General features: G+C 41.8%; 3 protein-coding genes across 8 annotated transcripts in view; 2 read left to right on the forward strand and 1 right to left on the reverse strand.

Annotated features, from left to right (window-relative positions):
* The first annotated feature begins 6,707 nt into the window (after nucleotides 1-6,707).
* LOC138805472 (alpha-1,3-mannosyl-glycoprotein 4-beta-N-acetylglucosaminyltransferase-like protein MGAT4E) lies at nucleotides 6,708-11,841 on the forward strand. Its single transcript, XM_069990263.1, has 5 exons — nucleotides 6,708-6,784; nucleotides 7,297-7,348; nucleotides 8,154-8,285; nucleotides 8,691-8,787; nucleotides 10,685-11,841. The coding sequence occupies exons 3-5, from the start codon at nucleotides 8,175-8,177 to the stop codon at nucleotides 11,839-11,841; spliced, it is 1,365 nt and encodes a 454-aa protein (XP_069846364.1). The 5' UTR covers nucleotides 6,708-6,784; nucleotides 7,297-7,348; nucleotides 8,154-8,174.
* An 11,656-nt stretch (nucleotides 11,842-23,497) lies between these two features.
* On the reverse strand, nucleotides 23,498-49,163 carry LOC138805480 (TATA box-binding protein-associated factor RNA polymerase I subunit A-like). Of its 3 annotated transcripts, none has more exons than XM_069990276.1 (11): nucleotides 49,086-49,163; nucleotides 47,281-47,416; nucleotides 43,975-44,144; nucleotides 42,887-43,000; nucleotides 39,631-39,829; nucleotides 34,124-34,254; nucleotides 32,735-32,893; nucleotides 30,010-30,076; nucleotides 29,233-29,356; nucleotides 26,649-26,764; nucleotides 23,498-23,848 (listed from the first exon to the last, which is right to left on the reverse strand). In XM_069990276.1, exons 2-11 carry the CDS (start codon nucleotides 47,402-47,404, stop codon nucleotides 23,736-23,738), a joined length of 1,317 nt encoding a protein of 438 aa, XP_069846377.1. In that variant the 5' UTR covers nucleotides 47,405-47,416; nucleotides 49,086-49,163; the 3' UTR covers nucleotides 23,498-23,735. The 3 variants fall into 3 exon arrangements, with proteins under 3 accessions (XP_069846377.1, XP_069846376.1, XP_069846378.1); XM_069990275.1 differs by having other exon boundaries at nucleotides 26,610-26,764; XM_069990277.1 differs by lacking the exon at nucleotides 47,281-47,416 and having other exon boundaries at nucleotides 26,610-26,764; nucleotides 49,086-49,143.
* Nucleotides 49,164-59,841: 10,678 nt separating this feature from the next.
* LOC138805475 (transport and Golgi organization protein 1 homolog) overlaps nucleotides 59,842-71,257 on the forward strand; it is a 49,473-nt gene continuing 38,057 nt past the window's right edge. For all 4 annotated transcript variants that reach the window (XM_069990266.1, XM_069990267.1, XM_069990269.1 and 1 more), the window contains exons 1-3: nucleotides 59,842-59,999; nucleotides 63,132-63,265; nucleotides 68,999-69,085. In XM_069990266.1, coding sequence (XP_069846367.1) covers nucleotides 59,861-59,999; nucleotides 63,132-63,265; nucleotides 68,999-69,085 — 360 coding nt within the window. In that variant the 5' untranslated portion in view covers nucleotides 59,842-59,860. The remainder of the gene's footprint in view (nucleotides 60,000-63,131; nucleotides 63,266-68,998; nucleotides 69,086-71,257) is intronic.

Consider the following 71,257-nt stretch of genomic DNA (forward strand, 5'->3'; position numbering starts at 1 on the left):
TGAGGAATCGAACCCAGGGCCTCATGTATTCAAGGCAAGCACTCTACCACTGAGCCACCTTCCCAGCCCCTTAGTTTATTTTTTTGATAGGATCTCAGTCTTGTCTGGCAATGGCCTCACACCACGATCACACTACCTCTGCCTACCATATAATTGGTATTACAGGCATACACCACTACATCCATCCCCTAAAATGATTGTTATTCCTCAGGTACCTAAAACAAGAGGGCTGCTGAATGTAGCTTTCTAAAACCTTACCCACATTGATCAAGATGCATTGTATTCATAAACTGTTTCAGTGAATGGCTCTCCTTTGTCTTAAAGTTAATAAAAATTAATATAATAATAAAAATTAATCATTATAATAATTTTAATTATAATAAAAATTAAAAATAAAAGTTCACTTAGCTGTAAAAGACTATAGCTAATAAAAATACAAATTATCTGGGTATTGGTGGTTTGTGCCTATAATCTTAACTACTCAGGAGGCTGAGATCTGAGAATCACAGTTGGAAGCCAACATGGGCAAAAAAGTCCCCAAGATTCTTATCTCCAATGAACCACTCAAAAACTGGAAGTGGAGCTGTGGCTCAAAGTGGTAGAGCACTAGCCTTGAGCAAAAGAGCTCAGGGACAGCACCCAGGCCCTGAGTTTAAACCTCACAATCTCTTTCTCTCTCCCTCCCTTCCCCCCACTTTCTCTCTTTCTTTCTCTCTCTCTCTCTCTCTCTCTCTCTCTCTCTCTCTCTCTTTCTCTCTGTCTCTCTCTGTCTCTCTCTCACACGCACATAAACACACACACACACACACACACACACATACATACACATACACGCAAATTAATAAATAAGTTAAACTTCACCCAAGAGGGAAGGGGAAGAGGGAAACATTTGTACCAGAAGCAATCTCAGAAGTAAGCAATCTCAGTGTTGTTCATGAAAGCCCAGCTTCTGTTTTCCTGGTTATCTCAAGTTAATTCTCCAGGAAACAGCAGAGAGATGGGCCCCTGGGCCTGTATTCTATGTAAGGAGTCAGGATGGCCAGTGCACTCTGGAATAATGACAATGATGGTAGGGGAAGAAACAGGGACATGAAGAGATACCCATGGACAGTTGCATAATTGCACTGATGTGCAAGAGGGTCTCATGCACAGATCAGAGACCTGCTTATATCCCAACCTTTCCCATAGTCGTTTCTTTCATCCACTCTCTGCACCCCTAAACATCCGCTTCCCACAAAAACAGTGTGTGCAGCCTCACCCTGTTACATTTCTCGGCCCAGTTCAGCTAAGTCGATGCCTCCCAGAGATGTGGATTTTGGCTGCTGGAGAACCCAGGGAATTGGAAAGCCTGAGTCATCACCAAGCCGTGGTTTAAAGCTTTCTCCATCCCGTTCTGTAGTACTGGGTAGACAGAACCCAGAGGAACCCCTCCACCCCCACCAACCTCCACTACCACCACCATAATACTAAAGCATCCCTGAGGACTGGACCCTTTAAGGTGCCATGTCCCCCTCCCTGAGGTACTTGGCCAATGCCACAGATGTGCCAAGCCTGGCTCTCCTCTCTAGGCAGGAAGGATACAGTCCATAGCTGCTCCAATAACTCCATGAATACCCTCAGCTCTGGCACCTGGAGAAAAACCCTGAGGCAGAGCCTTGGGGAACCCGTGGCCGCCAAAGGGTTGACCATGGCCTCGCTGTCCCTGTCTAGAGCCTGCAGTTTAAGGGTCTGACACCAGCAGGTAAGCTTCTCAAAGGCTCCATGTCCAAAGCTACTTCTCCAAACCCTCTCCCTCCTGGACACTCCACTCGGGCCTACCTGGCAAAGGATGTCTTTAATGTACCCTCCACACAGCCCATGGCCTCTCAGGTCAAAGTAGTTCATGATGTCCCAGTACCGGGCAGCGATGCGGCGGTCCTTGTGCTGGTCACAGCAGCCGAAGGACTGGTAGTCAGAACAAAACTCAAGGTGCTGGGAGGGCCGGAAAGGGGGCCCATAATCCAGGCACTGGGGATGTCCCAGCAGCAAACCCACCTGACCCAACAAGAATGCAAGGTAGAGGCAGAAAATGCCAGGAAAGAGCCAGGGGGGCCAGCAACTCAGACCCCCATACCAGCTAGGAGGGGACTTGCTCAGCATGTTGGCCTTGGCACACTCTGGGGGTGGCTGTGTTTGCTCAGAATGTCTTCCCTGCTCGGCCCAAGTTCCCTCCTCTTCTTCCCCTCCCCATCCTTCCTTCTCTTCCCTGCCACCCCCGCCCCAGTCCCTCAGCTCCGCCCTAAGTTCCCTGAGGTGGTTTCTGAGTAGTGTCTGTGCTATGGGAAGGTGGCCATCTCAGTCCCATCTAAACACAACGCTGGTGCCAAGTCTCAAGGCCAGCACCCAGTCCCTGGGGCTGCTGGGCCAAAAGGAGCAGTGGTGTCAGTAGAAGGGGTGCTGTGATCCTCGGCACTGTGCAGAATTCCTGCCACATTGCGGGAGCGGGGAGGTCAAGAAGTTCCCACTTGTTTACTGTGTTCACAGGCTGAGCAGCACACAGCACAACACACCCCAGAGGACAGGCTTTGGAAGGGGAGCATCTAGCATTCCTGCAGTGATGAGGGCAACCTCAAGGGGGCAATGTGGAGCTAAGAAAATGGAAGGGGAGCATGATGGGAGGCCAGGTGTGCTATCTAGTGTGTATTTGGAGAAGAGAGGAACGTCTGGTGAATTCCAAGGCACAGTGCAGGAGAGGGGAGAGGAGAAAGTGCAGGAGCGACAGGAAGGCCTTAGTTCATACTGCTGTCATTCATTCTGCAGACTCTGCTCCTCAGCTTGTTGGTGCATCCTTACCTGGTAGAAGGAACAGAGGGAAACAAATATACTCCCTCCACCTCCTAAAGGTCACACGTGTGTGTGTGTGTGTGTGTGAGTGTGAGTGTGAGTGTGTGTGTGTGTGAGTGTGTGTGTGTGAGTGTGTGAGTGTGTGTGTGTGTGTGAGTGTGTGTGTGTGTGTGTGTGCGTGTGTGCTGGAAATTGAACCCAGATCCCTCTCCACACCCATTGCACCCAGCCCACCCCCACCTACCCAGGTACCACCTCCCTTCTGCCAGACCTGGGGTTTGACTTTGGTTTCCCTGGTGCCCAGGCTAATCCAACTGAACTTCTCTCCAGTTCAATGCTATCATCTCAACTAGCCACTTCTAGTGCTTTGGAATGCTCCCTGTATGGTAGTCCCTGGGAAAACACACAAACACAAACCACTGGACTTGTGTCCTTGCTTTTTGTATATTGTTACAGCGTCTGGTTACTACTGCATGTCACCATTTATCACTGTGCTTTTGGCTTGGTATTTATTTATCTTTTCCCCCTGCTTTCTCCCCATCCATAAGCCTCCCCTCATCCCTTCTCCCCTTCCCAGTGGTGGGCTGTGGCTAGAGGGAGGAGCAATCCCTTGTGCCTAGCACCACGTAACCGATTGATAACTCACCAGTATTGGTTAAAAGGGAGTGACACCACCACCCAGACCCAAATTCTTGGAGTCTCATGTTTCAGGTCCAGCCACAGGTCCCCATTTGCCAAATAATGAGACATGGTGAAGGCAGGGAAATATTTATTACATGGCATGAATAGGCTTTGGAAAGAACTCTTATCAGTTCATTCTCAGCAGGAAGAATTAGGAAAGAGAATGAGGAAGGTATACATAATTAAAACACCCACAGCTAGATCACACAGGCATAGCCTGGTTGACCATGATCTTAGTCTTGGTTTCTGGGGGCCGTTCTGAGGACCTTCCCTTTTCACCACTTAAAAGGGGTTGGAGCAAATCATTCACTGCTGCTGGCAGGTAACAGGTGGCAGGTAGTAGGTGCTCTGTCCTGGGCTTTTGTTTTCTTTGTAGCAGTTCTACTGTTTGACACAAGGTGTTTATTCCTGATCAACCCTGCCTTTCCTGGAGCCCAGAGGGGATTGTAAAGTCACTGCAAGAAGGAATGGCTTCCATCAAAAGGATGCAAAGGGGAGGGGGCTGCCTGGGTGCCCAGCTTTTATCCTTCATTTACACAACTCATGGGTCCAGTGAAAGCAGCTTCTAAGTTGTCTCTTACTGGTGGGAAATTGATTGAGCTTGTATGATTCCAAATGAGGATAGAGCTTTGGGCAGGAGGAGCAGCAGAAAGGAATCTCACCACAGATCAGAGGTAGGGTTCAGGGGGAGTCCACACCGTGGGTGAATATCACAGCTCACATCAACTGTCCTCTCTCATTCCTCTGCTCAGAGTGATTCCTGGGAACCAGCAGCCCTTCCTTTGTTCTCATCCTGGTTGGTTATTTCTGAGGGACTTCGAAGCTTCCCAGTTCCCCCTCACTTCCACCTGGGGGCGCTGCAGCCCAGGAAACCAGTCTTGGTCCTCAGGGAGAAGGGCATTCAAAACCCTGTCTCAGGCAAAAACCGACCTCAATGACACCAAGGGCCAAACACAAGAGTGAAGTCAGCCAGAAGAAATCTATGGAGAAGAGAGAATGCATGTCCAATTTCTGGGACCATCAAGACTCAGACCAGACTTGCCCCAAATTTCAGTTTTCCAAATGAAACCCATTATTTTAGGCTTTTTAATGAATGCTCTCCCAACTTTTAGACATTCAGTCTCCAATCACAATTTTCAAACAGGGTGTAGGCCAATTGGATACGGCTGTGTCAGATGGCTTTAACTCAGGGCCTGGGTGCTATCCCTGAGCCTCTTTGTGATCAAGGCTAGTGCTCTACCATTTGAACCACAGTACCACTTCCAGCTTTTTTTTAGTTGTTTATTGGAGATAAACATCTTATGGGAACTTTTCTGCCCAAGCTGGCTTTGAACCATGATCCTCAGATCTCAGCCTCCTGAGATCTTAAATTGATTATTATACATAAAAATATATTTGAGGGAAAAAGTGTATATATTTGGGGGCAACAGTTATGCATATTATTTACCTTTTTTCTTAAAGAGCCAATATTTAAATTTTAAGTGTATTTTTTATGTAGCCCCAGCTGGTAGCTTACACCTATAATCTCAGCTACAAGGGAAGCATAGTAGGAGGATTGTGGTCTGAGTCCAGTCCTGGGCAAAAGGCTGAGAACCTATCTAAAAAAAATAACCTAAAGCAAAAGAGCTGGAGGCTTGGCTCAAGTGGTAGAGCATTTTTCTGGCAGGCATAAGGTCCTAATTTCAGAGGAGGAAGAGGAGGAGGAGGAGGAGGAGGAGGAGGAGGAGGAGGAGGAGGAGGAGGAGGAGGAGGAGGAGGAGGAGGCGGCACAGGAAGAAGAAAAAGGAAACAAGTAGTTTTTAAATTCTCTGGACAGAATCCACTATAGGTGGAAGACAGAATGACATAGGTGGAGTGAGGAGACAGTGGTAGCGTCACAGTGAGTGCCATGACAGAGAATGTGAAATGAATAGACACTAGTTAAAGACACCCGTTCAAGGACTTTTGCTTTAGAGTGGAACTCAGGAAAACCTTTTGGCCTCACCCCACAGAGATTACAGCTCTGCTCATTCTTCATGATAGGAACAATCCAAGAGAGGGGGAGAAGTGAACATGTAGAAGATGAGGAAAAACACAAGGGTGAAGACTGGAGGTGAGGGTGTGGGAGTCTGGATGTACACGTCAGTGGCACTCCACTCACAGGAGGGAAGGAGGGAACCCACACGGCAGAGCTGCGAACCCACACAGCAGAGCTGCAAACCAACATGGCAGAGCTGCAAATCCACACAGCAGAGCTGCAGGGAAGTGAGGATGCAGTAGGGACAGGAGGCTGATTGTTAAAAGATACAGTGTGGGGCTGGGAAGGTGGCTCAGTGGTAGAGTGCTTGTCTCCTATGCATGAGGCCCTGGGTTCAATTCCTCAGCACCACATAAGCAGAAAAAGCCAGAAGTGGTGCTATGGATCAAATGGTAGAGCACTAGCCTTGAGCTGAAGCGCTGAGGGACAGTGCCCAGGCCCAGAGTTCAGGCCCCATGATGAAGGAGGAGGAGGAGGAGGAGGAGGAGGAGGAGGAGGAGGAGGAGGAGGAGGAGGAGGAGGAGGAGGAGGAGGAGGAGGAAAAAGATACAGTATTTGCTTATAGATAGATAGATAGATAGATAGATAGATAGATAGATAGATAGATATAAATATAGATATTTCAAGCCAGGCATTGGTGGCTCATGCCTGTAATCCTGTCTGAGATTTAGTTCTAAGCAAGCCCAGGCAGGAAAGTCCATGAGAATCTTTATCTCTAATTTATCACCAAAGACACTGGAAGTAGAACTGTGGTTCAAATGGTAGAGTGCTAACCTTGAGCACAAAAGCCCAAGGACAGCACCAAGGCCCTAAGTTAAGCCCAGGACAAGCACACACACACACACACACACACACACACACACACACACACACACACACACACACACACACACACACACACACACACACACACACACACACACATGAGACAGTATTTCAGAACTAGAGGCATGGCTCAAGTGGTAGTAAAACAGCAAGGAGCAGAGGGATAGGGGAGCAGAGTAAGAGCACAGGCCCTACGTTCAGGCTCCAGTACATACACAAAAAGTATACAGCACTGCTGCTGGGCTTCAGGGTGAATGATCATTACTAGGCACTGATTGTGAAGCATGCACGTATCACAGGGGGTCCTGGACATGGGTCCCTCTGATGCTAGGGCCAGAGGTGACTGGGACATAAGAGGAACATCACAGAGGGAGCCAAGTTCAAGGGGCCTCAGAGTGCTATGCCCAGACTCACTTATCTTCTGTCAAGACTTGTAAGGTAACTAGCCCTGATCAACCCAGCTTCTCTTATCCATTTGCTCCCTTTCTCTCTCCTTCTCCCTCCCTCCCTCGTCCAGGAGCCTGTCAGATTCAGAGCTGAATCAAAACAATTCGTCAATAACATAGGAGAGTCAAAGGGGGACAGAGTTATATTCTATGTTTATAAAAATCAGTGTGACTTGCCGGGCGCCAGTGGCTCACGCCTGTAATCCTAGCTACTCAGGAGGCTGAGATCTGAGGATCGCAGTTCAAAGCCAGCCCAGGCAGGAAAGTCCGTGAGACTCTTATCTCCAATAAACCATTAGAAAACCAGAAGTGGAGCTGTGGCTCAAGCAGTAGAGCACTCACCTTGAGTTGAAGAGCACAGTGACAGCGCCCAAGCCCAGAGTTCAAGCCCCACAACTGACCAAAAAAAAAAAAATCAGTGTGACTGGGATTGCAAAGCCTTTTCATTCAGGGTTGGCATCTATATGTTCCTGGTCTAGAGAAAGCTATTTCCTTTCAATACAGGCTTGTTCCTGAATTACCCATGTGACAAAACATCTCTGCTTAAGGAAGCCAGGTAAGAAAAGGTTTAATCTGTAAAGTCCTAGTACTATAAATAAGTATGTTTTATGTCTTATTTAAAAATTATGATTTGAGGAGAAAAATAGGTTCACCTCTATCAAACCATTTACTGGGAAGGCAACCGCGAAAATGCACTCGAGCTGAGCCTGGGGTCAGGGCAGAGGTCTTGGCTATGGCGGTTTTCCTAGATGAGAGTCGTGCCAAGGAAGCAGGTGTATGTCAGTTTCCCTGTCACATGTCAGTCTTGGGGGCACAGGTGAGGTGATCACTTCTGATGTGATCCATAAGCTCCTGAGTTCAGTGTGTCTCACATGATCTGATACATTTGTGGCTATCATTCTTTATCGATATAAATAAAGTACATTTAAGTTTGTGTTGCATGATGTGCTGGCAGATGGTGGTACTTGGATGGACAAGTACCCTCCTGCTCCAGAAGTGCCATTCTGACTTGGCACTTCTTTTCCACATAGAGGAATTTAGGTCCAAAGTGTTGCTTTATAAGATGATGTCACTTGAAGCTAAGCATAGCCTTGAAGGTTCTGTCATATATAACAACATGGAGAAATGCTAAGCAAACCTAGCTTTCTCCTCAGTGGCCCTCTTTCTTTAGGTAGAGAATAAGACTTACATTTCATCTGATTCCTAAACCAGATAAAGGGCAAGTTTAGGCCAAAGTGAATCATGACCATGCTCTTAGATAGACTATTAGGGGAAAGGGTGGGTGAGGACAGAAGAGAAATGCTAGGCATCAGGAAGAGGACAAAAGTCCTCCAGTTGTATGTGTTGACTTCTTGTTCTAGGAACCCTAATCCAAAGCAGCCATGACGTGGTATCCCAACAGACACAGCTTCCTAACTGCAGTGGGCTTCCTACTCCTGTGGCTTTTCATCACTTTGAAACTCTTTGACGAAATTGAGCATAGTCAAAACCTGGTGATTATTAAAGACCAAGTTGCAACGTGTACTGTAGTTTGCAAACTAGGAATGGAGGGAGGGTAGGAATGTAGAGGCCGGGAAGATCCACCCAATGCACTTTGGCTCTCCTTTTACATTTCTGCCTGAGAGAAGGAGGCTCTAGGGTGGATTGGAGTGTGGACTTGAACCCCTTAGTCCATGAAGAAGCTGCATTTACTTCTCATGTGTTTAAGGTAAGGGAGAGAATGACTACTGCTTGAGCCCTGGGTCCCTTGGCCAATGGCCAGGCATCCTCAGACTGGCTTCACTTTGGGAAGAATAATTCAATCTTTTCCCCCTAGAGAAACTTATGGGATGACACTGGGGCATCAATTCTGTTCTTTTGTGAAAAGAGGTACATATTTTCCTTTTCTATCATCCCAGGAGGACAGCTATAACAGTAAGAAGAGCCTACGGCCACTGGAAGACTGGCACACCATCACCTTGAAATATTTAAGAAAAAACCAAAAGAGAAGAAAGAGTGAGTGCTAAGGAAGGGGAGGAGTGGAGTATTTCAGGGGAAGTAGGGTAATATAGCTGGGAAAGAATGAAAAAAAAGGGAAAAGAAAAGGCAGAACTATGCCCAGCAGTATTTGAATCTAATGAACAGTTCTTTCCCCTTCCCCCAAGATGTTCACATGTCAGAAGTTTGAGGAAGAAAGGAAAAAATTGTTTGTTGTAGTAAGAAAATGAAATCCAAGTTAACCACATATTAAATACTTCTGAACGCTTGTTAGTCTCATCAACAGAACATAGTCATATTGGGTAAACAAAGAGCATGACTCACCTTACTTTATGTAACTTAATATTTGGGGCTGCAATGATAATTGATTCCCTGGACATAGAAGACTGTGTAGCTCCATGGCATCAAAATGTAAAAGGAAAAGTACTAAGTAAACCCTTTAAAAGGAAGAGATGTGATTGAAGTTGTTTATGTGCACGTTTAAGTAAGGGAAATCAAACAATAAATAAAATGTGTAACTAAAGAAAAAGAATCATTGAATTTTTGAAGTGTACAGAGTAATTAAGAAGGTGCAGACAGCCAGGCACCAGTGGCTGTAATCCTAGCTACTCAGGAGGCTGAGATCTGAGGATCACGGTTCAAAGCCAGCCCAGTCAGAGACTCTTATCTCCACTAAACCAACCAGAAAACCAGAAGTGGCTCAAGTGGTAGAGCACTAGCCTTTAGCTGAGGGACAGTGCCCAGGCCCAGAGTTCAAGTCCCACAACCAATAAAGAAGAAGAGGAAGAAGGAGGAGGAGGAGGAGGAGGAGGAGGAGGAGGAGGAGGAGGAGGAGGAGGAGGAGGAGGAGGAGGAGGAGGAGGAGGAGGAGGAAGTGGAGGAAGGTGCAGACATTAGGTTCGATAGAGAACATTTGTATAAGAGGGTCTTGAAGTTGCATCGTCCAACTCCCTTAGCTTTATGGATTTAGACCCAAACCCTGCAATAGAAGTACCTGCTCAAGATTATGCATCCAGTGATAGAATTGATTAGAACTGTAGGCTCCTGGGCTGAGGGCATAACTCAGTGGTAGAACACTTGCCTAGTGTGCTTGTCAGGTTCAATTCCCCAGCACTGCAAAAACAAAAAAGCTTAGGCTCCTGATTTCTAGGTGAATCCCCTCTTAAGATCTTTCTTCAAAGGAAACCTTTTGGAAGGTGAGCTGAGTAGAAAAGAAAAAGAAGTATACTCACTACAATAATAGTGCTTATTGAGTACTTAAACTATGTGCTTCAAAGTTTGAGGTTCAAATACTCCAAGAAACCCGCAAGGACTCAGCATCATGTAGCTAGTACTTCTCCAACTCTAATATGCATACAATTCTCCTGATTTCATTAAAATGCTGGGGTTGGCTGAGAATGTGGCTTAGAGGTAGAGTGCTTGCCTAACATGCATGAAGCCCTGGGTTCGATTCCTCAGTACCATATAAACAGAAAAAGCCAGAAGTGGTACTGTGGCTCAAGTGGTAGAATGCTAGAAGTGAGCAAAAGAAGCTCAGGGACAGGGCCCAGGCCATGAGTTCAAGCCATAGGGCTGGCAGGAAAAAAAATTCTGGGGTTGAGATTCTACACATCTAATAAGCTTGAAATTGAGGATGATGTTGCTAAGTTATAGGGCACGCTTAAGAGAAGCAAGGATGCAAAAATCCCTTCAGCCAAAGAACAAATGAGAAATGGGAGAGGGGGTCCCAAATAGCACCTCCCTCTCTATAATCCATTTTTGTCTAGAGAGTCTCTTTTGAAGCCCAAACTTGTAACCCTCCTGCCTTAGCTTCCACAGTGCTAGAATGGCAAGCCTCCTCCACCGTGCCAGAACCCTATAACAATCCTCACCACTACTGCCCGCTGACAACTGTACCTGCTTTCCCTCTTCTTAGCATGGCTGACAGTGGGGATCTCCTCAGTGTCACAACAAAATCAAGGCCACCTGTTGGACACCTTGGCTTCTTTATATCGCACCTGTTCCCCAGCTGAGAAGAAGCATCTCACAGTGCTGCTCCACCTAGCAGATGCCAACTTCACCTGGCTCCGACAAATGGTCTCCCACATTTCAAGACTCTACAGCTCACAGATCTTGGCAGGGAAGTTGCTAGTGATCCATGCTCCCCCTGATGCCTACCCCACTGTGGATGCCACTCAGAACGAGACCTCACAAGGGCAATTCTACTCCAAGCAGAACACAGACCATGCCTTCCTCATGAGCTTCGCCCAAAACCTCTCTCCTTACTTCCTGCTACTAGAGGACAATGTCTTTTGTGCCCCCAACTTTGTCACCCATATTTATTCAACAGTGGCCACCATGAAACCCAACCCATGGGTACTCTTGGATTTCTCTAACATGGGACTCGTTGGCAAGCTCTTCCACAGCAGGGATCTTCCGTTCTTGGCCCAGTTCCTGCTCCTATTCCACAAGGAAAAACCCCTTGACAGGCTGATCCTTCACTTCCGTACCCTCCTGGGGCAGAAAACCCCTCTGCTCTACAGACCATTTCTCTTCTATCACAGGTTGTACCGTCACCCCTTTGGTGACAAAAATGCCATGAACATTCAGGAGAATCCTTACGGTCCTCACATCCTCCCTGCAGCTGTTTTCACAGACATGAAGGTTTCTGATGTTCATGTGCCCTGGGAGGCCTACACACTGGATGAGTCATTCTTTTGGACCTACAATGTTAGCACAGGGAACCATTTGACGGTGCTTTTGAACCATCCAGCAAACCTGAGAAGAGTGCAAGTGATAACAGGAGCCATCGTGGATGGAAAGTACGCCCTACGGAAGGGACAGGTGGAGCTAGGCTACCACCCTGATGGAATGCCTCGGTCCTGTACCGACTTTGTCCTGCTGGGCCGTCTCCAGCAAGGGCTGATAGATCGGGAGATTCTTGGGGACAGTCTGGGGAAGCACGTGAGCTGTGTGAGGGTGGTGGCGAATGCTAACCAGGCTGGTGGTCTTATAATTAGACACATTTACCTCTGGAAGGAAAATGCCAATGAAAGAAAAAGGATCCTGAAAGTTAATGATAAAGCAGTATGACAAAATTAAAAGTGCCAAGCCATTTTGTTCTAAGCTGTAAGAGTGACGGGCGGGGGGTGAGGAGGCCTGTGGGGAGAAACATACAGTGAATGAAAGGTAGAAAGAGAAGAATCCATCTTTCTTTTGGTACCACTAAAACTCGTATTCCTCCCTTTTTCTATCTAAATGGATAACTCTTTAAGAAAGCTTTTGCTAGGCAAAAGCAGCTTAATCTAATTTGGGGAAGGATCTTGGTTAGGCCCAGAGATTTTACATTCCTGGGATGTTTACTTCAGCTAAAATAGTGTATGTGCATGTGTGTATACTTTCATGTTTGTATGTTCACAGATACAGATGAAGATGTAATATGGTGAAAGGATAAATGGGGGGATCCTTTTAGAGGGTTTGAGGGAACAAACTCAGGGCCTTGCACATGCTAGGCAAATGCTCCTCCACCAAGGTACATCCTCAGCCCATACAGAGAGCAGAAGGGTCTTTTCTCTTTTTTATAAGACAGGGTAGCCTCCTGGGTGGTGTGATTACAGGCATGAGCCACCTTTCCAATACAAAGTATATATAATATTTATACAGAATATATAGATATGCATGCATGAGAAAGAGATTACATGGAAGTATAGGTCCAGGGGATTGTTCAACCTTATCCTACCTAGTCAATGATTCCTGTTGCATTACCGTGTGCAACCAAAGGTGGCGCACCAGCAAGAAGCTCCCTCCAGCTGTACAAAGTGAGTTCTGAGAATTCTGGAGTCACCGCGAAGCTGCTAGTAGGGCTCAGCATCTCCTCTGCTCATGATCTCTGTCATCACATCTGATTTCTGACCTTCCACCCTCAGATCAACCCTTCTGGGTGTATAGCCTTCCCTCACCCAGGTAGAAGGCTAAGGTCATCTCAGACAGCTGTGGAGGCTCAGGTGTTCTCTGTTACCAGCCACTTAACCCTGGCCAATTTGAATGGTAGCTCCTGTGGGAATGGGGACAGTGAAGGGGGTGTACAAGCCCCTTCTCAGACTGGTCCAGTAGCTGTCTTCCCCAATGGGCCTCCCCCCCCCTCTCTGTTTCTCTCTGTGTGCTAGTTACATCCTTTGTTCAAAGTAAATGCTTTGTATTCCCCCGGCTTGCCTTTATTTTGGTGGGGAGAGGGAGTATTTGTGCCCCTTGGCAGTCAGTTCCTGCTGAAAGACAATGGTAGGAAGTCCGTCTCTCCTGGATACCGAGGAGCCCACACAGCTGCTGGGTACCATCGTGAGACTATAGACCCCTTGCCCTACCTCCTGAGACCCAGCAGTAACCCCTTTTTTTGTAACCCTTTTCCTTCCAGGTTTTTCATTCACCAGATTGCTGAGTTCCAAATCTGTACCAACCCCCTTGGAGGGAGGATCTCCAGGTCTCCTCTGTAAAACCCCGAGGCTCTCGGGGGTATAAGTAGGCACTTCTTTGGTGACTGACGTGCAGTGGGAAATACAAAGGCTCTGGTGCCTCTCAAACTGGAATTTCAACCCTGGCTCTATTTATTAGCTGGATGACCTTAAAATGGTATTTAACCTCTCTGAGCCAGTATCCCATACCTGTAAAACAAGGATTGCACCTACCACACCAGGTTGACACATGAATTCAAGACACTCAGGGACCCTAGCACAAGTGTTAAGTCCTCAATGTTCGCCAAGCATGGCACCCTCCCACCACCCACCTCTCCAAGGGAACCTCTTGAAAGGACCCACTACCCCAGGGTTCTTGTTGCTCCCTGTGATGCCTCCTGAGGCTCCAGGGCAAATGCACACCTGGCCTGGGGATTTGGACTGCCCTGGATCTGAATGGGTCTGAATGGAGAGCCCCAGACAAGTCCAGGCAGGTTAGGTATCTCTATAGATGCCAGTCCTGTCCTAGGAGAGAGGCCCGTTTGTCTCCCTCACTGACAGGTCTGCAGGATTCTCCCCTTTTCTGGTTGGGCTACTGTAGGAATCCTGAGCATACAATATTGTGACCATAGGATTAAGAGATGGGACAGAGATAGAAGTCTGGATTTCCGGGGTTTTCCATGAGCAGTATCACCCCCACTCAGGGAGGTAATGGATACAGGGGTGCCTGCCTGGTAGAGGAAGCCCAAAGGGTAGGGTGATGTGTTCTAGATGTGTGAAACCATTGCCCCTCTAGGATTCCAGATGTTCTTATTCATGAGATGTCTCCACAGGGTTGCTGTGGCAAACAAATGAGATTATAACTCTAGTGGTAGAGCTCCACCATTAGGAGCAATGCTCAGAGACAGTGCCCAGACCCTAAGTTCAAGCCCTAGGACCAGACCAAAAAAAAAAAAAAGCTAAGATTGAGTTTGGCTTTTGATACGAGAGACTCCACACTCATATACCTACTGCTTTGGTTCCTTCTACCTGAATGGAAGACTGCTGCCAAATTTCCCAAAATGCCATCATAATGTACACTTGACCTTGTCTGAAACACTGTTTTCTCACTTTCTATTGGTACTCATTTGGATTCTGAGTGGGGAAGGAAACACCACCTCTCTAGTTAGTAAGCTGCTGCCACACTGTGCACAAGGCCCGCACTTAGTGGGGGCCCTTCCATATTAGAGATGCTAAAGAAGGAAGTTTGGATGATGAAGTTTACTTAGTCCTCTCTTGGATTTTAGGCCTCCAGAGGAAGGGATGCTGGGAGAATCCGTGGCACCTAATTATAGTGATTCCCTCTGGGATGGTAGGTCACTGAGAAGTGACCTGGCCCATCCATGGAAATCATGTCAAAAACTCCAATAAGTTTGTTCTTAAGAGCCACAGAAATTCAAGCATTTTGGTGGGAAAAAAGTTTGTATTTTGAGTTATCGAGATTTCAGTGGAACCAAAGCTCTGAGTCTTGGTTTACTGAATATGGCTATATATTCAGTAAATGATAATTGTGTGTGTGTGTGTGTGTGTGTGTGTGTGTGTGTGTGTGTGTGTGTGTGTGTGTGTGTGTGTGTGATTTTCCTTGAGCCAGGCACCCATGGCTCACACTTGTCCTCCTAGCTACTCAGAAGGCTGAGATCTGAGGATTGCTATTCGAAGCCAGCTCAGGTAATAAAGTCCATGAAACTCTTATCTCTAATAAAACTACTCAGAAAAAGCCAGAAGTGGCACTGTGGCTCAAGTGGTAGAGTGCTAGCCTTGAGCACAAAGAGGCTTAGAGACAGAGCCCCAGCCCTGAGTTCATGCCCCAGGACCAACAAGAAATAAAATAACAAGTATTTCATAAGAAGAAAGAAAGGGAGGAGAGGGGATAGGAGTGTGGGAGCTGGGGGAGGGAAGGGATAGTGGGACAACAACAAGGAAGGGGAGGGGTAACAATGATCCACTAGTAATGTTCTCATCGCCTTACTCATGCAACTGTAACCCCTCTGTACAACATCGTAATAAAATAATTTTTTTTAAAAAGAAATGAAGAAAGTTACCTCTCCAGATAAGATGAGCTCTAAACACAGGTATAATTTGGCAAAGGTCTGTAATCCTTTGTATATTCTAATATATAGCCTAGTAAACAATTAGGGCTGATTTTCCTTTGGGGTTGACAGTCTGATGTTTGATGTCTAAGCTGTAGCAGGGAGGAACTAATAAAAAGAAATTACATCAAAATATGAAGGGAAGAAGGGCCACATTCATCTTCACAGTAAATGTCAATATCAACCCAGAGCAAAGGCTCTCAAACATGCTATCTGAGATGCATCCAAAGTAATCCAAGTAGTGGGTTAACTTCTGTAACTTTTTTTTTTGGTTGTGGGGCTTAAACTCTGGGCCTAGGTGCTCTTCCTAAACTCTTCAGCTCAGGGCTAGCACTCTACCACTTGAGCCACAGCATCACTTCCAGTTTTCAAGTGGTTCATTGGAAATAAGAGTATCACGGATTTTCTTTCCCTGCCTGGCTTTGAACTGTGATCCTCCTAAATAGCTAGGATTACAGGTGTGAGCCACCAGCGCCCAGCAACTTCTGTAACTTTTAACAAAGAAGAAATTACTGTGGATAATTAGATGAGCCATGCAACCAAGCCCCTCTTGGGTACTTATATACTTTCTTGAATTAGAGAAACAGATGGCTTCAATGATCAGCATGAGCATCTGTGGTCCTGTCACCACAGTGGATATTGCCCTGGTAGAGAAAGAAGGGAAGAAAGGGATCCTTAGGTAGGAAAGAACCTAGGCAGAATGCCAAAGAGGAAGAAATATGGTACTGTAAAGCTGGGAGGAGTAGAAGGTAGGGCATGGATGCACCATGGAGTAGGCAAGAGGCACACTGAGGTGTGAGGGGAGCAGCACTAGCCCTCTGCATGTCCTGGGACACGTGATGATGCTCATACCTGTATTAGCACAGAGAAGGCAGTACAACAGTCACACCCCAGCCAAGGCTGGTTCTCGTGGGAGAGCTTTTATAGTTGGGGTGCAGCAGTTACTCATGGGAAACCTGTTCCAAAGCTACTTAGCAACTGTTCTTATCATCTAAGCAATGCCAGCCAATGGGTCCAATCTCACCCTCTAGACAGACCAGAAACTTTGATGTTGCTCACGTCCTTGGTGAAGTGCACATTCTCCAAGATGAACATGTCAGTCACCAGCCAGTGCTCTGCAGGAGACTGCCGGCAGGGTCGGCATGGCTGCCAGCAGCCAGCACTGGCTTCTTTCTCTTGGAAGGAAGGAAACACTGCAGAGGAAAAGATCACAGGAATGTCAAAGCTGAGCCGGCTCACACACGTTATCATGCTCATTCTACGGATGCTTCCCACTGCTCCCTGGCAGCTTTCTAAATGGGAAAAGGAGAGAAGCTGGCCATCTGAGTAGGGTATAGATGAGGGAGGATGTAGGCTGCCTCTTCTGATGCCTGCCCTGATGCTTCAGATATTGAAAGCAGCACTATGGCTTCAGATATTGAAAGCAGCACTATGGCTTCAGATATTGAAAGCAGCACTATAGCTTCAGATATTGAAAGCAGCACTATGGCTGACAGTTTCCCCGCTGCTCTTATCAGACTGCAGGCCTACCTGACACACTGGTAACCATACCTCCTCAGCCAATGTGAATCTGTTCTGTCCTCATTTCAACATGGCAGTCCCACCATGGGTATGTAGCTTTGAGGTGACCTTCTCAGGAAGTCTTCCCCAACCAAAAAGTCTGAGTTAGCTTTCCATACTTCCTACTGTATCTATTTTTTTAAAAAAGAACTGAGTATAAATGATATATAAACCATGCATATATAAAGTATATGGTTTCATATGTTTTAGCACACGTATATGCTGGTGAAATCACTACCCTAATGAAGAATATGAACGCATCTATCACTTCTAGAAGGTTCTGTATATGCCACTCCTGCTTTTTAACTTATCATTTTCTGAAATTTTCTTAATTACTGTTTCCCTCTGTTACTGTATCTCCATTCACAGGACAGTAATTGTTATAGAGCAGGAACTCAGTCATTTGTTAAAAGAATGGCCAGAAGGAGATCTGGCTTTGATCTGTTCTACCATTGTGATAAATAACACTAGACTTACCTTATAAAAAGGAAAATCCAATGTGGTATATATATACAATGGAATTCTATGCCTCCCTCAAAAAGGCAAAAGTCAAGAACTCTAACAACAACAGATGCTGGAGGGGATGTGGACAGAAGGGAACCTTACTTCATTGTTGGTGGGAATGTAAACTTGTTCAACCACTTCGGAAAGCAGTATGGAGGTTCCTCAAAAGACTTCACATAGAGCTCCCCTATGACCCAGCAATCCCACTTTTGGGCATTTACCCAAATGTTTACAAACAAGACCACACTAAAGCTACCAGCACAACTATGTTTATTGCAGCATTATTTACCATAGCTAAGATATGGAACCAACCCAGATGCCCTTCAGTAGATGAATGGATCAAGAAAATGTGGTATACACAAAGGAATTCTATGCCTCCATCAGAAAGAATGACATTGCCCCATTTGTTAGGAAATGGAAAAACTTGGAAAAAAATTATATTAAGTGAAGTAAGCCAGGCACAAAGAAACACAGGTCCCATGGTTTCCCTTATTTGCAATATCTAGTATATGTATGAGTCAAGCGGAAAAAGTCAGATAATGTGATGTTAGGAAAATGAACCCTTAGATAGGTATTTTAATTTTTTTTTCTTTCATGCATGTGTTTCTAACGCATTTATAAGATTATTTCTTTGTTGCTTTATATGTCCCTCCCCCACAGTATAACCCCCGCTTTCAATATATTTGATGTCAGTATAACTTGTGGAGGAGATGGGGAAAAACAAGTCGTTTAAGGATTCAGGTGGACCTGTTGCAACAATGAGAAGTACAAATTGTCATGTCAAAAACGAGCTTTACAATGTCGGTGGGGGGGGGAGGATTGGGGGGAGGGGGGAGGCTGGGAAGGGAGGTGAAGGTTAAACAAAGGAGGAGGCTGCAATGCTTGGTAAGAAATGTACGCATTATCCTGCCCATGTAATTGTAACCCCTCTGTACAGTATGTTCACAAATAAAATAAATTTAAATTAAAAAAAGAAATGTATGCATTATCCTGCCCATGTAATTGTAACCCCTCTGTACAGTATGTTCACAAATAAAATAAAATAAAAAGAGGAAAAAGCTAAAAAAAAAAAAAAAAAAGGAAAATCCACCTCTAGATCCTCAGGATCTTGTCACGTCCAATCTACATGAGTTTTCTTGATCACTGGGAGAAAGCCCCGGTGTGCGGCACATGTTCACAACACAGACTGCTGTAATTTCCTCCGTGTGAGGTGTTGGCACACTTGTAACAGCCCCAGTGACTGGGAATCATTACAGCTGCTGTCCTATCACTTCTCCCCATCCACCTTACACTCTGAAAAACTCAGCTGGGCACCCGTGATTCATGCCTGTAATCCTAACTACTCAGGAGGCTGAGATCTGAGGATCACAATTCAAACCCAGCCAGAGCAGAAAAGTCTGTGAAACTCTTATCTCCAATTAAGCACCAAAAGCCAGAAGTGGAGCTGTGGCTCAGCTGGGTTGAGCACTAGCCTTGAGAAAGAAAGAAAAAAAAAAAAAGCTCAGGGACAGCGCTTCATGCATTTCTCCAGACTTATTTCATGGCTGGAGCAATCCTTTGGTCCCTGCAGAGATGAGTAAGTTCTAGCCTTCTGTGATGAGCTGCCAGGAAGCTTTACGGGGCTTCAGTTAAGGAGTCTGATGCCCTTCAAGTTGAAAACGTTTGTTCTCTGTAAGGGCAGGAACTTGCTTTGGGTTTTGGTTATTTTTTTTTCCTTGAAGTATATGATACACAGCAGGGGAGATGGAATAATAACTGGTTATGTCTCATGAGATTTTTTTTAACTTCCTATCCACATCATATTTAGAAATTATGTTTTCCTAGATTTAGTATTCAGGGAAGTAAGGTGAAATATGTCTGGGAATGTGGCTTAGTGGTTAGAGTGCTTGCCTAACATGCATAAAGTCCTGGGTTTGATTCCTTAGTACCATATAAACAGAAAAAGCCAAAAGTGGTGCTATGGCTTAAGTGGTAGAGTGCTAGCCTTGAGCAAAAAGAAGTGCAGGTACAGGGACTAGGCCTTGGGTTTATCAAGCCCAGGACTAGCAATCAAACAAACAAAACAGTAAGGCAGAACACAATGACTGAAATAAAAGGAAAACTGGGTTTAATTAGTTGAGTTGATAAAATCCAGAAAGAAGAACATGATTGTTTCCAGTGTCCTTTTAAACAACAGGAAATTTCCAGAAACATTGCAGTCATGGGAAAACATCCTCCCCCCACCCCCACCCCAGACACACACACACACACACATACATGAAAAAGAAAAAGGAAGAAAATCTCTTCATGCTGTTTTAAAAGAGAGAAGGGACAAACATGCATAAAAACAATCCATAGGCTCCTTTCTAGAACAGTAGCTACTCTTTTCAGAAGCATGAAGATTGATATACAACATGAAGACTTTAATTTGCTCACGGTTCTTGGCAACACCAATTTGAAATATGGTATACAAAAAATTAAGAATTTAAAGATCAACTATAAATTCCTCTAAGAAATCTCTTAGAGGAATCTGTTCATTTATAAAGGTAGACAATTTTGTCATGGGAGGGGTCCAGGAAGCCACCTCCATTATATAATTGGCACAGTGCTAAATGTTTTCACATAAAGGTTTTCCTCTCTGTTCTTCACTTTTTCAGAATAAGCAACCTGAAGCTCACAGAGGTGAAATAATTATTGCACTGTTAATGAGGGATAAAAATCACAATTTGATGCCAAGTATGTGTTAATTCCAGGAACTGTGTTCTTCCCACCATTCCATGATTCCCCTAACTTGGTAAAACAAACTGACTGGGAGGCAGAGGCAGGAAGATCCACTGTTTGAGGACACACAGCCAAACCCTGTCTCAAACAAAACAAAATGAACAAAACCCTTGGAGAGCTATAGTCTACTCTTTGGAACTCTTACCAAGAGAACTGGGGAGCACCATCTTCTCTAGACTGGAAGTCACCCAAACCTCACAGAACAAGGACAAGAATAGTCCTTCTTCCTTCCTTTCTCTTTCTTTTTTTTCTTTGTTTCTTTCATAAAAGGAATCAGCTTTTGGAGGAATAGGTGCTTCTTGCTTCCGGACTGTACACTTCACCATCACTTCAACAACACGAAATAATAAAATCATCTGTATACTTTTAGAAATCATTTTAAACAACAAGTGGATATGATTATTGTTAGGTTTTTAAAAAGAGGTAGCCGAGTAAGAACAGCACTAACACACACGTGGTATTCAGGTAAGGGGTAGGTTTATTCAGTAGACCTGCTGGGACCACTCAAAGTTGGCACTCCATGCAGCTGGGAAAGGCCAAGGAAAGGGAGAGCTGGGAAAGAGAGGAAAGAGAGAGAAAAGAGATTGAGAAGAGCTAGACAAGAGCAGAGAGAGAGGTAGCCGAGTAAGAACAGCAGAGAGAGCTAGAAAAGAGCAGCCAGAGAGAGCAGAGAGAAAGCAGAGAGAGAAGAGAGAGAGCAGAGAGAGAGCCGAGAGCCGAGAGAGCAGGGAGAGCTAGAAAAGAACAGAGAGAGGGCAGAGAGAGAGCAGAGAGAGCTAGAAAAGAGCAGCGAGAGAGAGAGCCTCTGGGCCTGGGCTAGGCCTTATCTAGGGTATGGGCAGAGAAAGGTGTGGCCACATCAAATTCAGATGTGACCTCTTCCAGGTGTGCCACTTGCCTAGGTAACACAGGTACTGGATGGAGACTTTGCTGCGAGGAGGGTGGAGTCTGCTGGCCATCCAGGAGCGGACCTTACAATTATATGTTCTAGCTGGGCACAGATGGCCTATAATCCTAGCTACTCAGGAGACTGAGAGTTGAGGAACACAGTTCAAAGCCAGTCAGGGTAGAAAAGTCCATGAGACTCTTATCTCCAATAAGCTATTCAGAAAAAGCTGGAAGTGATGCTGTGGTTCAAGTGGTAGGGCACTAGCCTGGAGCATACAGAGGCTCAAGGACAGCGCCCAGGCCCTGAGTTCAAGTCCCAGAACTGGCTATATATATATATATATATATATATATATATATATATGATTTATATTATTATATTTATTTTGATAAAACTTTTAAGTTTTATTTTAATAAGTTTTAATTTTAATAAGTTTATTTTAATAAGTTTACCAAAAGAAAAATTTTAGCTTTCTCACTTGTAGGAATGGTGGCAGGAAGGGTATTAAAAAGACATAACCTATGCCAGGCTCCACCTTTAGCTACTTGGGAAGCTGAGAATAGGACTGTGGTTAGAGGTCAGTTAGGGTGCACATGGAAAACTTCTCAACCTATAACTGGGTGCAGTGGAGTGCACTTATCATCCCAAGTTACGTGGGAAACTGAGATCAGAGGCCTGCAGTCCCTGCCAGCCCGGGTAGACTCAGTCTTCACAGAGGAAAGCTCGCAGGGCCTGTAAAGGAGTGGGAAGCACCTCTGTGGGGGGAGAAGGGCGTGGCCCCATCAGGCTGGCAAGCATCAGGTGATAGCACCCTCCCTTCAATAAAAAAGACTAACTTGAAGAAAAAAATGTCTCAGAGATTTTTTTCCAGAATTTCAGATATCTAACCAACATGAAATATGATTCATCTTGAACTGATCTTGAATTCGCTGTGTACCTTGGAAAAGTGTGCACCAGGAGTTTCCTCCTCCTGCTGACACATGCCCTGATACGCGAAGTGGGCAGGGGACCTGGGCAGAGCAGGTAGGAAGAGACGGGGGCGTGGCCTCTTGCTCGAAGGGCGGGGCTAAGGGAACTTGAGAGTAGGGGCGTGGCCTTAGGAAAGCTAGGACGTTTGGCACCGCCTCCCCTGGGGTTGGGTATTCACGTAGGCAACCTCCCACCTGTCTTACCGGTCTGCCTGAGAACAGAGCCGTCCCTGGCCACAGCACCTGTAGACACAAGCTCTTCCTGCGGCTCGGCCAATTCCATCCCCTCCTCCCTCACCCCCTCCCCCGCCCCAACCTCCTTGGCCAGCACTGCGCACGCCCAGTCTGTCAACGCGCTCTTTCCGGCTCCTGCGCCGGGAGCGGGATGCAAACGTAGGAGCACTGAACACTGCACAGCCTGCAGTGGCTGGCCCTGGACCCTGCTGCTCCATGATCAAGACCTAGCCAACATCACTCAAGGATGGCCATGCCTTTGCGTTTTTTGAGACTCAGCAGTCTTAGGAATAAACGGGGGTGGGAGGTAGTGCGGCGGGATCTGGGTCCCACATTACCTTGGTCTATAGGTCGCAAAAAGGGAAGGCCAAAGATGTGTGAAAGACTTAAGTGCTAATCTCTGTTCTAATCTTAGTGGCCATTTATGATGAAGAAAGCTTTGGGGAATTTTCCAAATCGTAATTTTCCTTACAGGATTTACATTCATGCTATTCTTAGTTACTTTCAATGGTCTATGGATCCAGACCAACTCTAAAGCCACCGCTCTTATTACTCTATATTCTCTTTGCACCACATCTCCAGCTATTAGTTCTGGTGCAACTGGCCACAGGGTTCCTGAAATGGGGAGGAGGAACAGAATGAGCCAAGACACCTGTACTGAATGTCTCACCTACTCAACATCTCCTGCACAGTTTTTTTCTTCATCTCTCATTAGGTCCACATTTGGTAACAATGTATCACACATTATGCTATATCCTGAGAATTCAGTGACAAGCCCTTTGTGTATGAGGATATAGCCTAAAATAGGAAGCCAGACCCAAAGCCAGTGGCATGTGTTTTAAAAAATAATTATCACATTACGTGCTGTAACTTTAGTTGTGATGTACTAACCCTGTCACCCTACAAGAGTACCACAGGAATCCCCTGGGCCTCCAAAGTTCTGACAGGGTTCTTCCTTTGTTTTCCTCTAGAATGGAACTGGTGCCCCCAGTAACCTATAGATTAGAAAACATATTTGTTCAAACTTGGATTTTACTATGCTTACCCAAGAGTAAGGCCTAATAAACTTGCTAAGACACTGCTTTAGCATTGTGCCTTGTGGTGCTAAATCTAACATAGGCCAATTAGAATCTAAAAGAAGAACACAAATTTGTTTTACAGCAACACAAAATTTTATTACAGAACACTAAAAAGACAAGTAATCAGAAAATAATTATTTCTATAGAGTTACATTCTCTAACAAACTTTGTCCTTTGAAGAATCATTCCTTTAAAAAAATGCTACCTGTAACATTACCAAATATATGTGTGTGTGTATATATATAAATATCAAAGAGCAATCAGCTGTAACTAATAAAAAAGGAAATATAAAAATACAAAAATACAAAAATAATTATTTATACCCATATAAACAATATCCAAACAGCAAATAAATACATTCAATATCCACCTAGTGAGCTACTACACTTAGCTCCGACTATGAAATAAATGTAGTATCAGATGCTCAGATTCACAATACTGTATTTTTTCACCGATTTCTTCATTTGCTTAATTTTCTTCCTTAACACTTGATGATCTTGTTTTAAAATATACCGAAAATATCTACAACCTAAAAAATAAGCAAATTAATACTCAATAAAATACTTAAGTGAATAAATTAATGAATAAATTAATACTTAAAATTTTAAAGAATATGTCTTCATCTCAAAACTTCTGCTTCAACTTTGGCATACTGATTATGAAATAGACTTATTTATATTGTCTATAACACAATAGCATAGGCCTTAGCATTTTCTAAGAGCTGTCACCAATAAAATGTATTATTTCCTACATGTTTCTGATCCATCATAATTAAAGCATATACTTTAGCTTGTATCCTACTCCTCTCCTAATATGTTGATATGTCTTATACATACATAAGTATATATACAGTATATACCTTATGCTATATTATATACTATAAAATGTATACATATACATTCATATATGAGCCTCTCTAAAGGCAAATTAGCTTCCATCTCAATGTTAGCTTGTAACTCAGTCACAATGACATCTATCACAATGTTCTTGGTTCTAGGGTTTTACTAGTAATTTATGGGGTTTTGTTTATTTTTTAGTCTTACTATGTTGCCCAGATTAGCTTTGAATATTGCTAAAGCAATATTCCACCTCAGCCTCCTGAATAGCAAGGAGTTACATACTAATTCGTATTTCTAAACATATCACTTTAGTTATAACAAAGAATTTGATCATATCCACATTTCAGCTTACACTTACATAGAAAGCTGGAAAGAATGTCACTCCTACCTTAACAAAAAAGAAAAGCTAAGCAGGGTGCCAGTGCCTCATCCCTATAATCCTAGCTACTCAAGAGGCTGAGATCTGAGGATCATGGTTCAAAGGCAGTTCGTGGGACTCTTATCTCTAATGAGCCACCAACAAACTGTAAGTGGAGCTGTGGCTCAAAAATTCAGGAACAGTGATAGACCCTGAGATCAAACCCCAGGACTGGCACAAAAAAAAATCTAAATAAACTATAAAATTTTAATAATTTTTTAACTCAGTATACTGAGAGCTAAAAGCAGCAAGGTATCTCTGCTAGGAGAAAGGGACCTTGTTTGTTTTTCACATGAAACAGAAACAGCTACTACATCCCCTGCTAAGAGCAAAGCAAAAGTAGACCACCACAACTAGAATTTGCATTTTATGGTATAAATAATTATAGTCAAAGCAAGAAGAAACCCAATTCAACTCCCAAAAAGGCTATTCACTCCACACTAACACCTGGACAGAAGAGGTGTGCCTATTTTCAAGCAGGAGATGTCTTTCTTATATTCCTAGAACAGTTTATAATTGATGCAGATGGTACTGTGATGAGATGGTTACTTGGTATTTAAAACAATCCCATTAGCAAATATGGAAGAAACAGTTTACAATGCTCACTTCACATAGAAAGCTGCCAAAGGTCAACTGCTTGACCTAAGTATGTGACAAGTGAGTGTCAGTAATGGGAAAATTAGTGCAAATACAGATACCCCTAAATATGTGCACTACCCTAGAAAGCATAGAAAATGACAATTCAAACCATAGTTCTGTCCCTAGCCATTTTCCATAACATTCTTATTTGTTAATCCCTCTCTTGCATAAAACCAACATTTTATTAATCTTAGTAACTATCTGAAATATATGCTGAATACTAATTCCAAAATAAAATAAGCCATCAGTATATTAAAGAATCTCTTTAGGACACCTTAAATTTCCTAGCAACATGTGTCTTAATTGTATCTTCATTTCTGAACATATTTTGTGGCAATTCTATTCCAGTACTGTTTCATATTCAGTGGCAGTGAAAAGTTGTGTTGGCTAAACACTTCTGGACCTTATGGCTAAAAGCAAGTGAAAAGTTTTACCAAAGAAAAATCAATTTTCCTTTCTTCTTTTTAGGGGACTTTTTGATATGCTAACAGGAAGTATTTTTTCTCTTCAGGAGAGAAAATGTTCCCTCCTTATAGAAACAAATAATTACAACATGCAGCTATTAAAGAATAGTGAGGTCATTAAAGAACACTTTTGTTGTTGTTGTTGTTGGTCATAGGGCTTTAACTCAGGGCCTGGGCTCTATCCCTGAGCTCTTTTCTTCAAGGCTAGCACTCTGCCACTTTGACATCTCTTCTGGTTTTTGAGTGGTTAATAGGAGGTAAGAGTCTCACGAGGACTTTCCTGCCCTGGCTGGCTTTGAACATTGATCCTCAGATTTCAGCCTCCTGAGTGGCTAGAATTATGGGTGTGATTACTGGCACCTAGCTAAAGAACAATTTTGTCCTTTTAATATACTAAACATCTCAGTAACCTTTCTACAGAGCAGGCCAAAAACCCATTTATTATTATTATTATTATTATTATTATTATTATTATTATTATTATTATTATTACTATTATTATTATTTAGAGTAAGCACTGTGCATCTTAATGACCCCAAACAACACTCAGTCAGAGCATGAAAACCAATCATAAGCAACAACTAGAAATCATTCCACTCACCAATTATTTCTCAAGCACATAGAAGCTTTAGGCACTATATTTGATAACCTCTAAATAAATCAATTATACTGTGGAATTTCAACATTTGCCAAAAGCCATGTTAATTTTTTTTTTTTCCCAGTCCTGGAGCTTGCTCATGGCCTGGGCACTGTCCTTGAGCTTCTTTTTGCTCAAGGCTAGCACTCTACCACTAGAGCCACAGTGCCACTTCTGGCTTTTTCTGTTATATGGTACTGAGGAATTAAACCCAGGGCTTCAGGCATGGTAGGCAAGCACTCTACCACTAAGCTACATTCCCAGCCCTAATTTTTCTTTAAATGTAAATGTACCTTTTCCTAACAATATCCCAGCCACAAAAGCTTTCTCACAAGCCAAATCTGTGTCTTCTTTCCAATCACATTTTGCCCAAAAGTAGCTGAAGTGAAAGGTTGGCCACCAGGTTTTCCTGGAGTTCCATTGTTCTTGAACCCATGTAGGATGATTTCTGGGAAAGAGAAATATCAAAAAGGGAAGGTCAATGATGCAATGATGGGGACAAATCTGTAGAGTCAAAATTAGAGAATCTGTGAAGAGTCTGTAGAAAGATGACAAAGAAGATGTTTACACACGAACTTCTGAGTACACACATGGCTTGGCACATGACTGGCAGTAGCATGAAGGCAAATCCTTTTGTGTTCTCTTTAATCTCCAGATCCTATTTCAATTCATTAACAGTGTAAAATTCTGGATTCAAAGCTCAGATCATTCATTTACCAACTGTGTAATCCTAAGTAAATTGCTTAATATTTCTGAATCTAAGTTTCCTTGAGGATAAAAATGGTACTGATTCAGTAGCACCACATGCTTCACATAAAGCTCCTTACAGTGTCTGATACACAGTAAATGATTTTTTAAAAAGTTAGCAGTCACAATTACTTAATTACATATTATATAATTACTTTAGAAAGGCCTAGTGGCTCATGTCTGTAATTCCAGCTACTCAGGAGGCTGATATCTAAGGATCATGGTTCAAAACCAGCCCAGACAAGAAAGTCAGTGAAACTCTTATCTTCAACAAACTTCCAAAAAGTAATAAGTAGAACTAGTGGCTCAAGTAGCAGAGTGTTAGCCTTGAACAAAAAGGCTCAGAGACAATGCTCAGGCCCTGAGTTCAAGCCCAAGGACCAGCAAGCCTCTGTCTCCCCCTCCCCCACGCCGCTCCACCCCAGGAAGAGTTACTTTAGAACCTTCCATAAAGTTATATACACTACTGAGAATTGCAATACAAATTCAGATACCATTTTCATACAAATGCTTGAGTACATGATTATGATAGCTGCACTGAGGCAAGCTAAATGTTGATCAATACCTTGAGTAAATGCTTATTTAGCACCTCTGTGGTAAAACTTCTAGAGACTAGAAAAATGCACAGTATATTTCCTGGATATCAAGAACCCTATGGTCAAATACAAGAAAGATTACGTGTAAAGAACAATGATAAATTTTATTATATAAAATTTAAGCTCAAGAAGTGGGCTAGAGTTCAATCAAACTAGCTAAGTTACTACTTTTAATACAAAGAAAGAAGTAAATATAAACTCTATTTACTAGAAAATTAGTTTTCTTCCTCTCCACTAAAGGTCTTTTTTTTTCTTTAAAGAAAAGGAAAAAGAGAATCTATAGTGTAGTCGGTGGTGAAACAGTATGTTAGAATTAGAAAGTGGTTAACAATAAATGTACCAACATATCACAATACTATGTTTCCCTCCTCCCAAATTCACATGTGAAACCTACAGGCCATTATGTTGATACAAGGAGGTAAGGAAATGGGAAACTCTAGAATGTGAGCTTAGTCATGAACTAGATTAGTTCTGTCAGGAAAAGCCCCAGAGCATTCATTGCCTTGCTCCCTTCCACACATCAAGAAGGCACTCGATATGAACCAGGAAGATGGCCCTCATCAGGCACCAAATATGCTAGCACCTTCACCTTGGACTTTGTACTTCTCAGCCCCTAGAATTTTTAAGAATAAGTTTGTTCTCCACTTGCATGTTTTCTTATAAACTCTCAAATAGAGTAAGACATACAAATAGAGTAAGACATGTTTATAAAAACATTTTATAATCAGCATGTACTATTTCCAGCATCTAGTCAGTTCTGAAGTTTGACACAACCAATTAAAATGGACAAAATATATAACTAAAACTTAACATTGTGATATTCTTTCTTCTCATATAAAAAATAAAAACCACCTCCTTGGGGTTGGGAAGGTGGCTCAGTGGTAGTGTTTGCCTCATATGCATGAGGCCCTGGGTTCAACTCCTCGGCACCACATCAACAGAAAAAGCTGGAAGTGGTGCTGTGGCTCAAGTGGTAGAGCGCTAGCCTTGAGCTGAAGAGCTGAGGAACAAGAATTTTGTTTTAAAGCAAAAAAAAAATTAAAAATTGAAAGATATTGCAGGATGCTAGCAACTTACACCTATAATCCTAGATACATGGAAGGCTGAGAAATCTGAGGGAGGCTTGTGGATGGAGGCTAGCCAAGACAGAAAAGTTCACTAGACCCCTTCCAAACCCATTGTTGGAAGCAGTAGTACATGCCTGTCATTCTAAGCTACTTGGGAAGATCATGGAGCCATGCCAGCTTGTGCAGAAAGATTCCCAAGACTCCATCTAAGTGGAGAGAAGCTAGATGAGAAGGCACCCGCCTGTCACCCAACAATGACAGAAAGCCTGGAACAAGCAGATTCCTGTCCAGGTGGACACCTGGGTAAGACCCAAGACCTTTTCTCAAAAATAACCAGTGAAAAGCAGAGCTAGGGGCATGGTTCAATGATAGCAAGTGTGTAGCTCTGAATTCAAACCCTAGTACCATAAATTAAACAAGAAAAAAAACCAAGTGAAAGACATTAGCTAAAACATCCATTAGTATTATTTACAATGTTCTGGTAATAAATGTTATTTCTTACTTACTGTATTAATATTTGTTTCAGATATTTTGCCAAATATTTCCAAGCAGTTATGTTCTTTGTGCATCCAGCAAAATCCAAAAGCCCAAATAACACTTCCAAACCCAGTTTACGGTGTTCTTCTTTTTCTGCAATATTGGTAAGCCCAAGTTTACACACATTACTGAATTAGTGCACAAAGCTAAAAAAGACATAAAGTTGATCAAGTATTACTGAATCACAAGCTTCTGTCTGATTAAATGTTTAAAACAATTTACCACGCTCATTCTTCTGTGATGAATCAGAAGAATTTATGCTAATGAGAACAAGACTGTAAGTCTGATCCAAATACACTCTTCTACTTATATACTAAGAACCTGCCCTATTTAGGCATTTTTGTCATATTCTCTTAAGGAGAGGGATTTGCATAGTTTTGGTACTAATTACCTTAGCAAGTTGACTTCCTTCTAGTAAGTATGTACTTTTCTATACCTAGCTGAAGCTCTACAGGAATTAAAATGAAGTGAATTATATAAATGGAAGCCATTTCTCTTTTGCTATCCATTGCCCAATGTTCTATCAGAGCAGACAAACTTTTTCTGTAAAGGGGGAGTCAGAAAACGCTTAGTGGGGCATGTAGCCTCTGCACAATTCTGCCACTGAAGGGCAAAACCTAAAGGAATGGGATCCTGTTGAGCTTAATTACAAAACAGGGGATGGGGGGAGTGGCCCTTCCATCACTGCTTACTAATTTCCTAGTATATAGAATATCTACATGAAGATATATTAAAAAATTATTTACCTGATTTTCTAAGTAATACATGGAATTCTAACATCAGCTGATGAGATGGAACAATCTCATATAAAATCTAGAAGAAACAACAACTGGTAATTTACACACAATAGTGACATTTCTCACACTTCGGCTCAGTTTCAAATAAAATTTAAGGGTGTGTGTACATAAGTGTATTATTTAGCATGCAACTCAGATTGGCCTTAACTCAGTCTTCCTGCTTCTGTCTTCTAAGTGCAGTGAAAAATAAAGTCAGGGATACTGGGGAAGATAAATGAAGACTTTTCATTTTCATCTTATACATATTTCTGCTTAACATACTTAAAAACTTAAAATATTTTATTTTTGCCCACCATAAAATCTTAATTATCTGAGATAGGCAAATGATTCTTATTCTAAGAATAAAATATTTTATTTATTCTTTTTTTTTTTGGGGGGTCCGGTCGTGGGGCCTGAACTCTGGGCCTGGGCACTGTCCCTTAGCTCTTCAGCTCAAGGCTAGCACTCTACCACTTGAACCACAGCGCCACTTCCGGCTTTTTTCTTTTTTCTTATGTGGGGCTGAGGAATAGAACCCAGGGCCTCGAGCATGCAAGGCAAGCGCTCTACCACAGAGCCACCTTCCCAGCCTATTTTATTTATTCTAAGAATAAAACCCATCAAAATTAGAAATGTCTGCTCTTCAAAAGACACTATTAAGAAAAAAGGGGTTGGAGTATAGTTTATTAGCACACATGCTTAGCATACTCAAGGCTTGAGTTCAATCATCCCCAACACCTGTAACATAAAAAAGAAACCAAAAAAAGAGAAGCAATCCTCTGTGGGGAAAAATTCCCAATCCATGGAATTTTATCCAGAGTATACAAATTCTTTTAAATGGGGAAGATAATACTGCTAAAAAAAAAAATTAAAGATAAAATATCTGGATACTACAAGAAAGAAAAGAGAAGTGGAGGACACAAGAATGGCCAAGACATATTAAAAAATAGTCAACATTAGCCCTTAGATAAATGCAAATAAAAGCTATGATTAGATCTATCCTAATGCTGACACTGTTGGCACAGATGGGGAAATTGAAGTTTCACACATAGATGGTAGGAGTGTCAATAGTACAGTCATTTCAGAAATAGCTGAGTAGTTTCCTAAGAAGTTAAATATGTTTTCCTTATCCAGCAATTCCACTCTTAGTTTCCTAGTGAAAAATAAAACTACATGTGAACACTAAGACTTACACATGTATCGTCTTAGTAGCATTATACACAATAGTGAAAAAGTAAAAATAAGTGCTGGAGAGATACATCAGTGTTACAGGTTTTGTCTAGCATGCACAAAGCCCTGGGTTTGCTCCATAGAAGTCCATCAAGAAATGGATATATAGTTGTGCTGGTAGCTTTAGTATGGCCTTGTTTGTGATCATTTGGGTAAATGCCCAGAAATGGGATTGCTGGGTCATAGGGGAGCTCTATGTGTAGTCTTTTGGAGAACCTCCATACTTCTTTCCAGAGTGGTTGAATAAGTTTATATTCCCACCAATAGTGCAGTAGGGTTCCCTTTTGGCCACATCCCCTCCAGCATCTGTTGTTATTAGATTTCTTGATTATAGCTGTTCTAACTGGGGTAGAACCAACCCAGATGCCCCTCAGTAGATGAGTGGATCAAGAAAATGTGGGATATATATATATATATATATATATATATATAATATATATATATATATATATATAATGGAATTTTATACTTCCATCAGAAAGAATGACACTGCCCCAATTTGTTAGGAAATGGAAACACTTAGAAAAAAATCATACTAAGTGAAGTAAGCCAGACCCAAATAAAGATCCCATGGGTTCTCTCATTTGCAATAATTAGTATATACCTAGGATAATTTTATCAGATAAGTAGAAAATCTCAAAAGCTATGTTCATATGACCATAGAAGATGATGCTAAGCAAAACAAGCCCCAAGATATGGACACAAGAGATTTTTCTTTGTTGTTGTTTTTAATGTACTATGTGATTGTTTTGTTTCCTTTGTATGTTCTTCCTACTATGGTATATCCCCCTGTTGTCACTGTACTTGATTTTGGTACCTTGCATCTTGTATATGTATTTGTCTAATTTGGGGTGGGGAAGGAAGAGGAAGGGGAATAACAAAACATTGAAAGAAGGACACAGGATGACCTACTGCAACAATGATACCCACAAGACACTATATTGGAAATGAACTTTACAATTTTGGTGGGGGAGGGGGAGTAAAGGAGGGGGGGTGGGAAGAGATAGTGGGAGAACAAGAAAGGAGGGAATAACAATCCCTTGCTCAACAAGAAATGTACTCGTTACCTCACTCATGTAACTGTAACTGCTTCTGTACAGCAGCTTTACAATAAAATAAAATGTTTTTAAAAACCAACCAAACAATGTATACATAAAAATTCAGCTATAATAAGTTACAAATATACATACAACAGCATGGGAGAAATTAGAAAACATTATTCTGAACAAGACAAACCATATCATAAAAAGCAAAAACTGTTCAAATACTGGAATAAAAATTCTATACCTAATGGTATACTGAAAATGAACTATACAACTTGCAGGTGGGAGAGGGAAAAATTGGGAGAGTGAGTGAGGGAAGGGGTGACAATGTCCAGAAGGAAATGTACTCTTTACCTGACTTATTTTAACTGTACCCTCTGTACATCATCTTTACAATAACAATTTTTTAAAAAATTCTATACCTTAAGCACACTTAGAAGTTTTGCTTTTGGTGCCTTCTCTCGCTTTAGAAAGTTATATAAGTAGATGTGAGCATTGGGATTTGATGGGAACTTTGCATCATAGGCATAATTGGTGAGAACCTTTCTGGCTCCATCATGATCACCATAGAATTCCAGCATCTAAAAAAAGTAAAGTCATGATGTCTTAGCTGATTCTTTCAGATGTCTCTAAAAAGGTAAGATACAACTTTACCACTGGAAAGCAACAATAACTACAACAAAGCATCAAAAAATGAACAAATAGTAACTGTTTAAGGAATAACAGTTATTATTCTTTGTTTTCACTGTCACTGTTACAACTTGTAGACAGACAGACAAGATCACTTAAGATAGAGGTCTAGGCCAGGCACCTGTGGCTCATGCCTGTAATCCTAGCTACTCAGGAGGCTAAGATCTGAGGATCACAGTTTAAAGCCAGCCCAGGCAGGAAAGTCATGAGACTCTAATCTCCAATAAACCACTCAGAAAACTGGAATTGGAGCAGTGGCTCTGAGCGCTAGCCTTGAGCTGAAGAGCTGAGGAACAGCGTTTAGGCCCAGAGTTCAAGCCCTATGACTGACCAAAAAAAAAAAAAAAAAAGAGGTCTGTGGACTCCCATTTAAAATTGGTATTTTGTTGCTAAAACTTTAAAAACCATTCCTACCAGAAACAAGTCCTCAGGCTGAATTTGGAGGATCATAGTTCGAAGCCAGCCCAGGCAAGAAAGACTCTTATCTCCAATTAACCACCAGAAAACCAGAAGTGGTGCTGTGGTTCAAAGTATTAGAGCACTATGAATAAGATGTACTTCAGTGTCCTACCACAAAAAAAAATGTGCCTGGCAATTACATGTGCTATAAATTCTTCTCCCATCCTTACACAGGAATTCAGAGTAGGATATAGTTTTGGAGACTATCTTCATAAAGTACTCATAAATTCTTAAAAGAGCAAATATATTCCTACAGAACAGTGCCAGGCTTTCTGTCTCCTTTTACAATGACATGATAGAATACCTTATAAACTTTCTGAAAGCTACTAATCATCTTCTCATACATTGTGATCCATATAACCAATATGCAGATTTTTCCATTTCCCTATTACACCCCACCCAATCTTCCAACTTTTCTCTTAAGCTCAATAAATCACATGCTATTTCTATTGTAGGTACTTGATGTGAAAGGTTACCCAGTGATAAAAATAAACAAAAATAACTTTGATAGCACATTAATAAAGACCAAAAAGAGAAACATCCTGTTTTTCTTTTTAAAAAAACTATCTTCTTCCTTAGTTTCCATTTGAACATGGGGCAAGCTATCTTTGCATAGGCTTAATACAAAATAAAACTAACAATTTTCTGAAAAGTCGACTTACCTCTACATAACTCTTCACAAAAGGATCCCAAACTCCTGGAATTTTAATCAATGCACCAATATGTGTAGATGTCTTCCAGCTCTGGTTAAGTATATTTCGGGATTTTGTGCTGTAAGCATAATCATTCTTATCTGTCCAAAGATAAATGATTTTCATTTTTTTTTTTATTTTTTGTGCTGGGCATGGGGCTTGAACTCGGGGTCTGAGTGCTGTCCCTGAGCTCTTCAGCTCAAGGCTAGCACTCTACCACTTAAGCCACAGCGCCACTTCCGGCCTTTTCTGCTTATGTGGTGCTACCAAAAAGCTGTAAGTGGGAGCTGTGGCTCATGTGGGAGAGCTTAGAGCAAAGGGAGCTTAGGAGCAACACCCAGGCCCTGAATTCAAGCCCCAGGGCCTGCACAAAAAGAAAAACAGAAAACAAAAATTTGACAAAAGGTATCTATGAAACACTCACAGCTAACATTGAACTTAATCATGAAAGATTATATAGTTTCCCCCTAAAGGAACAAGACAAGGATGTTTTCTCTGACCACATCTATTCATTATGCTGAAGGTTTTACTCAGGGCGAAATAACAGAAAAGATGACCAAATTAAAAAGAAAGTAAATTTTATCTCTTTTTGTAGATAATATGATCATGTACTTAGACACTCTGAAAACTTATTAGAACTAAAAAATGAGACTGTCAAGAATGGAGGGTACCAGATAAATACACAAAAGTCAAATGTATGCAATACACTTGCAAGAGACAATAAGAAAATAACACTGTGAAAAGAAAGCCATGTACAAAAGCAACAAAAACAATACTTAGATATTATCTTTAATACTTAAGAATCATCTGTATATCTATAATCAATTATCTATATTTACCTGTAACTCTAATCAAAACCTCAGATGATCTTCACATGAAAACCCAAGATCCTGAAAATAGTATATCTATATCCAGATAGAGAGAGAGAGAGAGAGAGAGAGAGAGACAGATAGACAGACAGACAGACACATATAATTGTTATGAACAAGGGGCTGGTAGCTCACGCCTTATAATACTAGCTACTCAAGAGGCTGAGATCTAAGGACTGCAGTTCAAAGCCAGCCCACACAGAAAAGTCCATGAGAATTTTATATCCAATTAAACACCACAAAAAAATCCAGAAGTAGAGCTGTGGCTAAAGTGGTAGAGCACTAGCCTTAACTCAAGGACAGTGGCTACACCCTGAGTTCAAGCTCCATGACCAAAAAAACAAAAAACTGTTACAATATTTCTGACTAGATTTTATAAAGAACTCTTACAATTCAATCATTAAAAGACAAATAATTTGCTGGTGTGGTGGTATATGATTATAACATTACCTACTTGGGAGGCAGAGATCAAGAGGATCTGTTTGAGGCCAGCTTGAACAAAAATTTAGCAAGACCACTCCATCTCAACTAGAAAGCTGGGTGTGCTAGTATGAGCCTCTGATCCCAACGATAAGAGTGGAACAGGTAGGATTGCAGTCCAAGGCCAACCAGGATAAAAGCATAAGACCCTATAATAATAATTAATAACAGTAACTAAAGCAACACAAATGGGTGGGGATGTGGTTCAAGGGATAGAGTACTTGCCTAGCAAACTTGGAAGCCCTGAGTTCAAATCTCAGTATGCCAGGAAAAAAAAAGGTATTCAATTAAAATTCAAACAGAAGATCCAAACATAAATTTTTCCAAAGAAGACACATAAATGGCCCACAGGGACATGAAAAAATGTTCCACAAAATGGTAAGACTGCTAGCCTTGAGCTCAGGGATAATATCAAAGCCCCAGAGGCAAGCCCTAAAACCACCACCACCAACAAGAATAATTAACAGATTAACATGAGGAAGTAAACCTGAAAATACCAGAGCAGTTAGCCCCCTCCTGCCATCTAACTTTAGATATTGTTATAAGAATAGGAGACAGAAAAGGACTATCTAACTTTTCACAAATGGGAAAAGTTAGCTGCTGGTGGCTCATGCCTGTAAGCCTAGCTACTCAGGAGGCTGAGATCTGAGAATCAGGGTTCAAAGACAGCCCAGGCAGGAAAGGTCCTTAAGACTGTTGTCTCCGATTAATCACCAGAAAACCAGAGGTAGAACTGTGGCTCAAAGAGGCAGAGTGCTAGTCTTGAGCAAAAAGAGCTCTCATGGACAGCAACTAGGTCTTGAATTCAAGCCCCATGACCAATAAAAAACAAAAAACAAAAACAAACAAAGAGGTTAATTTCAAAAAGCATTATTTATAATACTACAAACGACATATTCTAAATAGCCATCAATGGTACAGAAATAAATTTGTGTGAATGTCATACAATGAAATGTCTTACAACTACAAAAATGAATAAAACATAGCTAATTTAACAATGTATGTCTTAAAAATCAATGGTAAACAAAATGTGTAAGGTCCAAAAGAATGCACAAAGTATGAATCCAAATATAAAAAACTTGGCTTGGGCTGGGAAGGTAGCTCAGTGGTAGAGCGCTTGCCTTGCGTGCATGAGGCTCTGGGTTCGATTCCTCAGCACCACATAAGCAGAAAAAAAAAGCCGGAAGTGGCGCTGTGGCTCAAGTGGTAGAGCACTAGCCTTGAGCTGAAGAGCTGAGGGACAGTGCCCAGGCCCAGAGTTCAGGCCCCACAACCGGACCAAAAAAAAAAAAAACAACTTGGCTTGTAAAAGGGAGGAGACAAACATAGTGGAGGGGGTTAACTTGTTCAAAGCGCACTGTTTGCATGCATGGAAATACTGCAATGAAACATCCTATTATAAATAAACTAAAAACTGATATAAGCCCAAATTAAAACATTAAAAAATATATTACAGAAAAAAGTATAAAAACTCAGATATAATCAGGCACTGGAAGCTCACACATGTAATCTTAGCTACTCAGGAGGCTGAGATCTGAGGATTGCAGTTCAGAGCCAGCCTGGGCAGGAAAGTCCGTGAGACTCTTATCTCCAATTAACCACCAGAAAACTGGGTTCAATTCCTCAGTACCACATAAATGGAAAAAGCCAGAAGTGGTGCTGTGGCTCAAGTGGTAAAGTGCTAGCCTTGAGTAAATGAAGCTCATAGATAGTGCCCAGGGCCTGAGTTCAAGCCCCAGGACTGGCAAAAACTAAAAACAACAACAATAAAAAATTCAGATACATACTAACATTATTTATCTGGAACACATGGATTTTCAATCTATTTTAACTAGTTTTGTTGCTATCTTTTATAAAGGAAAGAAACTGTTTTCATATATTATTGAAAAAATTTCAGATACAGACAAAACAAAACTACAGTTATGTATACAAAAAGGAGGAGTATAAAGAAAAGCAAGGAAGGGATTATCATAAAAGTCCATAGGTTACTATGGACTTATTACTTATTAACAAGGCTTATGAAAGCTAGACATCTACTCTCCCATAGAACCTGGGTGTCAGGGACCCTGCCTTCTGGCATTGGCCAGAACAGAAAATTCTTAGTAGCTATTTTAAGGGGAACAGATCATATGGGGAATACAACCTTGAGCTGTTAGAAATTATCTTAGGAGCTACAGGATTCGCTGCACTTTTCCTTTCTTTGTATAGTTTTCCTCCAAGTTCTTTGGGATAAACCTTTTCTTCTTTACATCTTCATCCAATTTTGTCCTCATACTTACTCGTAGGTAAGGACTACTTCTGTATTATTCATATTTAACAAGTAGTATTTCTGAGGACCAATTTATTTCCCTTCTTCTTTAAGTCTTCCCTTTCTTTGCTTCCCAATACACTAGAGAATTGCTTTATTTATGTTAATCTTGTGAGTATCTTGCTGGCTCCATATCTGGAATGTCCTTTGCCCTTTAAGACTCACTGGCCTTTGCCTAACAACTCCTGGTAATACCTTAGGCAGTCAGTGGCAGGTTTAGCCTTTAACTCTTGCCTTTTATTCTGGACATTTTCAGGTGTATTTTATGCTGTCTTCTCATTAAGCAATCTTTTGATATTACTTCTGTACCTTCTATTTTCTTTGCCATAATTTCTAATAAAATTTCCCGTTTTAAAAAATGGATTATGAGCCGGGCACTGGTATCTCACGCCTGTAATCCTAGCTACTCAGGAGGCTGAGATCTGAGGATCACGGTTCAAAGCCAGCCCGGGCAGGAGAGACCGTGAGACTCCTATCTCCAATAAACCACCAGAAAACTGGAAGTGGCACTGTGGCTCAAGTGGTAGAGCGCTCGCCTTGAGCTGAAGAGCTGAGGGACAGCGCCCAGGCCCAGAGTTCAAGTCCCACAACTGACCAAAAAAAAAAAAAAAAAATGGCTTATGAAGCACCAGGTGTGGTTTGTGGCTGCACTCCCCACATTCGGGAGGCTGAGGTGAGGGGATCATGAGTTTGGGGCCAGTTTGAACAATGTATTGAGGCTTCATCTCAAAAAGCCAAAGTGACCCAAACAAAACAGATATATGGATATTAACTGACCAGGTGAAATTCTGAAAGAAATCATTTGGTGACTTACACATGTGGAAGCTGGCATTTAGACTACCACTCCCATGAATAAATACTTCTGTACTTTTCTGTAGTTTGTATTTTTTTCTATAGCAATGATAGATGCAAACTGGATCACATGTGTAGCTTTCTAAATGATCTTTACTGAGAAAAACTTAGGATTAGATCTATATAGCCAAACTCATGAGATCTTCACATGGGAGCATGTACCTGTTCGCTATAATATCTAATGTCACTAGGATTACTAGATGATTCTTTTTTTTTTTTTTTTTTTGGTCCGGTTGTGGGGCCTGAACTCTGGGCCTGAGCACTGTCCCTCAGCTCTTCAGCTCAAGGCCAGTGCTCTACCACTTGAGCCACAGCGCCACTTCCGGCTTTTTTCTTTTTGCTTATGTGGTGCTGAGGAATCGAACCCAGGGCCTCAGGCATGCAAGGCAAGCGCTCTACCACTGAGCCAACTTCCCAGCCCCTACTAGATGATTCTTAAGACTCCTTCTAAGAGAAATTTGTTTCTTTTTTTGTTGGTCATGTAGCTTGAACTCAGGACCTGGGCACTGTCCCTGAGCTCTTTTACTCAAGGCTAATGCTCTACCATTTTTAGCCACAGTACCACTTCCAGTTTTCTGGTGGTTAACTAGAGATCAGAGTCTCAAGGACTTTCCTTCCCAGGCTGGCTTTGAACTGAAATCCTCAGATCTCAGCCTCCTGAGTAGCTAGGATTACAGGTGTGAGCCACTGGCACCAGGTTAAAAGTTTATTTTTTACAAAAACAGTAATTATATACTTTAAAAAAAAGTTTATTCAGCTGGGAATGTGGCTTTGTGGTAGACTGCTTAGCATGCATGAAGCCTTGGGTTTGATTACTCAGTACCACATAAGTGGTGCTGTGGCTCAAGTGGTAGGGTGCTAGCCTTGAGCAAAAAGCAGCTCAGGAACAGTGCCCAAGCCCTGGGTTCAAGCCCTAGGACTGGCAAAAAAAAAAAAAAAAAAAAAAAAGTTTATTAATATTCACTCACCAAGCTTTGACAATTCCATCTTCTTTTTAGACCAAGTATAGTATTGCAAAAGCCCTTTGTAGGCCTGAACAAGGTTCATTATTATTTCCTGGGAAGCTGACTTTTCACCGTATCTCCATGTTTCTGCCTGACTTAGATTTCTGTTTGCATCTTCAAGCATTCCATGATGTAGAAGGTACAATGCATGTTGTAAGGAGATCTGCACCAATTTAAAAAAAGCCAGTTGTCACGTAAGTCACTAAATAAACATTAGTCAAAAAGCTCAGCAAATATATAACATATGCAAAGCTGAGTCTTGGTAGGATACAAAGGACATGATAGTGCCCCTATCATCACATGAAACTATTAATGTAAATGAGAGCTAAGTTATATAGACTCACAAACAGAAGATAATGTGATATAAGGGGTGGGAGGACAGGTTGGGAACAGCCTTAAGATCAAGTTTTCTGGTTCAACTAAGCTCAGGAAAACATCTTGAGTAGTGTTGAAGAGTAATGAAAAGAAAAGTATATCCCTGATACATTCAATCAAAATAAAAAAAGAAAGAACATTTCAAGAATTGAGGACACTAAAGAGAAATGCAATTACAATCATGGGAAATACAACTAAAGCATAGGCAGATCAAAAAGTTCAAGACCTTCCTCTCAAACTCTTGCAATGATTTCTCAACTGGTCCCTCCATTTTTGCCTCCCACAATCAATCTTCCATGTGGCTACCAAAGAAATTACCTCATTTGGCAAAACCCTGTACAGGAGTCTCCCACTACCTACAGGATCAAACTCAAGCTCCTTAGATACAGAACACAGGGCCAGGCTTATTTTCCCTGACTTCTACCTACGTGATATTTAAAGTAACAAAAGCATTGAATGCAAGGCTATCAAATTATTACCCCCTGATATACCAGGCTACCCTTTCCTCTAGTTTTCCTAGAGAAACAACAATGGTGTTCTTCATAGTAATAGTAACCAAAAATGTTTTACTGCTTGTCCTAGTTACTGGCCTCAGACTCTGGAGTGAGAAATGAGGTTCCTCCATTTACTTTTCACTCACTGCATGCCTGGTCCAACAGAGGATAAGTCAGTAAGGAAACACCTAGCACCTAAATACACATTCAGGAAAATTTTCCTAAAGTTACAGGTAACAGGTAAAAATAATTCTAAACTGAAAAACGTCTGTTTACAAAATTAAAAAAAGATGTGAAACAGTGTAACCACTATGGCAAAGAGTTTAATATATCCTAAAAGCCTTAAGCAGAATTTGGAGTGGAGAGTATATGAATGACTTACAATTCTTCTCCTAGGTATATACCAAAGAAACTGAACACTGAGATACAAATAGATACTTGTATACCAATGCCCACTGAAACATGTTTCAAAAGCCAAAAGATGAAAATAATTCAGCAGCAGATAATAGATACTGAACATGTAAATACACAGCTATACAAAGACATAGAGTTCTGATACATGCCAGATAAGAGTTCTGATATATGCCACAACATAAATAAAGCTTAAAAACATACTAAGTGAAAAAAACAGACATAAATGGATACATGGATATTATCACAATAAAAATTGGGTACAGATGGGAGAGGGAAACTGGGAGAGAGCAAGAGAAGGGGAGACATTGTCCAAAAAGAATTATACTCATTACCTGACTTATGCAACTGTAACCCCTCTTTACATCACCTTTATAGTATTTTTTTTTTAATTGAGGAACAGAGAAAGTAAAACAAAGCCAGAGAGTACTTCAGGCTTTGCAGGCTATGTGGTATCATCACAATTACTTAACTCCACCACTGTCATTCACTCAAAACCAGCTACTGACAAAATGGAGACCAATGAATGTGGCTATATTACAATAAAATGTTATAATCATGCAACATTAAAAACAATTTATACAACATAATTAAACAAATGTTCTTTTAGTTAAAAATATACCACAGAAAGTAAGATCTAATATTTGGGAATATCTCAATTATCTTGGGTAAGACTCTTTTTTTCTTTTTTCTTTTGGCCAGTCCTGGGGCTTGAACTCAGGGCCTGGGCACTGTCCCTTAACTTCTTTTGCTCAAGACTAGCACTTGACCATTTGAGCAACAGTGCCACTTCCAGCTTTTTCTGTTTATGTAGTACTAAGGAATCAAACCCAGGGCTTCATGCAAGCACTCTACCACTAAGCCAAATTCCCAGCCCAGTAAAACTATTCCTAAAAGACATATAAATTTGGACAGAAGGTTCCACACAAGCATGAGGAGAACCAAGGCATTTTCTTTCTGAAGGACTCATTTGAACAGCCAGACAAGACAAATACGTTTGCTCAGCTTCCTTTCTTCCAGTCAGTTTTTTGCCAGTATATTTTGGTAATGAAGTGTCTGTAGACTTTTCTGCATAGACCAACTTCAAACTGTGATATTCTGGATCTCAGCCTCCTAAACAATTAGAAAACTTACAAGCCAACAAATGAAGGTTCTCACAATACTGCTCACTTTTTTTTCATATAAAGAGAAAATTTCCTTATTAAAAGTAACAATTAGGAAATGCTCAATTATTATTTAGCTTATTATTTTGAAGTTCATTCTGCATACTTTCAAAAACTTCATTTTATTTATTTAATATACTTTATTGTTATTGCAGAGGTGATGTATAGAGGGGTTACAGTCAGGTAATGAGTAGAATTCTTTTTGAGCCATGTTTCCCCTTCCCTCACTCTCTCCCAGTTCTTCTCTCCAGACTCTACCTACAAAATATATTGTACATTTTCCACATAGTGTCTAGTGAGTACCCCTGTTGTTCAACTTTTGTTCCATCTTTTCTATGCCCCTCTCTTACCATCCCAAAGACAAATGTACTAAAACAAACGACAAAAGGCAAAGACAACAAAAACAGCAACAACAAAAATCTTGTTTCCTTTTCTTGGAGTTCATTTTGTAAAATATTATTTTATATGATCACATGCACATATTATCATATAAAATATTGAGACTTTGACAACACTGCTTTCAGTTTCTCTTATTTGTCTGGATATCTTATTCATTTTTCATTATTGTCTACCTTACCACTCACATTAAACAATTTTTTTAAAAAGCTAGGCACTGTGGCATACGCCAGAAAACCCAGCCCTAGGAAGGCTCAGGAGTTCAAGGATAGCCTGGGCTATATAGTGAGATCCTATCACAAAAAACAAAAAAATGAAATTCAAAACAAACCAAAAGTAAATGCTGTGCATTTAAGTTTGCCTACAGAGCTACATACTCACCTTTAGATAATTCAAGACACCAATGTTTTTCATCCGGTCAGCAAAGGTATTGAAAGTCTCCACATTGCTTTTGGGATGATAAAATAGAATTTCACTTCCAAGCTTCCAAATAATCTGTCAAAGCACAAATTACTACCAAAATATAAAGATTTTGCCTTATACAATTTCTGCCTATAATTTTTCTTTTCTGATTACAACATGTAAAAACAACCTAGAATTCCCTTTTCAGTATACTGAAAGATACTTTTCAATATACTGAAAGTATCTTATTCCACTTTACCCAGTAAAGTTAGTACTACATATTAGGTGATAGACTTTTCACTCATTTAAATTACTAGGAAAGTATAACAGTACTATTATTAATTTCATAGGCTAAATAAGTAAGCAGTTAAGATATTAATATATTACATGTTTCATATATTTAGCTGTACTTTAAATGAGAATTTTATATATTTAGTACATATTAAACATATTTAATAATATTTAATATACATTAAATATATAAATTTACTAGCATAGGAAGAATAAGTCAGAATAGGTTCTGTTGCAGTCAGCAGTTAACCTTGTATTCAGATTTTTGTTTCACTCCATTAGACATAATGTTTGCTATGTTAGTAAAAGCTATCTGAGATAGTTTAAGTGAAATTATCTATGGATAAATTGTCTTTTCTGAGCAAGTTTAACTGTACATGCTAGGCATTTTTTCACCCCTGCCCTCTGAAATAGACTTTCTGTTTGGACTTGTAGAGACAGTTAACAAGAACCAATGATTAAGTTGGCATACATTATGGAAAAAGATATGGAGTTGAGGAGTACTGTCCAAACACAGAGATAAGGGAGTAAGAAATATACATCACCACTGTAAAATAAGATAGAATTCATAGACTTTGCTGAAAAGGTGCTCACAGGAGGGTGGCCAAAGTGATAGCCAAAGACAGATCCTGCCCAGGAAAGGTAATAGATAAGGCAAAGCACCCAGGTAGGCACTCCTGCCCTATCCTAGTAAGAGAAAAGCCAATGAGGCTGGAGAAGAAAAGCCAGAAACACTCAGGAATCTGCTTTTCTTCCAGCAAACTCACACTATTTACCTCAGGTGCAGCCTGCCTTTTGTGGCTGTCTAAATCTTCCAAGATCTGCAAATAACTGTGCATGAACTCTGCAGCTCGCTGCCACTGGTGCTTCAGCAGAGCTTCTTGGATAAAACTTAAACAAGCACTTGTTGTCTGAGCAAAATCCTTCTTCTTTTTCCCTCCAGTCACTATGAAGATAAAAGAGCCTTTTACCAACCATGACTCCTATCGAGCTATTCAAAAAAGCTTACTTCTGCTAAGTACAAGTTTTAATACAGAGAACAGTAGGTATTACTTGACCTAGCCCATCGCCAGTATCAAAGCTAGTCTCATTTCAAACAATCTCTGCCATACTATATTATTTTTAGTGAATAAAAGATATCCAAGTTGGTACAGTGGTACAACCCTGTACACTGGAAGGCTGAGACAGAAGTATCACGAGTTTGAGACCAGATTGAGCTATAAAGTGAGAAGCTGTCTCAAAAAACAAGTAAGAGATAGGTATAAATTTATTTTGATTCAATCATCATTTTCTCTTCCCACTAAGATATTTGGGGAGAATCTTTCAAAGAGGTTCTCTAAAGAATAAGCCCCGAGGGGAGGGGAGGGGAGGGGAGGGGAGGGGGAAAAAAAAAAAAAAAAGAATAAGCCCCACGGGCTGGGAAGGTAGCTCAGCAGTAGAGTGCATGCCTTGCAAGAATAAGCCCCACTACTCAGGAGGCTAAGATCTGGGGATCATGGTTCAAAGCCAGCCTGGGTAAGAAAGTCGAACAGACTCTTCTCTCAAATAAACTACTCAGAAAATGCCGGAAGTGGCACTACGGCTCAAGCAGTAGAGTGCTAGCCTTGAGCTCAAAGAAGCTCAGAGATAGCACCCAGGCCCTGAGTTCAAGGCCCCAGAACTTGCAATAATAATGATGATGATGATGATGATGATGATGATGATGATGATGAATAAGACTCAATATTTTAGATATTTTAGATGGGTATAAAAAAATCCTCAAGGTCATCCTAGGCAAGCCTGGCCTTGGTGACCTAACACTGTTTTGAAAACTTCAGGCCAGCTTCCATTTTTTTAAGGACCAAATTCTCAGTAACTCAGTGGCTGACATATTAAATGCATGTAAAATTAAAACAGTTATAGACATCAGCATTTTATCTCTATAAAATATGGACAATGCCCACATTAAGGCAGGTATTAGGGCTTATTTACAGCTCTATTATGTGAGTGAGGGGCTCCACTGTTATCTTCTCTTCTTTCTACCACAACCACCAGGTCCTGGGCTCAGACTTCCAGCTAGGTATCCTTATGCTAGGCACCAATAGGTACCCTTCAAAGATACTATTAAACACCCTGAAGGTTTTCTACTTTCTACATACTGCATCCTAAAATTTGTCTTCTAGAGAATTGTGCCTATAGCCAAAACTTTATAACTGAAATCTACATATTGTCTACATGTACGAAGATAACAAGTGTTGAAAGTGAAAGATTCTAAAATCTTTGTTTGCAATTGATTTCCAATTCTTTGCTCATCAAAACTGCAGAAATACCTAATTTTTTTTTTTTTTGGGGGGGGGTAGGGGGAAGGGTCCAGTTGTGGGGCCTGAACTCTGGGCCTGGGCGCTGTCCCTTAGCTCTTCAGCTCAAGGCTAGCGCTCTACCTCTTGAGCCACAGCGCCACTTCCGACTTTTTTCTTTTTGCTTATGTGGTGCTGAAGATTTGAACCCAGGGCCTCAGGCATGCAAGGCAAGCGCTCTACCACTGAGCCACCTTCCCATCCCCTAATCATTTTAAAATAGATCATTATGTAACTTTTCCCACAAATTAGGAGTCAAAGACCTAAAACACTTCCATCTAATTCCTCATTCCTAAGGTAATGCACTTCAGAATTTACATCTCTTAAAACAGAATTTAAGAGCTTACATGGTAGTTTGTTAAGCATGCGCAAGTTCCTGAGCTCAAACCCCAGTACCTCCTCCAAAGAAAATCCAAAAATTATGCTAAATCTTTTCTCAATCTAGAAATATATTAACAGTCCAGCTAAGCCAGGCATAGTGCCAGATGTGTGTAATCCCAGACCCAGAAGGATGAGGCAGGAGGATCACAAGTTCAAGACCAGCCTGGGCTACCTGGTGAAACTTTGTCTTGTTATCATCTGCTGCTCAGGAAGCTAAGATCTGAGGACTGTGATTCAAAGCCAGCCCAGGCAGGAAAATCCATGAGACTCTTATCTCCAATTAACCACCAGAAAATCAAAAGTGGCACTGTGGCTCAAGCTTTGAGTTGAATAGCTCAGGGACAGTGCCCATGCCCAGAGTTCAAGCCCCATGACCGACCAAAAACAAAAAACGTAATATATAATAGTCATTACAAAAAAGTGATACAAGGTTTTCCACTCCTGGCTTAGGCTTGCTAGGCAAGTATTCTACCACTTGAACCAGATTTCTTGCTTTTCTGTCCTTAAGTTACTTTTCAGATAGGGTCTTGTGATTTATTTTGCACCGGCCAGCTTCAGACTGAGATCTTCCTACCTATACCTCCCACATAGCTGGGATTAAAGGTGGGTACTATCGTACTCAACTTACCTGTTGAGTAGGGTTTTGCTAACTTTTGCCTGGGCTGGCCTCAAACCATGATCCTCCTGATCTCTAGTCTCCCAAGTAGACAGTATTACTGTGCCCAGCTAAAATTTACATAAAATTTTCTTTGACTTTGATCATATGTGTAGACTTATTAGATATAACCATGGATCAACTTATAAGAAATTTTAGTATTTAAAACTTATAGGATGCTTCATTGGTGTGGTAAGCCATGCCTGTCATATCAACTACTTGGGAGACAGACATATAAGAACTGTGGTTTGAGGCCAATCAGGACAAAAAAAGTTAATCAGCTATTTAGATTTCACTATATGTCTTTCTAAAGTAATATAATTTGATTTTAAAATTCCATCAAATGCTAAAAACTGTACATGGCACTTTAAAACTGTATAAGAGAGTACACAATTTGGGGTAAAAATGAACTAGGAGATATATAAGCAAATAAGATACCAGAGATGAAACGTGCTCAGTAAACACTGCCAAAATATACATGGATCCACTATAGTGCTGACTGTGTTTTATTTCTTATATTAATTCAAAGCCAAAGGTTTCAGAAAAAAAAAAATCAACTTCTTACGATTTCATTTTTACTGACAACCTAAAAAGAAAGACTCACTGAACATTACTATTTTGGAAAAAAAAGCAGCATGGGTCATTCACTTTGTATCCATGTTGAATCTTACCATTTCCTTGCATTAAAATGGTTCTATTGTTTCACTTACCTACAGTTTCTAATTTGTTTTGAAGCCAAGGAAAATGCATTCCTGCACTAGAGACAACTGAAGTTTCCATCTCGTCATCATCTTCTGTTGCAGGCCTTGTCAATTCTTCACTGCAATCACTCATATCTGCTCCAAACTGAGATCATAGGTTCCTTTTTACCACATTTTAAACCATAGGCTTCTGAGTTGTCCAGAAAAAGTTACCCTTTCATCTAAGACATATCATGTGACCAGCAAAATCATTGTGCCTGACAGCTTTTTTAAAAAAGTTTTGTGGGGCTTGAACTCAGAGTCTGGGCGCTATCCCTGAGATTCTTTGTGCTCAAGGTTAGTGCTCTGCCTCTGGGCCACAGCTCCAATTCCCACTTTTCCTGAGTAGTTTATTAGAGATAAAGAGTCTCATGGACTTTCCTGCCCAGGCTGGCTTCAAACCACCACCCTCAGATCTGAGCCTCCTGAGTAGCTAGGATTATAGGGGTGAGCCAGACAGCCAGCCTTACAACATTTTTAAATTTAAAAAATGAATTTAAGGTCAGCAACAGCCAAAATCATTCATCCATTTTTAAAGGCAACTAACTAATACAAACACAAAGCTAAGTAAAAACCCTTAATTAAAAAGCAAAAGCCTCAGAAGAGGGGCCAGGCCTGTAATTCTAGCTATTAAGGAGACTGAAACCTGAGAAAGTTTTGAAAACAGGCAGGAAAGCCTGTGAGACTATTATTTCCAATTAGCCACCAAAAAGTTGGAAATGGAGCTCAAGTTGGTAGTAACCGCTTTGAGTGAAAAAACTAAGGGACAGTGCCCAAGACCTGAGTTCAAGACCCAGTACCAACACACACACACACACAAATACACACACACAGAGTGCCCAAGACCTGAGTTCAAGACCCAGTACCAACACACACACACACACACACACACACACACACACACACACACACACACACACACACACACACACACACACCATACCTCAAATATAGAGAAATAGCAAATTGTATAACAAGAATATTCAGAATAGTAGTAGCTGCTACTATTTATTAGACCCTTCCTAGAAAGCTGGTGTACTGATTAGCTAATTTAATCATCAGATCAATCCTGAGGTATTATTTTCATTGATGCTAATGTTGAAAAAAGGATGTCAAGTTTTCTAAGGTCACACACACACACACACACACACACACACACACAAAGGTGAAGACAAGAGTGGAGGGACAGCGAGAGCACCAACTACAGGCTTGACCAGAATAAAGCGGAATGACTGTCTGTGGGAAAGGAACCCGCCAAGCCCACCCTGAGTGTAAGCGCCGAATCCACCCTCCAAATGGCTCAGCGTCCCTCACCCCGGGACTCCCCTCTCCCCACCACAAATCGAGTGACACTTCAGATTCTCCTCGATTCCTTCCCCACGTTCCGCCTTGCTGCAGAGCTGCGAGCAGGACCCCAGTTCGGAGCCGTCTCCAAACTGCCTGCATGCGCTCCTCAGCTTTCTTAGTTTTAGCCTCAACTTCTGCCGGGCTAACACCTTTCCAGATCGAATGTAGTGGCTAAGCCAGTGCGTCTGAGGAGTCGTAAGCCTCACACGCAAAACCTTTCCTTCCTGAATCCCCAGGCCCAGCCGGTCTGCTTTGTCTCCCGCGGTTGCCAGGGTAACCACGCTTCGCCACCACGCTTGGCCGTTGGGGGAACCCCGAGGTTTTAGCACCGTGGGAGAAAGTATCTACGGGCAAACACGGTGGACCGTACACACCTCTTCTGGCTCCTCTGTAATCTCAGCGATCAGGAACGGACGCGCGGCACTTACCTTCCTGACACCCGGGGTAGCTCCAAGCCCCGACGGCGTCTCCCGCCTCCGGAACAGCGTGTACGAACTCCCGCCGGAAGTAGGGTCCGCGAGCTCTGGCTTCGCCGGAAGTGGAGTGCGCTATTTAGCGTTCGCTGTGGGCATGCGCACAGCCTGCCGTGGGCGTTCTAGCGGCGCGCAGACGTAGCCCCGCCAATAGCGCCGCGTGAACAGTCGAACCCGGAAGTGATCGTGATGTGGTGGCTTCTACCTCCTTTCCGTTGGTTTCTGCCTTGGACTTCCACCCTTCTCAGAACACTTCCATTGCAAATAGAGTGTGCGCCCAGGGGATGATGGCCCAGTGAAGGTATCAAGTATCCAGAGGCCGCACGGTTTCCCTTCTGCTTGCAGACAAGCTACACAAACGGACGAGGGCTGTGCCTGGTGACAGGAAAAACCCACATACATCCTCTTGTTTCCTTGAAATTTTTCTGTTTTTAGCTTTCGATGTACGTGACTTAACTGCCTTCACAATTTGGTCAAGAGTCATTTACCTTCTGAACAGGGATCCTCATGTAGTCAACTTTCTTGAGGGCCATTGACAACCATCTAGGAAAAACAAGCTCAAAAGTAGGATGATTAAATCAAAATGAAGGGCAAGGCCTCTTGAGTCAGAGGTGCAGTACAAAAGGCTGGGAGAACCAGACTACCAGAAAAGAACCAGCCGTAAGCGAGTGAGAGTTAAAGGGAGGCATATTAAAGTCATCGCAAGAAAGAATTTTATTCATAAGAAAAGCTGCACAGATAATGGCATAGGTCCCACCACAAGTCTCTGAATTTTCCCTAACCATGAACCACTTGAGAATCTGAGTATTAAAGATTAAGTTCCAGTATCTAGATTTCTTTAAGTGCCACAAATAATTGATGCTGTTTACTTCATAAACAATATACGATCATTGGCTTGAAAGGAAAGGTCTTTCTGCTGATCTTTGTGTAATTAGTTCTCACCTTCTACCTGTGCTCTAATTCTGCAGGCTAGACTAACCTAAATGACATGATAAAGGAGGGAAGACACACACACACACACACACACACACACACACACACACACACACACACACACACACACAGAGTCATTAGCTCCTAAGCAAAGGCTCATGCATGGCTGGTTCTCTACCATTTGAACCAAGCCTCCACCCTTTCTTTTTCTGCTGGTTAATTGGAGATGAAGTCTCACAGCATTTAACCCAGGCTGGCATTAAACTATGAACTATGATCCTCCAGATCTCAGCCTACTGTGCATGTAGGATTAGAGACATGAGCCAATGCTACCTGACTTACCCAGTGTTTTGTTTTGTTTTGTTTTTACCATCCTCCACCACCCCCACTAGATTATAATCCTCCTACTTACGCTTTCTGCCACAGCTGAGATGACAGATATGTGCTACCATACCCAACTATTTCTGTTGAGATGGGAGATTGTGTGTGTATGTGTGTGTGTGTGTGTGTGTGTGTGTGTGTGTGTGTGTGTGTGTGTGTGTGTGTCTGTCTGTCTGTCTGTCTGTCTGTCTGTCTGTCTGTCTGTCTGTCTGTCTGTCTGTCCTGGGGCTTGAACTTGGGGCCTGGCTGCTGTCTCTGAGCTTTTTTGCTCACAGCTAGCGCTCTACCACTTGCATCACATCTCTACTTCTGGCTTAAAAAAAAAAAGTTAATTGGAGATGAATCTTATGGACTTTCTTGTTCAGACTGGCTTTGCACCAAGAACCTCAAATCTCATACTCCTGAGAGCTAGGATTACAGGCATGTAGCTACTGGCACCCAGCTTTGAGGTGGGATTTAAAGAACTTTTTGCCTCCCACCCCCAGCCTGGAACTGTGATCTTCTCAATCTCAGCCTCATATGTAGCTGGGATGGCAGGCGTATGTCACCATACCTAGCTACTAGTTGAGATGGGAGCCTCACAAACTTTTTGCCTGGGCTGGTCACAACTGTTATCCTCCAAATCTCTGCTTCCTAGTTAGCTAGGATTTTAGGCATAAGGCAAAATAGCCAGTTTAAAATTTACATTTCTGTAATTCCAGAAGCTGGGGGCTCATGCCTATATTACTAACTATACAGAGGGCTCAGATTTGATTAATGAAATTAGAAGCCAGTTAGGACAGACAAATCTGAAAGACTCTTACCTCCAATTAATTAAAAAGCTGGAAGTGGAAGTGTAGCTCAAGTGGTAGACCACCAGCCCTGAGTTCAAGCCCCAGTACCAGCATACCCAATAAAAAATTGCATTCCCTAGAAATCCTCCAAATATACTCACCAGGTTTGTTATTTTTGGGGGGGGGGGTCCAGTCATGGGGCCTGAATTCTGGGCCTGGGCGCTGTCCCTCAGCTCTTCAGCTCAAGGCTAGCACTCTACCACTTGAGCCACAGCGCCACTTCCCGCTTTTTCCTTTTTGCTTATGTGGTGCTGAGGAATCAAACCCAGGGCCTCGTACGTGCAAGGCAAGCGCTCTACCACTGAGCCACCTTCCCAGCCCTATTCACCAGGTTTTATTTGGTTTGAGTTTTTAATTTTTGTTTGTTTTTGTTTTTGTAAGTCCTGGAGCTTGAACTCAGGGCCAAGCAATATCCCTATGCTTCTCTTGCTTAAGGCTAGTATTCTGCTACTTAAGCCATAGCACCACTTGTGGCTTTTTCTGTCTGTGTGGTACTGCGGAATCGAACCCAGGGCTTCATACGTGCTAGGCAAGCACTCTATCACTAAGCCACATTCCTAGCCCTCATGAGTTGTTTATAACCTTTGACAAAATACAGTACCAAGGTTTTTTGGTGTTGCATACTCACTTTCTACAGGAAAGAGACATTTTTCTTGACAACAGACCCCTGAGTCACACAACCCATGCTAGACATAAAAATGGAAAAAAAAAAAAAACCAATGTCTGTGTTTTTATTCTGCTGACTTTTAATTTGCAGTCTCGAGTCAGCAAACATGTTCTGTAAAGAGACAGAAAGTAAATACTTTGGACTTTGGAGAGTATACAGTCTCTGTTGCAACTCCTCAATGATGCTACTGTAGCCCAAATAGCAGCTGAAAACAATATGTAAAAAGATGAACAGGTATTCTATGAAAACTTTGTTTATGACAGCAAGTGTTATTACTCGACATAGTGGTGTACACCTAGAGTCTCGGCTACTTAGCAATCAGAGGCAGGGAGTATCCTTGAGCCCAGGAATTTGGGGCAACATGAAAAGCCACTATGTCTTACAAAAGGAAAAAAAGTAGTCTTCTGCCATGTGAGAAACAGCTATCTATGAGTAAGCCTCCTTAGCACCAATCTGCTGGCATCTTGCTCTTTGATTTTCCAGCCCCCAGAACTTGATTGTTACAGCAAGACATTTCAGGAGGTAAGGGGGGGGGTGACTCAGTGGCAGAGTGCTTGTTTAGCATTTGTGAGGCCCTGGATTTGATCTCTAGGACTAGGGAGGAATATATAAAAGACATTCTAGATGAAAAGATATGCTAGATCCCCAAGGGCTTACTTTTGGGTGAGCAAACAAATCAAGGGAGATTGATAGTTCTTGTTCTCTCCTGCTAATAACTCTCATAGCCTCACAGATTCTCCTGCTTATTACATTTACTTCCTCACAGATCACTGTGGAAGGCAGTCTGCGCTGTCTGGTTACTCTTTATGATATTGCTTAGGGCATAGATCCTCATGTTAATGCTGGAGAAGAGAAAGGTTTAATTTCTTTTGCACTCTCTTTAGTTGGCTTGCAGAAGCCACCTTCTGGTGATCATCTTCCCACTATTCAAGGACACAAATGGAAATGTTCTATGGGTATGGTTTTAACCTTCCATGACAGCTATGCGAAGGAATCTGTTGCTAAGAAATGGCTGCCTTATGGATGAAAGGAAACTTCTCCATCCCATTTGCTTTTGGCTAATGCAGAAGAACATACTTTTATATTGCAAGTAAGTTCCGGATTCTTTGGTTTTGAATATATGTGCACATTCTTTGTTTCAGGATGTACCTAAAACATGGTAGCCCAGTTAAAATGTGAGGGATTACAATGCAGTTCTCACAAAGGATATATGCCAGAGTGAAGAAATGGCTTATTCCTTACAAAAGACTTTGAGGCTCTTCTTTTGGGCTCCATCAAAGACATTATGTCCCAATTTGGAAGGGAAATTGTTACCCTATAAACATCATCAATACTTTAAAAATGAATTATTATCTACCATCCCCATAGAAGTTATCCTGGAGCTTACCTGAACTCTGCCTGCTTTGGTGTGGTATCATAGGAATGGGCCATCTGCAAGTCCTGTAGGTATGTGCACAGGCCATGGTAATGGTCCTCTGGCAATAGTGCTGAAAATCTGAGAGCCAGATGTCATTGATGGCCTGTACAAGGCTCTCCCTTCCCTCTGATTATCTATTAACTATGTAAAACACTGAAAAATCACAGAAGAAATTAATACTCTTTATATTGATTGCAAGCTGGTAGCTTTTTTAATATTCCTGAGTTAAGTAAAAATACATAAGTAAAAAGTAGGTTCATTTGTTGCACTTTTAAAAAAATGTGGCATCTAGAGAATTTAAATTATATTTATAGCTGATATTATATTTCTATTGGACAGCATGGTTTAATAAATCAACAAGAGAGAGGAGGGAAAGGCCAGGTGATGTTTAAAAGCTCTGCTTAATTTGGGTTTGATTCTCTCACATATTCTGCGCTATCACATACCACATAAATTCAGATTGGAATGGCTTTTCATATTACATAGAACTCTTATTTTTCCTGGTTATAATAACTTCATGTGAACTTTTATTCATTGACCATATATTGCCTATAGCAGCCTAAGATTTCCTTACTTAAACAACATAACTGAGCAATGCTTTCCTATTATCTAATATTATAGGTTTTAATTTGGCCTTTTTTATTATTGAGGAATTTTGCAACGCAATGGCTAGTCATACAATTAGATCTCTGATTCCTGTTTCATTTGTTGCACTACATTTCCATTCTCCACTGTTGTTCTGATAAGGGGGTAATTCATATCTGAACTAAATTCATATCTGAGCTAAACAGCCTGCACTGCAGAAATTGAGCTGTACAGGACATATCCTGAAATCTGTTCTGCTTTTGTTTCAAAACATCAAATATTTAAGTTCTGTGAAAGCAGGGCCAAAGTAAATTAGGCAGCACCGGAAACAGGAACACATAGATACACCTGTATATTAGTCGTAATTGCAGCTCTTTGTATAATAGAAGGTGGAATAATATTTGCCAGAGTTAGACAAACAGAACATGCTGGCGGAAGACCTTGCCTTGCATATGACTCACTCCCTGTAGAACATACACGTTGACAGCTTTTTAATTATAGAAAGGGAGTTAACCCTTTTTGTTAAACACAAATCTCCTTCTCCCTGCTTTCACAACAGGATGCTTGCTTAAGTTCCACTACGTTATATGACCCATGTACCTTAAGTCTGATATAGTTCTACATTTTTAAAAATTCTGGTAAGTCTAAATTTTTATGCTTGGTTTTCAATGATTTTCACAATCTGCCCTATATCCGCCACCCAAATTTGTCCTCTCAAATCCTACCACTCAACCTTACTTTCCTCTGTCTTTCAACTCTTTAATGCTCAGAATTTTTACCAAAATAAATGTTGGTGCTTATTGTATGACAATATAAGGTCCTTCAACCCTCCCAACTGCCCTTTTTCTTACTAGCAAGATAATTAGCAAAGGAGGCCTGTTTATCTTGGATGAGTGTATTCTATAAAGAATATAATCTGTCTTTGAGGGAGGCAATGTTGGGGTTCCTTAGGCACAGGTGTAAAGGTGGACTCACCTCCTAAACACTAGTATATAAGATATATTGAACACAAAAGAAGCCAAAACTCAGGGAAGAAGGAAGAAAGGAGACCTCAGGATATTGAGCAGGGAGTGATATTGTATAGCGTGACCTGATAAACATATCCTTGCCATTTTCTGACTCATCAATCATAGTGTTTGCATTTGGCCTAAGTCCTTTGCTAGGTTTTTACCTGGTTTACAACTCATTGGCTACTTTTATTTTGATTTGTTTCATTTTGTTTGTTTTGTGTTTTTGAGGTTGGATCTCACTAGGTAGCCAAGGCTGGCTGGGAACTCATGATTCTCCTGCCTTTTGCGTTCTGACCTGAGCGCTGGGTTTACAGGTGTAACTCTCAGCTTTTTTTCAGTTATGTTTAAAGACAGGAGTCTGGTCTCTTTCTATTTAATATTATGCATTTCCTCCATGTAACTGTGTATTTAGGTATTAGTGGTACTAAAATGTTTAAATTATATCATTTTATAAGTTTAGGCACAGGCAGAAACACACGAAGCCCTCAACTCAGACAAAAACATGTCACATACCCATCACCCCAAGTTTCTTTGTGTCCATTTCATCCCTGCCTGGCCTCCATGCCCCATTACCAGGCAACGCCTAATTTGTGTTCTGTCATCACAGATGTTTGAATGTTGTAGCACCTTATGTAAATGAAACCAGTATGACCATTTTTATTCAAGTGTTAATATACACACGTATACTTTTGTTTCCCTGGGGTAAATACTATGAAGTACAAAAACTGAGTGTCTGTAGTAAATGTGTTTTAATTTTGAAAGAAACTACCAGACTGTATCCCAATGGTTTGGATTGCTGATGGTCTCACGATCTCATTTTAAACCAGAGCTGGAGATGCTAGGAGAGATCCAGTAGGCTTCATATTTGTCAACAGCTTGTCCTGTGAACAGCCATTTAACTGTTAGCCATTCTGGTTGCTTTGATTTACATTTCACTATTGACTCAACAATGTCCAGTATCATTTCATGTACAAATTGCCATGTGTATATATACTTTCCATTTTTGTAACAATGAGTGTAGAAGACAGAGCCTGTCTTTATTTTGAGACAATGAGTGTCCCTGTGAGAACCAAGACAAGGGTTAGGGATCCATGGATGCTGCAGATCAAGATGCAGGAGTTTATGTGGTTGGTGCTGATGGCCAAGGATGCCCTGGTGCCAGGAAGCCCAGGTAGTGCAGAAGAGATGGGTATCCACAGGCAACAAGGCATCACAGGTGGCATGAGCCCTTGATATTTCTAGCCCTGGGTAAGATTCCCTGCCAAGACTGAGATGACAAACTGTCCAGAACCCAGTGGACATCCTGTATCAGGCGGAACACTATAGAAAGTGATTAGATGGTTGCCCTCAGCTCACATTTGAAGAGCTAGGAAGCCAATCACTCCTTTTCATCCTCATAGAATTAGAGATGGCTTTCCAGTCTCTGTCTCCACATGCCAAGTCACTCAAAGTTTTCAATATAGAAACAATACAGTATATGTCAATATATCTACCAGCTATCTGACTATTGAAGGCTGGGGACAGCTCATTTCCTTTATCTCATGTCTGCATCAGCTTTTCTGGTTGGTGCATACTATGTAATGCTTTATGTCTCTCTTTTTTTTCTCCTTGGGCTCAACCAGCAATAGGAGGCTAAGCTTAACATCCTGTCCTTTCCTAAGTCATGCATTCTTCCCTAGAAAATCAGCTATGACAGAAGCTTCCACTTTATTAAGGGGACCTAGTTGTTTATTGTTGAGTATTCTAGGCTCTATTGTCTCCTTGTTGTTGGAGGAGGGGTGTGCTTAAATATTTGTTTCAAAGGAAATGAAACTGGTCTGCATCTGGGTTTCTGTTAAGCATCTGTGCCTCCATAGTTTCTTGCCTTTGCCCTGTGTTGGAGGTAAGGTTCTCAAATTCATGTTTTCTAGAGTGTCCAGAAAAAGGATGAAATGTGAATTGATTGTGTCCTGTCCTATAGCATTGATTATAGTCATTGCTATAGAATTATTATAATTCAAAGTCTAAAACTATTTAACATGAGTAAGAAATTCTTCAAAAACTCAGTTGGTTTGAACATATTTATAATTCATGAAGGGATTATAAAGTTTTGTGGGGTTTTTTTGGGTCCGGTCGTGGGGCCTGAACTCTGAACCTGGGCGCTGTCCCTCAGCTCTTCAGCTCAAGGCTAGTGCTCTACCACTTGAGCCATGGCACCGCTTCTGGCTTTTTTCATTTTGCTTATGTGGTGCTGAGGAGTCAAACCCAGGGCCTCAGGCATGCAAGGCAAGCACTCTACTACTGAGCCATCTTCCCAGCCCGGGATTATAAAGTTTTTATCTTGTCTGACTTATCAATTTTTTTGGGTGTTTGTACTTTTTATGTAGTTTTTTTTTTATTAGTTTGGTTTCTTGTTGGTCATGGGGCTTGCACTTAGTGCCTAGGCTCAAGGCTCTACCACTTTGAGCCACCGTACTACTTCTGGGTTTCTTGTGGTTAATTGGAGACATCGACTTTTCTTCCAGGGCTGGCTTTGAACGTGATCCTCAGATCTCAGCCTCCTGAGCAGCTAGTGTTACAAGCATGAGCCACCAGTGCCAGGCTGTGTGTGTGTGTGTGTGTGTGTGTGTGTGTGTGTGTGTGTGTGTGTGTGCGTGTGTGCACACGCGCGCACCCCTGTGCCAGTTTTAGGACTTGAACTCAGGTGCTGAGTGCTGTCCCTGACCTTTTTATCTTTTTCTTTCTTTTTCTTTTCTTTCTTTCTTTCTTTCTTTTTTTTTTTTTGTGTAAGGCTAGCACTCTACACTTGCACCACTTCCAGCTTTTTGGTAGTTTATTGGAGATAAAAGTTTCACAGGCTTTCCTGCCAGGGCTGGCTTTGAACTGCAATCCTCAGATTTTCAGCCTCTTGAGTAGCTAGGATTATGGTGTGAGCCACCAGATCCCAGTCAACACTAGGGATTGCCTTGGGGATAATGTTCTTTTCCCTTTGCCTTTAAAGAATCCAGTCAGTTTGGGAACCCAACAGATAATATTGTTTCTCAAAGTTAAAGTATTAACATATCACTCAATACAAAAAAATTAAAATATAATTCCCTAGCAGAGACAGCAGTGAGAAGCTGCTGGTCTCACACAAGAACAAATACTCCCACAAGTATTGGAGTGTCTCAGCTACTCTTCCTTGGGTTGACCTGCCAGTGTGTTTTACACACACAGATATTTCAGTTAAATTATGATTGAAATAAGATGTTGTTCCCCTAGTCAGTAAGATAGCACACAAAAAATAGCTTGTTGGTTGAAGAAGGCAATTTAGAGTTGTGATTAAAACAGAGAATTATTGTCTAGGCACTGGTGGCTCACACCTGTAATCCTAGCTACTCAGGAGGCTGAGATCTGAGTATCAGTGTTGAAAGCCAGCCTGGGCAGGGAAATCTGTGAGACTCTTACCTCCAATTAACCACAGAAAACTGGAAGTGGTGCTGTGGCTCAAGTGGTAGAGTGCTCACCTTGAGCTGAAGAGCTCAGGGACAGTGCCCAGGCCCAGAGTTCAAGCCTCGCAATGGGGGGGGGGAGAGAAAGAGGGAGAGAGAGAGAGAGAGAGAGAGAGAGAGAGAGAGAGAGAAATTATCTGGGTTTGAATCTTAGCTCCACCACTATGCATCTGTAGCCTGAGGACCATAATGGAATCTACTATTGTTAGTTGCTTCTGTTGTGTAGATTACATAAGTGATCTACATAAAGACCCCGAGCAACAGAGAGAGCACTCTGTAAATGTTAATTAACTACCATTGACCAGCTTCCTTTCTCTGACTTTTACTCTTTACTCTTTTCTAATTTTTATTATTTTTTTTTTTATTGCTGGGGCTGGGGCTTGAACTCAGGGCCTGGGCGCTGGCCCTGAGCCTTTTCACTCAAGGCTAGCACTCTACCACTTGAGCCACAAGTCCATTTTTGACTTTTTGGCAGTCCATTGGAGACAATGTGGTTCATCCGTTTTCCTTCTTCAGGCTGGCTTGGAACCACGATCCTCAGATCTCATCCTCCTATTAGTCGTTTGGTTTCCACTTTTAAGACAAGGCTTTTGACTTTTAACTTCTGACTTTTTTTGACCTCAGCCCTATCCCACACCACCATGCCAGGTGCATTGTCCAGTGTCTGGCAGGAATAGAAGCACAAAACGCAAATCCAACCCACTGGGGTTGAATGAGATGGGAATCTCATTCTCTTCCTGAGGAAGTCCCAAGCCCGCGTCCACCTGGAAGACTAAACAGGCCTCTGTCATTCAAGTACATCCTCGCCCATCCCTCGATTCCGCGTCCCTAGTCAAAGAAGATTCTGGGATGAGGGCTCCAGGAACCCTCGAGTGTCTGAAGAGGGAGGTCGGGTGGTTGGGAACCCTGGACGAGCTGTGGCAAAAATCTTAGATGGCATTTGGTAGGTAGCTCAGAACCGAGAACCAGGGGACTTGGAGGATGGTGGCCAAGTGGAACAGATAGCCTGATATCAGAAGCTACCAAGGAAGGAGCCAGAAGGGACCTGTTGGGCTGGCGCGGGGTGGGGGTGAGGGGGTGAGGGACGGTCGGAGTCACGCGGGGGGGGGGTGTCGCCCGTGAGGGGACGGGCGCCAAGACAGGCGACTGGATCAGGGAGAAGAAACAGAATCTCGGTTGCCAAGGCAGCAAGCAGAGGGGAACGCCTGGGGAAGAAGGACGCAGGGCTCTGGCCTCCTCAGTGTCCCGGTGCATCCCTCCAGAGCCCGGGGCTGACGTGTCACTCGGGAACTGCTGAACCCATCCGAGGGCGCCGCCCCTCCGCGCCACGCTCCCCGCCGCCGCCCCCTGCGCTCCGCCTCCCGGCACCGCCCGCCCGGCGGCCGCCTCCTCCTCCTCCTCCTCCGCGTCACCGGCTCCCGAGGTGACCACAACATGGCTGCGGCGGCGGCGCCGGGGCTGCTCTTCTGGCTGCTGGTGTACGGGCCGCCCTGGTGGGCGGAGGGGCAGCTAGACCCCAGCCCCGGCCGGCGCTTCTCCGAGTACAAACTCTGCGCGGACGACGAATGCAGCAGTGAGTGCGCTGCAGGCCGAGGGGTTGGGGGGGGGGGGGGTCCCGGGTCACCGACTGCGCCGCGCGGGGCGCCAGAGCCCCGCCGCCGGGCCGTTGGCCTAAGGGGGTCTCCAGCCCCTCGGGTGGAGCGCGGGGCGGGGCGGGGGGGACCAGCGATCCTCAGGATCGTTAGACCCCCCTCCCGCTCTGCCGACGCGTGGCCGGCTGGCCCTGGTCGTGGGGAGGGGGAACTGCACCTCCCACTTGTTGCCAGCGTTTTCTTTCTTTCTTTCTTTTTTCCTCTGCTGGCTGAAGCCGGGGTCTGGGCTGGGGACACTGCGCCCCCCTTCCCCGCCTCCACCTCCCCGGTGACAGTTCCCTCCCCGATCCGCCTCAGTTCCCTGGATGCTGGGGTTGCGCGCCGCGCGCCCTGGGCTCCCCGGGCTCCCCACGCTGCTGCCTAGCGCTTTCTCGCTCCCTCCACGGGAATCTGGGTGGGCGCGGGAGCGAGAGCTCGGTGGGCGTAATTCCAGTTGACAGTGTGGGGTTCCTTTGGAAGGGCGCCCTTGGGAGCTGGCCCCTTAGCCCTTCTGGCTGCACTGAAATTTGGGCTCATCTATCTGCCTTTTGAACGGGGATTGGAGGTTGCTTTTTAGGATAAGCCCAGCGTTTTGCAAGGTCTCCGCCCCAACTCTGAAACGAAACCTGTCATTTCTGTGCATGGAAGCCTCCTTGCCAAACTGCTAGGTTAGGGCAGCGGGAAGGCCCAAATCGTTGAAAGAGGCCAAGATCTGAACCGGCTACCTCGGATCCGCATCCTCAGGCTTTGGTGCGCAGGAAACGGAATTGAACCTCAGTCCCGGCTTAGAGGTGGCGATGGGAAGGACATAGACCTTCAAATTCTGAAGAGGGTTATTACAGTAATAACAAATACTCCAAGGGTCTTGTAAGCCATTCCACCTTTAGCCCAGCTGCTTGGGTTAATGGGATATCTGCCTGGGTGTTTGGCCACCCAAGAATAATTCTTCTGGCTTTCAGGGTAGGTGGTCTGCAGTAACCTTGTAACTTGCTGACGGTGTTATTCATGATGATGAATGGATGTAGAAAAATATTCTAAAAAGGCCAAAATGCCAACAGTTAAGTGATTTATATTCCAATTGGTGTTATCAAAGACAAAGTTCATAACCCTAATTATTTATAAACACTACAATATCTGTAAAGAAAATGGAAGGTGGCATCTTTCAGCGATTTCCAGAGAAAACCCTAAGACCCATGCAAGAAAACACTGCACACACAGAGCAAACGCCACGAATTTTTCCCAGGCTATTCCTTTACCATTGAACAGGGCAGATGTTTGTTGTTCTTTGCTGTGGCACACTGCCCTTGGATGCCTCAAAACAAGTTACCTGGTGTCTCAAATGACGGATACTTTCTTAGAATTTACACACTGTTGGAACGGCTGGGGGTTGTAACATAACAGGAGAAATAGCCTGTGTCCAAACAGAAACAACTAAACAATGAGAAAAGGAAGGAGGAACAGGGCTTGGGTCTGTGTTGTAGAAGTGTTTGGTCAAGTGTGTGTGTGTGTTTGTGTGTTGTCCTTGAGTTCTTTGCGCATAGGTGTTCCACAGTGTGCCTTATGTTGTCATTGGATACATTACTACCAAACCTCAAGAATCTCCATGGAAACAAGAGAAACATGCCATTTCCAGTTCTTACAGAATTCTCAGCCTTGAATTCTTTCAACCTGGCCTCTTACTCAATTATGTCTGTATAGGATGCTGACATGTCTGAAAGTAATCTGATCTTAGTTTCAAAAATCAAGTTATCTCTCCAAAATCTGTACAGATTCCTAATACATATTTTTCCTAATACAGTTTTTTTTAGCTTTTGTGTGTTATTGATAACCAGCATTTATTTATTTATTTATTTATTTATTTATTTATTTATTTATTTATTTATTTATTTATTATGTTGGCTGTGGGGCCTGAACTCTGGGCCTGGGCATTGTCCCTCAGTTCTTCAGCTCAATGCTAGCGCTCTACCACTTGAGTCACAGCGCCACTTCCAGATTTTTCTGCTTATGTGGTGCTGAGGAATTGAACCCAGGGCCTCATTCATGCAAGGCAAGCACTCTACCATTGAGCTACCTTCCCAGACCGATAACTGGCTTTTAGAAACAAGTTTTTTTCCATTTCTCCCTTGTGTCTACTACTTAAATGCATCTATTGGCCATTTCATCTTACATCAGAACTGTGTATTTGGTCAACTAAATGGAAAATACAACTTCTACTAGTTTATAGATTGAGTGTGATTCAAGGCCTGCATTTTAAGCATGAAGATAATTCCTGACCTGTTCCCATGGATTTGCTTGGTCCCTGGCACATAGAATGTCCACTTTTGGTTTTGTATATAGAAAAAGATAAGGGCATTTTTTCTTTTGTTTTGAAATCTTAATGTTGAAAACAACCACTATTATTTGCTTTGAGAACATAATTGCTTTGTGATGGATTGCTTTGGATTCTTATTATAATGTGGTATCTTCTTAATTTACCCAGATACTGTGCAGAGGCAGCAACTTGGCTCCAAATGAAATTGAGTGTTTACTGATACATAGTAGCAGTTGCAGACACTTAAAGATAGAGCTTTTTAGTGGTTAGATCAAGTTAATTGACCCCTTGGGGGATCCTGGAGGTTTGCAAATCCCAGTTCCTTATTATCTTCCCAGTAGCTGCAGTTAAGCCAGTCAGTGTCTGCACTTATCCATCTGCAAAGTGAGGTTTTTTTATGATTATGAAACATTGAAAAATTGTGGCCTAAAAGATTTTAGATGGAACCAAGAGTTTGACTGGAGACCATCCACATGCTGCTGCTGGTGGTAGACATATTGTTCTTTGCTTCCCAGTATTAGCTACACACACAAAAGAGGTTTTCCTTGTCTAATTGTGGAAGATGGTAAGATTTCTAGCAATAAAGCTCTAAGGATTGTAAATTCTTTGAGAATGTGAGTTAAAAGCAATTTCAGAAAGTACTGGGGAAAATATTGTTTATAGTGGGATTATTATATCAATGATAAATGTATGGGACTGTGAACAATATCAAATCCTATTATCTGGTTACTTATTAGTATTTTTTCCCTGTGTTTATGTGCAGTGTTAATGTTCCGAGGTGAAGCTCTGGAAGATTTCACAGGCCCTGATTGTCGCTTTGTGAATTTTAAAAAAGGTGACCCTGTATATGTTTACTATAAGCTGGCAGGGGGATCCCCTGAAGTTTGGGCCGGAAGTGTAAGTAAAAACTTAACTGAACTTTATTTTCTTACATAGATAGGATCGCTTATTTAATATACTCCAATGGCTGTTTCCTTAGGGTCTTTGATGGATGTAACCTATCCTTTCTGCTGAACTGAATAAAGATGGTCGTATGGGTTCAAAGCCAGCCCCAGCAGAAAAGTTCCTGAGATTCCTATCTTTAAGAAGCTGGAAGTGGAGGTGTGGCTCAAGTGGTACAGTGCCAGCTAAAGGAGAATACTGAGTTAAAAAAAAATATGGTTCTGATCATAGCAGAACTTCTCAGAATGGGGACTCAGCAGAGATTTTTGAACAAAATCAAACTGGTCTGGCCACTGCCCCTCAGTATCAACTTCCAGGAAGGTTGCCAATCCTGGGGCTTGAACTCAGGGCTTGGGCACTGTCCCTGAGCTTCTTTTGCTCAAGGCTAGCACTCTACCACTTGAGCCACAGCACTACTTCTGGCATTTTCTGTGTATATGGTACTGAGGATTTGAACCCAGGGTTTCATGCATGCTTGGCAAGCACTCTACCACTAAGCCACATTCCCAGCCTTTCTCTCTCTCTCTTTATAAATATATATATGCAGTGTATCTTAAAGATGCAATGAACATTAGACTTAATCTTGTAAACTTTATGAGAGATACTGTTTCAGATATGTAAGTTTAAAGTTGACTTTAGTTTTGACTTTTCTATGTATATTACACTTTGCGAAAAAAGAAAAGGTGTCTGTCCTGAGAAGAGTTACCTAACATTTGTATAGTTCTTAGTCTGTTTAACAGCAAACTGCTGTGTTCCCTGTATGCTTTTCTGCTTTTTGTTTGTAACTTCTGGGTCATCCTTTTCCTGCTTTTCTGATATTTAGTGTCTGGGAGTTTCCCCAGGGATTCTGTTCCCAGCCATTTTCCTGGATGTCCTGATTGCCATCATATGTGGCAATCAATATTTTTAATCAGGAGATTCATTAGCAGTAATTTGACTGAGAGCCCTTCCTTTCTAGAGTGTGATGTGGACTATTGGTTTATTTACAGTAGTAGTCCTTGATGACTTTAGGATTATTTCAGTTTAGAAGTATTCCCAATCCCAAATGTGAAAATTCTCATCCTCAATATAACACTTAACAAACAATAGAAAATAAGTCTCCAGAAAGCCCCATGGGGAAAATAAGTTTATTTTGTTGTCATTCCAAATACTCTTCTATTTTAGACAAATCTGGTTGCATTAATTCATATTAAAAAAGCTATTTATTCTTTTCAGTTAATTAAATAGAATGTCTTGATAACCTTTACATTTGGAACTGTCTTATGTAGACCTCTGCTTCATTTTTCTTATAGCAGTCAATGTCTTTCTTCCTTCTTTGTCTTTAAGCTTTATTTTTTTTTTGGTCGGTGGGGGTTGAACTCTGGGCCTGGACGCTGTCTCTCAGCTCTTCAGCTCAAGGCTAGCACTCTACCACTTGAGCCACAGTGCCACTTCTGTCTTTAAGCTTGTGGATACATTTGCACTTAGTTTTCCTCTGACTACTCTTACTCATTATCATACCCACATCTAGAAATTTTGTCATTATTTCTGGGTCACAGCTCTCCTCTGCCTTCTCTAGGCACTTACCTTCAGTACTCAACTGGCAGAGATCTCTCCTGGCAGTGGACTGTGTTCATGGGATATTCATTTTACTGCTTTACATTGCACTCAATTTATGTACTATCTTAGTTCAAATATAGTAAAAAAAAAAAAAAAAAAAAAAAAAAAACTCTGTAAAGGAAGCCTTATCTTTTTTCCTTTTGGTATTTTGTTACAGGATAGTGACCTTAATTATATTTGTTCTGATTGTAGCATATGTAGAATTTGTTCTTTCCTTCCATACCCTCAAATCAAATCAACAGTACCTTGGTGGGGATGATCTGTGGAAACAAAATTAGACATAACCATTACTTCCAGTCACGAGGCTCAGTGGTTCTGCACCACTTTTTGTCAGATAATAAGAAATGGGATATCACCCAGTGTATAATTATGGAGCTTTATATAACCTATGGTCTCAGTGGACAAAGATTAGGCAAAGAATTTGTCTTTCCTTTCTGCGTGTATCTCTGGTTTCTTTGTCCTTTCTAGAGTTAAGCTTAATAGAATCTTCCTCAGAAAGAATACCCCTCAGATTTCCCTCCCACTTTATGAAACTTATACTTAGGAAATTAAAAACTCTCCAGAGTTTTCAAAATGACTCTTATTTCTGATTCTTAGTTCTCATTCTGCAATCTGTGTGTGTGTGTGTGTGTGTGTGTGTGTGTGTGTGTGTGTGTGTGTGTGTAGCTGTGTGTATCTACCTACCTCTCTCTTTTTTTTTTTTTTTTTGCTGGTCCTGGGTCTTGAACTTAGGGCCTGGGTGCTAACCCTGAGTTTCTTTTTGCTCAAGGCTAGCACTCTACCACGTGAGCCACAGCACCATAGCTGGCTTTTTCTGAGTGTATTGGTCTCATAGACTCTTAGACTTATGTGTGTGTGTGTGGTTTCTTAAAGTTTCAGACTTTATCAATAATGCAGCTTTTAGTTGCCCTGTCTTATCTAATCTTATTCTATTATCCACACTGGCTTTCAAATGGTTTGCAGGTATAACAAGAGCATTCACAAATGAGGATATTTTAGAGCTAGTGATAAGATGTCCCTTTTATCTTTTTGTGCACTTGATTTGCAGATCAGGCTCTTTTAATGGTGTTGAAGAAACTTACTACTGCTTCCTTTTAGACAATAGCTAGTAAAAGGCAGGTGTTTCTTAAGGGAACTTTTATGTACCCCATATATACTTTATATGGCATAGCTGTTGGTGCTGAAAATTGTTTGTTTTTTGTTTTTGGTGGTGGTGGGGCTTGAACTCTGGGCCTGGGCACTGTCCCTCAGCTCTTCAGCTCAAGGCAAGTACTCTACTACTTAAGCCACAGCACCACTTCTGGTTTTCTGGTGGTTTATTGGAGATTAAAGTCTCATGGACTTTCCTGCCTGAGCTGGCTTTGAACCACAATCCTCAGATCTCAGCCTCCTGAGTTGCTAAGGTTACAGGCATGGCTTTAAAATTTTTTTTTTTAATGATGTTATTTTCTGTAGAGAATTTATTTTACCTGGAACCAAGGCTTGGTATGTAGATAAGCACTGTAATATTTTTTAAATTCTTTATTGTGATTAAGTGATCACCTAATTTGCCAAATTTCACAGTATTGTGGGATAGTGATGTTTAGTTAAAGTCACAAACACATTCTAACTTTCATGGGGCAAATTGTCTATCGTGGTCTATAACATTTATGAGTTTTATGAGTGATATGTACATTGGGTGATATGTACATTTCTCTTGTTTTGCATAGCATCAGCTGTTCCCTCTTTCCCACTTGTTCCCTCCCTCCCATCGCTGCCATTGAGTTGCTTAGTTCATTTTGGTCAATGTCCAGTGCAGTTGATGGGTCCCACTGTTGTATGTTTTTCCCTGATTCCCTCTAGTTCTGTGTCTTTCTCCTAGTTTCCCTCTGGTGTGCACATATATACCATATATGTGATTGTAGCATGGGGTTATTTAGTAGTGATTCAACCACATGAGTGGAAGTCCTTTGTTTCTTAAGCCTTGTTAACTTTGTTGTATCACCTTACGTTTTGGATTTAACATCCACTTATCAGGGAGACCATGTGCTGTTTGTCTCTTTGCTCTTGGCTTACCTCGCTCAACATGATTTCTTCTAGCTCCACCAATTTCCCTGCAAATGCCATTATTTTGTTCTTTCTAATGGCTGCATAATATTCCATTGTGTATAGATAGCACCATTTTTGGATCCATTTATCTGTGGTGGGACATCTGGGTTGTTTCCATATCCTGGCTATTGTGAACAGTGCTGTAATAAACATGGAGGAAACACTGTAATTTTCTTTTCTTTTTTTTTTTTTTTTTTTGTCGGTCGTGGGGCTTGAACTCTGGGCCTGGGCGCTGTCCCTCAGCTCTTCAGCTCAAGGCGAGCGCTCTACCACTGGAGCTACAGTGCCACTTCCGGTTTTCTGGTGGTTTATTGGAGATAGGAGTCTCACGGTCTCTCCTGCCCAGGCTGGCTTTGAACCTCGATCCTCAGATCTCAGCCTCCTGAGTAGGATTACAGGCGTGAGCCACCAGCGCCCGGCTGTAATTTTATTTTCAAAGAATTGTCAATATAAAGTTGTTGGTTTTGCGGGGAGGATGGGCTTTGAACTCAGGGCCTTGTGCTCTCACTTGGCTTTTTTGTTCAAGGCTGGTGTGCTGTGCCACTTAATCTACACCACCACTTTCAGTTTTTTTGTTGGCTAGTAGGAGATAAAAGCCTTATAGACTTTTCTGGCTTTGACTTTAAACTATGATCCTCAGATCTCAGCCTCATGAATAGTTAGGATTACAGGAATGATCCACTAGTGTTGTATTCAGTGTCGTTTTTGAAAAACTTGGTACAGGGGCTGTGAATGTGGCTCAGCAGTAGAGTGCTTACCCCTCATGTGTGAGGCCCTGGGTTCAATTCCTAAGCACCACATAAACTGAAAAGGCTGGATGTGGCACTGTGTCTCAAGGGGTAGAGCACTAACCTTGAGCTGAAGAGCTTAGGGACAGTGCCCAGGGCTAGAGTTCAAGCCCATGACTGATCAAAAAAACCCCCAAAACAAAAAACAAAACTTGGTACAGCATGTAATATCAATAAATATTTGCTATTTGTTGTAGTGGCCATATATTTCAGAAACTGTATACTCTTTTTACTTTTTAATTTTCACAATTATTATTTGTTGTTTCCATTTCCTGGAGTTTACTTTGATAAGTATTATATGATCAGAGACACAGTCACACTTTTTTTTTAAAGGAAGGTGAGTATTGTTCATAAGTACTTACATATGCACTTTTTTTTTTTTCCTGTGCTGAGGCTTTAACTCAGGGTCTGAGCATTGGCCCTGAATTTTTTTGCTGAAGACTAGCATTCTACCACTTAAGTCACAGCTTGGTTTCCAGCTTGTTTTTTTTTAGTTATTGAAGAGTCTTACAGATTTTCCTGTCCCAACTGGCTTTGAACTGTGAGGATTACAGGTGTGAACCACTGGTTCCCAGCTCCTATGCACATTTTATTTGCACAGTTAATGCTTGCTGGAGATCATTTGGAGGTTTTTTTTTTTGTTTTTTTTTTTGTTTTTTTGTTTTTGTTTTTTTTTTGCTGGTCGTGGGGCCTGAACTCTGGGTCTGGTCACTGTCCCTCAGCTCTTCAGCTCAAGGCTAGCGCTCTACCACTTGAGTCACAGTGCCACTTCTGGCTTTTTCTGCTTATATGATGCTGAGGAATTGAACCCAGAGCCTCATGCATGCAAGGCAAACTACCACTGAGCCACCTTCCCAGCCCCTGGAGGTGTTTTTCTAATCAGCTTTGATTTACATAGTTTTAATTATATAGTACACAATATTCTTCTGTTAAGCAGACCTCTCATTTACTTCCAAATCAAACTTAATGTGCCCAGTGTTTAGAAGTAAAATGGATATGTAAAAGAAAAAAAAATGAATGGTTTTGGAAATGTTGGTTAATTCTTACTGGAATAATATCAATGTAATTGCAATAGCAAATATATATCAACCTATTTACTTCTTCTACCTACTTATTTCTCTGTGTATTTCCCCTCACTGCTAAGAAATAGCTCATTTATATTCCTTGTTTGGAATTTGATTGATGTTGCTCTTTTGCCTATTCTTTCATATAGGTTGGGCGTATCTTTGGATATTTTCCAAAGGATTTAATCAAGGTACTCCATGAATATACAAAAGAAGAGTTACAGGTTCCAGCTGATGTAAGTTGTTGAGTTCTTTTTTGTTCTCAGTTATAAATTGGCTTATCAATTAATCAGCTGTAGTCAGTCAACTGTTTGTGGCAGTCCTTGAGTATGTTTTAGTCAGGGAAATAAAACATTCAAACATTTATCAGATTGAATTTGGAATCTAACTGTAAGAAAAGTTTGAAAAGCATTGAAAGGGGATTATAACCTAACAGTTACCTAACATGTTTAAACAGATATTCTTAGAGAACCTATATACTCGTATACAGGTTTTCCTTTATTGTTTCATATGTGAAAATTTGGGATGTTTGTATTTTAAAACAAAAGATGTGTCCCAGTATGAAAACTACTCATTTAATAGGCATTAGACATTTTAAATATATAGAAATGAAGTCAACTAGGTGCAGGTGGCTCACACCTATAATCTTATCTATTCAGGAGGTTAAGGTCCGAGGATAATGGTTTGAAACCAGGCACGGCAAAAAAGCTGGAAGTATAGCTGTGGCACAAGTGGTAAAGTGCTAGCCTTGAGTGAAAAAAGCTAAGGAATAGCACCCAGGCCTTGGGTTCAAGCCCTAGTACTGGCGTGCACGCAAGCACGCGCGCGTGCGCATATACACACACACACACACACACACACACACACACACACACACACACACACCACATGCAGAAACAAAAAACACAAGGAGAAGAAAAGAAAAGAAATGAGGTTAAATGAATCCTACTCTAAATTACATATAGGTCTAGAAAAGCAAAAGAATAGGGGTTTTCTTATTGCCTATAGTGCTTTGAGAAATCATAAGAGGTTATAAATTCAGAAAATGGACCTAAGGTTTTTGGGTGGGGTCTAGGCTCAAGTCTGTAAAGGCATCAGGCATACCTCTGAAGCAGTCATCTGTGCTGCATGAACTGACAATGTTGTCATGGCCAGAAAGGCTTTATGTTCTAGACTCCTTATTCCAACTGATAGTTTTCTGGAGTTTAAGCCTTACAGGAATTGATGTTCACCTCCATTGAAGCATCTGTGGTCAACATATTGTGTGTGTGTGTGTGTGTGTGTGTGCGTGTGCGTGTGTGCCAGTCCTGTGGCTTGAACTCAGGGCATGGGCTCTGTCCCTGAGTTTTTTTTGCTCAAGGCTAGCATTCTACCATTTGAGCCACAGCACCATTTCTGGCCTTTTCTGTTTATGTGGTACTGAGGAATGGAACCCAGGGCTTCATGCATGCTAGGCAAGCACTTTACTATTAAGCCACATTCCTAGCTCCCTGTGGTCAGTATCTTTGGAGCAAGCTCCCAGGCTAGAAGATGGACAAAATGGATAAAGTCACAGAGCTATTGCTGCTCTTAAAAATTTCTTGATAATCTCAAGTACCATAACATCAGTTCTGTTAGTGACTGATGGGGATTCTCTGTAGATAAAGATACTGGGCAGGATTTAAGTGACTGCTAGCAGTTCATTAGTTGCAGAGAATGGATTCTGCCTTCTCATTATACTTCCCTTGAGATATGTTGTGTGTGTTAAGAAATACATCTATGTGTATGTGTATATATTAAAAATATACTACCCTCAGAAATGCATGTGATGGATAGAAGAAATCAAGATATTATTCATCACTTCTACACTGCAAGGGTATCACTAGAATATTGTAAAGGTTTGCTTAAGAGATTAAAATTATCTTTTTTTAGTTATTCACTCTGTAGGGTTCTTTTTATACCAGTTTGATTACTAGCACAGAAAAGATGAATATAGATTATGAGTAGTCCTGAAAGCAGAGCGTAATGACTGACTGAAACCTTGTTTTAGAGAAAGGCACATTCACTGTGCTGACTCTTGTTTTCGAGTCGTTCTTATGATAGTAATAAGAGTAGCCTGCCCTTGATACATTATCTTTCGCTCTTTAGGTTTTTCTTTTCTGCTTAGCCCCTGTATCCCAGTAAGATTCTTGTTAATCTGATTTATCTTCATCAGTCCAAGGAGAATATGTGTCAAAAATAGCGCGTCAGCAAAGTGGTTCTGCCTATTTCCACCTGAGGGAGAGGAGAGAATAGCATAGATGATATAGGAGTGGAGAAGCTACCTGGCCTTCTGGCTGCTCCAGCACAGATCCTTACAAGAGGAATTGCCAAAATATCAAGTGCAGATACAGTGATATCCCACTTTCCTCCCTCTTTTGCTCAGAACA

The sequence above is a fragment of the Dipodomys merriami genome, unplaced genomic scaffold (assembly GCF_024711535.1).
Source record: "Dipodomys merriami isolate MVZ:Mamm:240054 unplaced genomic scaffold, mDipMer1.0.p SCAF_395, whole genome shotgun sequence".
Taxonomy (NCBI): Eukaryota; Metazoa; Chordata; class Mammalia; order Rodentia; family Heteromyidae; genus Dipodomys; species Dipodomys merriami.

Bases quoted from the DNA above. Each gene is read 5' to 3' on its own strand.
- LOC138805480 (XM_069990275.1), bottom strand. From the start codon at position 47,404: ATGAGTGATTGCAGTGAAGAATTGACAAGGCCTGCAACAGAAGATGAT. The intron at 43,001-43,974 runs GTAAATAGTGTG...GTGCTTTGACAG, and splicing joins AAAGGCAGGCTGCACCTGAG to ATTATTTGGAAGCTTGGAAG. The intron at 29,357-30,009 runs GTAAATAATTTT...CCAATATTGCAG, and splicing joins TGTATTACTTAGAAAATCAG to AAAAAGAAGAACACCGTAAA.
- LOC138805472 (XM_069990263.1), top strand. From the start codon at position 8,175: ATGACGTGGTATCCCAACAGACACAGCTTCCTAACTGCAGTGGGCTTC. The intron at 8,286-8,690 runs GTGATTATTAAA...CTATCATCCCAG, and splicing joins TTGAGCATAGTCAAAACCTG to GAGGACAGCTATAACAGTAA. The intron at 8,788-10,684 runs GTGAGTGCTAAG...CCCTCTTCTTAG, and splicing joins AAACCAAAAGAGAAGAAAGA to CATGGCTGACAGTGGGGATC.